Genomic DNA, 72089 nt, shown 5'->3' on the forward strand with positions numbered 1-72089 from the left:
ATGGGACACAGCCAATGAAATCAGCTGAGGTACCAAACCGTATGATTACTTCTGTGTGTGTGTGTGTGTGTGAAAAATAAATACACATATAGAGGTAGAAAACGTCTGGAAAGATATATGCAAACTCGTTGATAGTGGTTATCTCAGAGGGCGTGTTGTGGGTGCTTTTTAGTTTCATCTTTCTGTTCATTTGCGTTTTCTGTTTTCTACAATATACTATGATCATCTCTGCAATGAAAGCACATTCAAATTGTACATACGGTGTCATCGGGAAAGGAGTTTTGTACTGTTCGGCACAGTCTGATGATCTGCCGTAAAGGCAGATTACCCGATGGGCAGTTTTCTGTAGTCTGAGCAAAGTACTTCATCCTTTCCGGATGAACTGACATTATTTTCCCATCAGAGGACTTGGGCCACTCACTCCTCGGGTAGGGCCGGGGATGCAGCACCTGAATCACCACGGACAGTGCCCGCTGGCAGGTCAGTAACGACAGTCATAATCGCTCACATTTTGTCTGCCAGGCCCTGTCCCAATCATAACAACCCTGTTACACTGTGATACTGTTCTTGCCTTTGTGAGGTGGGTTAGAAAATGAAGGCATAGAGAGGTTAAAAAAACGTCCACAGGGCTTCCCTGGTGGCGCAGTGGTTGAGAGTCCGCCTGCCGATGTAGGGGACGCGGGTTCGTGCCCCGGTCCGGGAAGATCCCACGTGCCGCGGAGCGGCTGGGCCCATGAGCCGTGGCTGCTGCGCCTGCGCGTCCAAAGCCTGTGCTCCGCAGCGGGAGAGGCCACAGCAGTGAGAGGCCCGCGTACCGCAAAAAAAATAAAAAAATAAAAAACACGCTCACAGTCGCAAGGCTACTAAGCGTGATAAGCAGGAGCTACTACATTCAAAGGCGCTGCCTCCCAGCTAGAGGGTTCTGACAGTGAAGCACCTTGGCAGTTCCCCCGGGCAGCTTTGCTAGTCGATGGGTCTTGTGCAAGTTTCTTCATCCATAAAGTGGCGATATTAACGGTGCTCCTTGGGATGAACCCACGAGCGAGTGCATAGGAAGCAGTTATGACAGAGGCCAGATGAAGTCAGACTTGACGTCCTGTGTGTGTGGCTCCGTTTCCCACTAAGCTGGATGGCAGAATCCCCTGCAACAGGGCTCCGAGGGACCACCCACCGTGAGCTAGAGCTGATGCAGCAGATTCTCTTACCTGCCGTCTCCGGGCTAGCATTTCCTAGATGTTCTGACGATGTCATTTCGTACAATAAAAATGCCAGCTCTGGTCGAATACGGCTCTCTTTCGCCATTCCTGTGCTGAAGCAAACTCCTACCATAACCCTTATGCTCTCTTGCCTTTCTCCTTCCCCAGGGACGGCTCAGATGTTAATAAGCGTGGAGATCATGGTGATTTTCATTATTCTGATACTATCGATAAATCTGGTTTTTTTTGGATTAAGGTGCACTGAAAATTAACAAATGAATGTGTACGGTTTGTATTTGAGATGACTATTCATAATGTTATTTGTAGTTTTTATGTTGTCTCCTCTTTCTCAGCTGCGATCTTGTCCTACATTTCATCACTACACTTTATTTTTTCTTGTGATGAGATGCAGTAGTATTAAGTCCAGTCGCCATGCACAGTGAATTTGCAACATTTCAGTCTGCAAATTCAACCTTGAAGAGAAGTTTATTGATACTCTAAGGAAGCGGAATTGTGATGTGGTGAGCTGTCACCTGACGGTCCTTCTTTGGCTCCACAATTCAGACTGTAAGGCACGTGTGTTATCTGAGATTGACCTAGAGATTAAACAACCATGTAGGACCCAGTGAGTCATGCCTTCTGACTCTGGGCCAGATGGGTGTAGCCACATGTGTAAATATCAGCGTCACTCGTTTTCCTATTCTTCTAGCAAGCAGAATCTTAAGGTTCATAAAAAGGAAATGATATATCAAAGTCCAGTGAAAATAAGTTATTACACAAGCGAGAGGGTGCTATGCTCAGAAACGTCTAGAAACTCACAGCTGTGTGGATTTTTGTGCTTTTTGCCGGTGATTTTGCGTTTAGAACGGCTTCCAAGAATAGCGCTGAGATGCTGTCCAGTGATCCTAAGTGCAAGTAGGCTGTGATGGTCTCTTATGGAGGAAACACACATGTTAGGGAAGCGCTTTGTCGGACACCTGTTGTAGTGCTGACGGCCGTGCGTTCAGTGAACCAACGACGTATATTGAAGTGTCTTTACACAGAAACACACGTAAAACAAGGTTCTGTGTCGATTGGTCGATGAAAATGTTGTCATCGAAGGCTCCCAGGAGCCTAGCTCTATATTTCCCCCAGGAGCAAAGGTTCAGAATTCGCCAATTCAGTGTTCTCGGTGACTTTATAAAACAGAACTGCCGTGAATAACAAGAATCAGCTGTACTCATATTGATTATTTATTGATTATCTGTAACTCAAAATAACTAACCTTCAACTGCATTAATGTAGTTCATCGTAGTGAAGACCCTCCGGCAGGATGGGAAAGTGACTCCTCAGTTCTAACGAACTCGGGGCCCCCTCCCTTGCAAGGCTGTGGATCATTTCAGGTGAGTCAGGACGGATCCGTGAGATGATCTTCAGTGTAGGCACGAAACCCACAACCTGTTCCTACCCTCCCACTAATAAAAAGTTCAAACTTCATAAGAACTGAGTTATACTCATTTCAAGTGGAAATGAAATCACTAGAGGTGAAACACCCAAAAAGTATTCTGTACGAGGTAAGAAGGTGAATTTACCACCTGGGAAGAGCCCAAGTATGTCTTATTGTGCTTTTTAGTTATTTTGCAAAGGCTTCGCTCGTACTGTTTCCAGTTTGACAGCTGAGAGTTGGTTCAGTTCAACTGAAATCACTGTGCATCACTCAGAGATTTGGATTTGCTCCTTTGTATGGTAGTTGGCTGGAATCCAGCCTTGAGACAAAACATGGTTGATTTTCACAAAGAAGGAATGCTGTAGAATTTTATGTTTCTAGAACTGTAGGAAATCGTAGATAAGGATTCCTTTCCTCTCGTTATTTTGTGCAGATGAAGAAGTGAAGGCCCCCAGTGAGTGAATGAGAAGCCCCAGGAAGAGGAGAAGGATCGCATGCCTTCTATTCAAGGTTCTTAGGAGAGTTCATGGAGCAAATCCATGAAAGGAAAAATCCATGAAAAGGAAAGCTAGGGCGTCCCCTCTAGAGTGGACACTGGGACACTAGAGTGTGCTCTGTCCCTCTCGTTCACTCCTCTGCCCAGTGGTGGTCAGCCCTTAAGGCATCTGCCCTCAGCTAATGTCCTGGTCGTCATTAGGGACCTCCCTGGTGGTACAGTGGTTAAGAATCCACATGCCAATGCAGGGCACAAAGTTTTGAGTCCCGGTCTGGGAAGATCCCACATGCCGCAGAGCAACTAAACCCATGCACCACAACTACCGAGCCCGCGAGCCACAACTACTGAAGCCCGCGCACCAAGAGCCCGCGCTCCACAACAAGAGAAGCCACCGCAATGAGAAGCCTGCGCACCGCAACGAAGAGTAGCCCCCGCTCGCCGCAACTACAGAAAGCCTGTGTGCAGCAATGAAGACCCAACACTGCCAAAAAAAAAAAAGAAAGAAAGGAAACAAAGTGCATCGTTAATACGGCCAGCCCCCTTCTGAGTGTACATGATTAGCTCAAAATGAGACTAAAAATATGTGGATCAGTGCAATTCCCTCCAAGTTGGAAAAATCTTTCGGAGCACATCCTCCTAATCTTGGGCAGGCTCTTCCTCTGTGCCCTTGACCTAACTGGAATCGGTCCATTTACTGCCCACTAAGTGCCGGCTTCTGTTCTACAGGACCCCCCACTGTCCATCACTGGATGCTGGAGAATTTCTGTGACGGAGGCAGTGTGGTCGTGGCCACTGTAGAGTCGAGGAAAAGCAAAGCACAGAGCTGTGCTCATCTCACAGCTTATGGTCAAGGAGGCACTATTCCAACCTGGGCCGTCTTAGCGTGTGGTGGATCTGATGTCCAGGTAACGCAGGTGGACCTGGATTGACATTTCAGCCCTGCCTGTTGACCTTCATCCAGCTACCTAACCACTTGGATCATCATTTCCCCCAGTTCTCAAGCAGGGATACTGACAACTACATAGTGAGCGAGTTTTATTGTGTGTCTGTCATTAGAAGGATGCAACACCGTTTTAAGGTTATTTAGCTGTGAACCAAATGGCCACCTACCTATTTCTGTGTGTCATGAGGGAACTGAGTGTAGGTGTCGGGTGAGTGAAGATGGAAAGATGCCTCTCTATGGCTCTATCTAAGTGCGTTAACAAAAGAACCCACCCAGCTTTCTAGAGAGATCTAGAGCTTTTTAGAACAATAAATCCTCAACCGCCAAATCAGCTCTATTGAAAGCGGCACCTTTCCTTGAGGAGGTATTTGCTCTCCTCCTCCTTGGATAGACCACGGTCCACGAATTCCGGGAATAGTTTCGCTGTAAAAGCTGAGATCCAGGACATCTACAATCGAGTCCCGGGACTCTGTCTCTGCTCACCCCCACTGGCTGGAATTTTTTATGGGAGTTCGGACAAAGGCCATTTTGTGGTGACTCCCTTTGTCCCCTGCCCAGAACTGGCTTGGCTGGAATGCATTAATTGCCGTGAACAAAAGGATGCCTATGTCCTCTCTACCCCATGGCTGTGCATTGATTCTCTATGGCGTTGGTATCAAAACTGCCAGTGTTTCCTCTGGATGGTCTGCTCCCAGACACAGGACACAGCCGTGGGTCTCCCGTGCCCCCGGGGACGTGCCTGTGAGGCCGGGGAAGTGGGAAATGATGAGCTTCTCTCACCTAGCAGCCTGGGGGGAAGCACGTCCACTGGCCATAAGGTCCCCTTTGTCTGTTTGGGCCCATGTCCCGGGCACTAACTCTACGGGGCCAGCCCAGCATGGGGAACAGTCGGCACCTTGCAGAGATATTCAGTCAACCCACTGGGTGTTGGCCTAAGAAGAAACCAGGTCCCACCCAGAGAGGCGTCTCAAAAGGAGACAAAGGAGGGACGTGAGGGGGTGGGCTGAACACCTGTATGAAAGTTTCTTGAAAGAATAACAGCACGAAAAAATAAGATGGCACGTCATGAGCCAGTAAGGATGGAGGACAGTTTTGGAAGATGCAGGGGGTGGGCGAGCAGAATAGCAGAAAAGCCAAAGCATGGGACAATCCACTGAAAGGCTGCCATGAGATGTAGTGATGAGAGGAAGGCCAGAGTCTCCAGACAGAAACACAGGCTCAGGTAGGAGACCCCTAGTCTTACTTTAGGGGTGTAGTTGGAAGCTGCCTTTGGAAGGTGAGCTGGGCTAGGCAACCCCCTTTTCCAACTCCTACTTCAAGAAGCAATGACTGGGCTTCCCTGGTGGCGCAGCGGTTGAGAGCCCGCCTGCCGATGCAGGGGACGCGGGTTCGTGCCCCGGTCCGGGAGGATCCCACGTGCCGCGGGGCGGCTGGGCCTGTGAGCCGTGGCCGCTGAGCCTGCGCGTCCGGAGCCTGTGCTCCGCAACGGGAGAGGCCGCGACAGTGAGAGGCCCGCGTACCGCAAAAACAACAACGACAAAACAAACAAAAAAACAATCAACAAGAAATCAAACGCATAAGAAGTCGACTTTTATGAAAGTTCAGAACAATAGTGATTAACGACACAGAGTTACAAGAGGGAAACCAGGTCACATACAAAAAGGATTAGGAGTCAAAATGGTATCACACAGCCCTGACCGGTAGATGACAAAATTTGGAGGGGAAATTATTTTCAACCTAGAATTTACTACTGAGACCAACTGGGACTCAAGTGTGAGGGAAGAATAATGACATTTTCAGATGAAAAGGGAGTTACACATTTTACTGACCATGAACCTTTTCATAAGAAGCTGTAAAGATTTATTCCACTAAAGTGAGACAGAAAACCAGAAATGGAAAAAAGCAATGGAGCCAGGAAACGATATTTAATAGAGAAAAAAAAAGGTAAATGAAAGTCTCAGGATGTCAGCTGTGCAGAGTGGAGCTCACATGTGCTCCGTGAAAGCCGTAATGACTTGGGGGTGGGGAATGCTCCTCCCTGGCTGGGGTCAGAGCATCTGTGTTCTGGTCCAGAACCTTCCAACACTGTGAATGTTGCAACTCCCTGGGCTCCCCTTTGCTTTCCTTGTTTGTAAAGAGATGAGATTGAACGGTATACTTTTTGAGTTTCCTTAGATTTCCAATAGTCTCTGCTTTGCAGAACAAGAGGAAGAGGTCAGGGATGAACTTTTTCCAGAAAAAAAGTGCAAGCATATATACTTTTCACTTCCTGTGGAACAAAACATTGATACCGGAATAAGACAGAAATAAAAATAAAGCCACTTGACATGCTTTCTAGCTCTAAAAGTCTGTTCTTCCTTCCTTTGGCTGAGTAACCCAAAGGAATTTGGGGTGGTCTATATAAGTGTGATGATTGTGGAACAGAACTACCGAGTAAAAATGCACCAGTTGCCCTCTTTCTTGAGGTCTTGAAATGGCTCTCTTACACTGGCCTGAGCCCCTTCTTTCACTACTGGCTAATATTTAAACCCAAAACATGTTCTTAAATCTTGTGGTCCTTTTTAGTCAAACAAACTGTGAATCGAAACTACATAAATTTATTATTAAACCCCCAAGGCAAAACTTTATTGGAAATGCTCTTCTTGATGAGATGGATGGGATATTATTTACTTATTTAATCAATGCACATAACATTGCTAAACTGAACTTAGTTTCACTATCAGTTCTGTGAGTGCCTCATTTTTCGAGCTATTGGTGTTGAGAAACCTTGTTCACACAGATTAGATAGGACTGGAAGGAGTATTCCTTTTTTAAAAATTTATTTTATTGAAGTATATTTGATTTACAATGTGTTACTTTTTGGTGTACAGAAATTATATATTATATAATATATATTTATATATGATATATCATATATTATTATATATATTATATATATAAATATATAATTTTCCATTATGGTTTATCCCAGGATATTGAATATAGTTCCCTGTACTATACAGTAGGACCTTGTTGTCTATCCATTTTATATATAATAGTTTGCATCTGCTAATCCCAACCTCCCGATCCATCCCTCCCCCTCCCCCTCGGCAACCACAAGTCTGTTCTCTATGTCTGTGAGTCTGTTCCTGTTTCATAGATAAGTTAATTTATGTCCTATTTTAGATTCCCCATATAAGTGATATCATATATTTGTCTTTCTCTTTCTGACTGATGGAAGGAGTATTCTTATATCAATGCTACTCAGTTGGAAATAGAACACCTTCTGAGTTATTTGTCAAAAATGACAAGATCATCTATCACCAAAAATTATCTGATGAATGGACAAGCATTTAGCTCTTCCTTCCTTGTTGCAGGAAGACAACTGGAAACCACTGGATTGGCAACAAAATTCACTACCTAATTATCAGAGTGATACACTTTCTTAACCCATTACCAAGACTGAATTGTCCCTTGGTTGGACACCCTGGGATGTTTTTCACCCAAGGGCAACACACTCATGAAAGTCAGAAGAGTGTCTGTGAAAGGGGCGGGGAGCCAGGAGGAGGATTCCAGGACCCTGCTCCCCTCCCGTCAGATCAGTTGTAGAAATGAATATGTACAGAATGGAAATGGATGTACTGAAACCACCGGAGGGCCCGCCTGGCCCTTGGAAAGTGTTGCAGTACCTCTAGTGGGCTAGTCCAATAGTCCTCTGGTCTCTTCTGGGCTGGAGAGGGGAGCTGGGCTGCATCTCGGACAATGCCCCAGACCCAGCGCGGCACTTTTCTGCCCCTTCCTCTGCTTTGTGCCTCCTGAGAGCAGCCCTGCGAGCCATGGTAGCCTCACTGTGTCCCCATCCTTTGCCGCCTCTTCTGGGCTCCATTAGAGGCTCCAGGGAAAGACTGCACTACCAGATAAAGTAAACTTCCTGGACGTGTATGTCAGGAATCAGGTAATCTGTTTCCATGATTATTTCTAGGCTGTGTGCTTGGAACACTTAGGAACTCTAGGGAAAAATAAATTAGCCTCAAGATTCATAATAAACCCTGATCTAAATTAGTCCTTGGGCCCATCTGCCTTAAGCTGAGAGGAGAGAGAAGAAAACTCTTTTTTTTTTTTTTTTCCAGTTTAGTTATTTAAAAATAGTTGTCACCTTTCAAGAAGCCCTTGGTCATTTTCTGGAAGAGCTGATGCACTATCCCAGGTTGTGGCCACATATATAATTAAGTCCCATCCTGCTGTGGTTCTGCTGTAAGATGATGTGATGCTTCCCTTCCCGCCAGGAGAAAATAGCTACCTGGGGCTGTGTAGGTTCCCAAACCTGCCCTCAGGTACCCCTCTCTCGTGTCACAGGAACAACAGGATTCTGTGGAGGGGAGGGGAGGTACTATTTCACCTGTGTTCTCGTTGAACTTGCGTAAGAGGCTGGGAAGGTAGTATGATGATCCCAGCATTGCAGATGAGGAAACTGAGTCTCAATGAGGTTTAAATGGCTTGTTCATCGTCTCGGGCCAGCAGGGGCAGAAGCAAGGCTGCCGTCTGGGTCCGTCTCATCACTGACCCCGTTCTTTCCAACAGGTGGAGGGTCCACCTCAGGCAGAAAGACTTCTCCACGGCCCTCCCCTGGCTGGAACACGCAGCTCCTTTGCTGGGGCAGGTGCCCGGGCGGGGGCGCGGGAAGTGGCTGCGGGTGGTGCTGTGGTCTTCAGGGATGCCTGGCAGCTGTGAGTCCGGAGCAGTGCTGCCTCACCCTTTCCACATCGTGGCTCATAGAGAAAAGGAAAACGTGTACTTGGCGGCTTGGGTTACACAGCGGAAGCTGGCCAAGGCTGGAGGCCAGGGGCCTGACGTTGACCTAGCTGCTGAAGGAGGCACCCTGGTGGCCGTGCTGGCCTGGGTGCTGGGGCGCTGACTCACCATGCAGGTGCCAGGCAGACCTGGTCTTAAGGGAACAGCCTCTGTGGCAATGGAGCCTCTGCAGAGCTGTGTCCCTTCATGGGGTAAGCAATGGACGGTCCCTTTTCGAATTCACGGTGATGACGCAGTTAGTGTCCTTGGAGCAGCGGTGACTTCGGATGGTGGAGGAATGTGGAGGGACACTGCAGGCCGTTATGAGTGACAGCCCTTGTCCCCGGGAGCAGGAGGTGGCAGGAGATCGCCTACTGATCGTGGCGTTGCTCACGGCGTTCTCTCCTTCTCTCCTCATTGACGACAGTCCAAAATGAGATAAGAAGAACTAATACAGCGTGGGGTTTATGACTCTCACTTTGGACTCAAATAATTTCTGAGGAAGTAGAGAACATATAGAGGTGTCTATATGTATGTGTATACATATATATGTGTATGTATATATAGTGAGAGTATATATGTATGTGATATACATATATATATAGAGAGAGAATGTATAGGTGTATGTATATGTGTGTATCCATATATGTCTATATGGATATATATATAGAGAGAGTAGGTGTGTGTGTGTGTATATAGATATTATATATATATTTAGAGAGAGAGAGAGAGAGAGAGAGAATGTATACGTATATATATATTCTCAGATGATATGTGAAAGCAGGCTCCAGGGATTTAGGTAAATGAGAAGACATGAAAGTATCTTGAGGCAGGATGAAGTCTGCTTTTTTTTTTTTTTTTAATTAAAAAATGTTCACCTATGGGCTTCCCTGGTGGCGCAGTGGTTGAGGGTCCACCTGACGATGCAGGGGACGCGGGTTCGAGCCCCGGTCCGGGAGGATCCCACGTGCCGCGGGGCGGCTGGGCCCGTGAGCCGTGGCCGCTGCGCCTGCGCGTCCGGAGCCTGTGCTCCACGACGGGAGAGGCCACAGCAGTGAGAGGCCCGCGTACCGCAAAAAAAAAACCAACAAAAAATAACAACAACAACAAAAATGGGATACCGTCATTATGTAGTGTTTCCACCATAATGATGCAGAAGATGAAGATTAAACTCAAAAGGTTGAAAAACAGTAAAGTGTTATAAAAGAATTAGAGAGCGATGTTTTGAGTATTTATTACCATTGTTTTGCTATAATTTATTTAATTATACATTGATACAATTTAGCTCTTAATAACGCCTCTTTAACAATGGGCTTGCAAAATTCCTGCACATTTAACAGTGGGCTGTTGTGAGCCACTATAAATCAAACTCCTGCCAGTTACCTGTCTAATTCATTGCCTTGAATGCCCACAGCTAAAATACCTTCAGTGATTGCATGAGGGATTTCGGTCCAGTAAATTCGAGACATTGACTGTCTGACTCTCTGTTTGACATGTTCTATCTCCTTGACTAAAGTTTAACAACCTCCCAGTGGTAGCTGAGTTCCGAAGCTAATTTTTCTTAACTGATAAAGGCTCATCTGGATGAAATACGGTGTATCGCTGATAAAAACCAGCCTACTCAGACCTGTTAGTCTTGTAAGAATCACATTCAAAAAATAATTCAGTCTCTGCAGAATCTTCACGAGAATATTACAGAATGACCTCAGCTCCTAAAATGCCAGATCAAAATTTTAAGTAGCCTTGATACAGCCCTGTTTTTTCATACGTAGCATGAAGTATAATCCACAACCTAACATATACCATTGTATGACTCTTTTTTTTTTAACAAAATAGATTTATTTATGTATTTATTCATTTGAAGTGGATTTTTGGCTGTGCTGGGTCTTTGTTGCTGCACACAGGCTTTCTCTAGTAGCGGCGAGCGGGGCTACTCTTCGTTGTGGTGCGTGGGCTTCTCACCGCGGTGGCTTCTCTTGTTGAGGAGCACGGGCTCTAGGTGTGCGGGCTTCAGGAGTTGTGACGCGTGGGCTCAGTAGTTGTGGCTTGCGGGCTTAGTTGCTCCGCGGCACGTGGGATCTTCCCAGACCAGGGATTGAATCCGTGTCCCCTGCATTGGCAGGAGGATGCTTAACCACTGAGCCACCGGGGAAGTCCCACCACTGCATGACTCTTAACATCTTTAAAGTGTCCTGTTTGTGTCTTTGTTTCTCTCCTCCCTTAGATTGTCAGGATCTCCCTGCAGCACTTAAAATGAGTCATCTTTGCTGTGGATGATGATTAATTGATGACGTTGGACTGCCAATAAATACCAGGACCTTCTAAATGGTCTAATCTTAATGGAATTTTAAGATTAGATTTCAGAGGCGTCCCACATCAGATAAGACTTTAGGTCAAGGAGATCAGTTAATTGTCTAGCTATCTCAGCTGCTGGGGTGGCTTCTGATTAATAACTCCATAACACACCTCACCTGATAGCTCCCATCTGGGTCGCTTTTCCCTTGAGTTTTATTTATTTCAGGGAGAAAGAGAAGCAAAATCCAACTGTCCCTGTAGAAGTGGGTGCCGTTCCCCTTAGGTGGGCTAAGTACACTTAGCTTTCCCAGGACTACTCATAAGCGAGCATCTGAATTTCAATCTATTTTCTAGGAAGGATTTCAATAGAGCATCTGATTAATGCTCTTCCTTTCAGGCCAGTGAAGCATCATTAGCCCCATTTTATGGAGAGATGTAGCAGACCTGGCGTGATTTGGGGATTTGCCCCAAATCATCACTATTAAGCACCAGGGAGGGAAGCTGGTCCCTCTTTCTCCAAGTGCTCATTCACTCATTCATTCAGCAAACATGCACTAGGAGTACACCGTAGGTCAAGCTCGATGGCTGGTGCTGAGGATAGAAAGGAGAATATACGAGAAGGAACATAGCTGTTTGATGTAGGGGGAAGGCCATGGGCTTGAGGTCAGACAGACCTAGGTTAGACTCCAGCTCTATGTATGACCTCCTGGCTAATGTGACCTTGGTCAAGTTACTTAACCTGTAAGTCCCTGTAAAAGGGGAATCATATTTTCAACCTTACGGGCGTATGATGAGGGTCATAAATGATGTGTATGAAGCTGGCACAGAGCAAGTGCTTGAAAAATGGTTCCTGTGACTAAGGCTGGAAAATCGTTGTCCCTGACCTTGCAGGGACGTAGTCTAATGGGGGAGACAATACGTGAAAACATACGACGGTGACATTATGGCTGTGATGGAAACATAAGGAAAGAGAGGTTTGGGGAGTCCATTGTTTTCTACTTGATCCGAAGGACACACACAGAAATGCAACCCCGGGCATGTCATTTAGCCTCTAGGACACAGCTCCTCACTTGCTACATAAGTGAGCTAGAATATGATATCTGAACTTGATAGAGTCTGTGTACCTTGGCTCTCTGGGAATACTCTCAATGAGGTGTGCGCTGCAATTTCCTGTCGTGAAACAGTCATTCAATGAAAAAAGCCGACGGTGATTCACACCCCTGTAAATAACCTAGTAACGTAAGCAAAACATAACAGTGACAACTGACACTACCTTCCTGCGGTTGTGAATGATAAAACTCTCAGCGGGCACATCCCACACTCCATTAAGTCGCCAAGAAACACTCCACAAAGCGCTCTTCTGTAAATATCAGTGTTATATTCTGTGCCTGAAGGCCATTTGGATCCCATACCCGGTCACAGGTTATAGTTTCCAAAACTACTGATTCTCAACGCAGCACTCAAGGAAGAGAATACCATTGATATTGACTGTACAAATTGGAATAAAATGCCCCAAATCTGTTTCTGAGTAATTTCCAAGAACAATGATAAAGAATACATTGCAAGAACTTACAGTGTTCTAAAATTTAGACAAAAAATGTTTTTAATCACCTTTCCCAACTTTGACAATGTGAAATAATTCCAATTTCCCTGTATAAATAGCCATAAAAATGGAATTATGGGATTAAAAAAATTTAGAAGTCACAGACAGATTAGAGACAGTTGGCTGTAAAGGCGATATTTTCGATTTCCTTTTCCTAAACATACCTCCTCATCCCAACTCACTCATACCCCCATATATCGCTGTCACCTCTCTTACTTTTTTTTCCTCCTCTTCCTTTTTTTTTTTTTTTTTTTTTTTGTGCTACGCGGGCCTCTCACTGTTGTGGCCTCTCCCGTTGAGGAGCACAGGCTCGAGACGCGCAGGCTCAGCGGCCATGGCTCACGGGCCCAGCCACTCCGCGGCACGTGGGATCTTCCCGGACCGGGGCACGAACACGTGTCATCTGCATCGGCAGGTGGACTCCCAACCACTGCGCCACCAGGGAAGCCCTCTCCTCTTACTTTATTTTCCCACCAGCCGCCCTTTAACACACCCTCCCCACCCTCACCCCCCAATGCCTAGACAGGATACATACAAGGGCACCAGTCATCAAATCACACCCGAGTTAGAATCTTTTATTGAAGACACAGATAAATCAGTTATGTACACGTGGCTTTGGAGAAAAATGGCTTGTCCATCTCTAGTTAACTGCTGCCATTCTCCAAAGCCACGTGGACACAACTGATTTATCTGTGACTTCAATAAAAGAATGGCATCCACTATGTCTCGGGGAGAAGCACAAAAGGGTATGGCCAGGTCAGGGTGTGGGGAAAGGTCAGCTTGTCTTCCCAGCCAGGCTGAAACGCGGGGGCTTGTCAGCATCCCGAGCCTTAGAATGGGCCACCAAGGTCTGCGCAGCTGAGAAAGCTCCGATTTAGGCGCCGCAGGGGAGGCAGGGGACCCTTCACCCCTTCACCCCGTCCACCTCTCTGTCTCCCCCGGAGTTGTGGTTACTAGGCTCGAGAGCGTCCATGGCAACGGCCGCCTGCCCGCCGGGTTTCCCTCCTCTCTCCGGCTCCCGCCGCCCGCCTCTCCTTCCACCGGCCAATCGGCTGCCGGCGAGCCAGCAGCGGCGGTCGTTGAGTAGTCCGCGTGCGCTGACGTCACAGGAGGGCGAGGCGGGGCTGGGCGGGGCTGGGCGGGGCCAGTAGTCCGCGCTCCAGCCGGTTGTAGTTTGTGGGGCTGCGACCCCCTTCCCGCCCACGCCCGCTTCCCCGCCCCTCGCCCGGCACCGCCGACAGGTGAGTGGTCCCTCGGGCTCCTGCCTGCTGCTGGGACGACGCCGACAGAGTCCCCGCCCCGATTAGGACTCCAACGTCTGGCCTCAGAATTCGGGGTGAGGTCGAGGAAACCCTGGAATAACCCCCCCCAGCCCCGCCTCCATCTTCACTTCGCTACCCTCACCCCTGCACATGAAAACCGTAAAACCCACAGGTACACTTACCCAGTCCCCCAAGCCTTCTTAATGTACGTTTCTGATGCTTTTCGCGGATTGAGAAGTTACTTCTAAATGCAGAACCAGGAAAGGTGCGTCAGAACCCCAGACCCTAGGTCGTATAATGCCTTACACTTGTTGGCAGTGCTGTGTTTGTCCCTGTGCTTCCTGTGTGCCTCAGCCCTCTGCCTTGTTCCCCCGGCTCACTTAGCCCGGTCTTCCAAATGCAGCCAAGCGGAGGGCTGGACAGCCAGTCACCTGACGGTTCAAAGAGTTGCTGAAGTTCAGGTCGCAGCAGTTGTTCCCTTACTGTCCATGGCCTTTTCTGTTCAGCTCTGGCTGTAAAGCGCTCACTTGTATTTTGACAGTTTGCACCAAGTAACGGTATGTTTTCTCCCTGGATGCTTATGGTGGCGTAGCTAAATAAACATTTTAGAAATGGGTAGAATTACTCGTTTGATTACTGTGAAAAAAGCAAACAGATAGACTCATAGGCCAAGTGTATTGAGGTATATGATAAAATATTCTACTTTTTTCGTTTTAAAATAAAATATTTCACAAAACAAAGTGTTCAAGCATGCAGGTACCCACCGCTTGTTTAAAAAAAAAAAACAAAAAAACTGTTACAGACACGGAAGAGGCCTCCTATGTATCCCTTGGGAATCGCATGCCTTTTTTTCCTTCCCCACCTACCAGAATTTAGTGTTTACTTATACTCTGCATATTTTTATACTTTTACTACTTAGGTATTTATCTAGAAACCAGTATATAGTCTCATTTTAAACGTTTATATAATGCTATCATTCTATACATGCTCTAGGTCATTGCTTTTAACTGTTGTGTGATAATTCTTGCATGGATTTATCGCAAGTTACTCCTGTCGATTGACTTTTACGCTTTTCCCTTTTAAAAATCACTAGAAACATATTCTTGTACATTCCAATTGTATAATTTCTGAGTCATAGGGAATGTGCTTTTCAACTTTAGTAGATACTACCCCATAGCTCTCCAACGTGTACTAATTTATACTTTCACCATCAATGGAGAGGGTTCCTTATCAAACTGTTTTTTAAAAGAAAGAGATTATTCGACTTTTCCTGCATTCTTATTTAATATATGCATAGAAAGAAATTACTTAAACGCTGAAATCTGATATAATTTCTCCTAAGTGTGGTACTTATTAATGTGTCAGGGGCAGTGCTTTATTTCTGCTTCAATTTGAAACTGTGAGGAATTAAATACATATGATCAAAGGAACAGGGGTTTTGTGTGATTCTTTCAAGCCTGTGCTGGCCGCTGATCTGAGGCAAGGTGTGAAACAAGTCATGGAAACTTTCTGTCCTTGTCATGCCTTCTGCAGACTATGAGCTATAGGTTTTTATACCTTGAAATATTTATGATCTTAAAGCTTGCCTAAATGTGCTAATAAAATATATTTCTCCAGCTTGAGGCCACCTTTTGGGTTTGAAATGGAGCTTTCCAGTACTTACAATCTCTGTGTGATTAATTATATTTTTAGCATGTTAATATTTATAGAAGACTATTATAGCATTTTTCCAGTATGTAAATAACTATTGACCCCAACTTCAATGAATACAGTCAAATGCTGTATTTGACTTTGTAGCAGGTCTCATTTCTTAAAATGCTTTTTTTGTCATGACTAAGAGCATAATAAAAAAACAATTGCATGATTTAGGGGATGAATTTTTCCACAGCTATTTTCAGTCATCTTCCCAAAGAATTTGTTTAGTTTACTTGCAAATGTGAGATATTTATAGCATCAGTTAAGGATCATAGTATGTGCTGCTCATGGCCTCTTTAGGAAGAGGCTGAGTTAGAATTTAGAGAATAATTTAAACATTGTGAAAAGGCACATCACGCAAGTAAGTGACAGGCTTTTGAAAACTGATATTAGGGGCTTCCCTGGTGGCGCAGTGGTTGAGAATCCGCCTTCCGATGCAGGGAACATGGGTTCGAGCCCTGGTCCGGGAAGATCACACATGCCGCAGAGCGACTAGGCCCGTGAGCCACAACTACTGAGCCTGTTTGTCTAGAGCTTGTGCTCCGCAACAAGAGGCCGCAACAGTGAGAGGCCCGCGCATCGCGATGAAGAGTGGCTCTCGCTCGCCGCAACTAGTGAAAGCCCTCGCACAGAAACGGAGACCCAACACAGCCAAAAATAAATAAATAATTAATTAAAAATGAATATCTGCTAAAAAAAACCACAAACATATTATTTCTTCCTTAAAACTTTGGTAGAATTTATCAGTGAACCTATCTGGACCTGAAGTTTTCTTTGAAGAAAGATTTTAAACTATAGATTCAATTTCTTTAATTCCTATACAGCTGTTGAGGTTACCTATTGCTTCTTTAGTCAGTTTTGTTTGTTTGTATCTTTAAAGAATTTCGTCCATTTCCTCTCTGTTGTCAAATTCCTTGGCATAGGTTGTTAGCAATCACACGTTAGCAACTTTCTAACATTTGCAGGGACTTTAGTAGTATGTATGCCCTCTTTCATTTCTGAGAGTAGACATTTGTCTTCTCTTTTTTAAATCTTGATCAGTCTTGCAAGAGGTTTATCCATTTTATTGTTAAGATTTCATTGCTTTTCAAAAATTTGCTCATTTTCTACTTCATTGACTTTTTATTATTTCCCTCTTTCTACTTTGGGTTTACTTTGCTTTTTTTTTTTTTTTTTTTTTTTTTTTTGTTCCTAGCCATTAAGATGAAAGTATAGATCATTGATTTTAGCTCATTCTTATTTTCTTATATAAGTGTTTAAAGCTATAAACCTCACTCTAAACACGCTTAACTGAATTTCACAATTTTGATATGTTCTGTTTTTTATTCTCATTCAGTTCAAAATATTTCTAATTTCCTGTGTTATTTCTTCATTGACCCATAGGATGTTTAGAAGTGTGTTTAGTTTCCTAGTATTTGAGGATTTTCTGAATACCTTTCTATTATTGATTTCTAATTTAATTCTGATATGGTCAGAGAGCATACTCTGTAGAGCTTTAGTTTATGTAGAAACACCTATTGATATTTATTATATAAGAAATTAAAATAGAGAAATTAAAAATAACTTTTAAAAGTAACCATAACAACCTATTATATAGTAACATAAATAATACATCTCATTAAAAAACTATGTTTTCTGAAACAAATTTAGTTAGAAGAGTGGCATTGTTGCACATTTTTGGTAAAGTTTAAAAATTTTTGTTAGTAGGTGCGTTCTCATATCTACTTCTGCATTCAGTCTGTTGTGATATCGCATATCATGTCACCTCTGGAAACCTCTATTGTACATTTCTGAGAGAACGAGAGTGAAAAAGGCCAATCACATCTGGGTGTTTACTGTAAAAATAACCTTGACCTTGTCACTCCAGAGAAGGTCTTAGGAAAGCCCATGGTTTCCTGGGTCACATTTTGAGAACTGCTGCTCTAAGGTTTACAGTATGCATTTTTGACTTACTGTAGTATATGCTTAAATAACATTATTCCATTTTAGTCATAAGGCCTTTACAATAGTACTTGTCCATTTTCAGCTCTCCCGTCATTTGTGCTATTATTACCGTATAACTTACTTTTGTTTTTATTATAAACTTCCCAATAAATTTTTATTATTTTTACTTTAAGCAGCCATCTTTTAAAGAAGTTTAAAAGTTAGAAAAGGTTTTTTTTTTTTTTGCTATTAGCACACATACTTACCATTTCTGAGACTTCATTTCTTTGTGTAGCTCCAAGTTTCCATCTGGTATAATGTCCTTTTGCCTGAAGAATTTACTTTCACAGCCCTTTTAGTGCAGTTCTGCTGCTGCTGAATTCTCTTGGCTTTTGCTCTTATGTATATATATATATATATTTTTTAAAAACCCTTTTATTTCACCTTCATCTTTTTTTTTTTTTTTTTGCGGTACGCGGGGCTCTCACTGTTGTGGCCTCTCCTGTTGCGGAGCACAGGCTCCGGACACACAGGCTCAGCGGCCATGGCTCACCGGCCCAGCCACTCCGCGGCACGTGGGATCCTCCCGGACCGGGGCACGAACCCGCGTCCCCTGCATCGGCAGGCGGACTCTCAACCACTGCGCCACCAGGGAAGCCCTCACCTTCATCTTTGAAGGGTATTTTCACTGGAAATAGAATTCTAGGATTACACTTTCTTCCAGCCCTTTAAAGATGTTGTCTGATTATCTTCCGGCTTGCATAGTTTCTGACAAGAATTCTTCACTAATTCTTATCTTTGGTCCTTTCTAACTATTGTGTGTTATTTCTCTGATTTTAATTTTTCCCCTTTATTGTGAACTTTCAGCAATTTTATCATGATGAGCCTTGAGGTCGTGGTGTGCGTTGCGCACACACACGGATGTGTGTTTATCCTCTTGGGGGGGGTGGAGCTTCTTAGACATGGGGGTTTGTACTTTTCATCAAATTTGGCAAATTTGCATCCATTGTTTCTTCAGATATTCTGTCTCCCTCTCCTCTTAATGTGACACCCCAAGTGCGTGATGTTAGACCACTTGATATTATGCCATAAGTTACTGAGGCTCTTTTCATTTTTTTTTTTCCCAGTTAATTAAAAGGTCTGTGCTTTGGTTTGGTTAGATTCGAGCTCACTAATCTCTGCTTCTCTGGTATCTAATCTGCCGTTAATCCAATCTAGTGAAATTGTGCAAGACTATATTATATGTTTTAGCCCTAAAGTTTCATTTTGTTCTTTTGTAAGTCTTCCATATCTCTCTTCATTATGTTCTTGTTTTCCTTTAAATACTTCTACATAGCTTTCTAGTGCCATCACATCTCCACCATTTGTATGCCTGTTTCTATAGACTGATTTTTCTCCTAATTATAGGCCACATTTTTCTGCTTCTTGGCGTGTCTGGAAGTTTTTGATTGCATGCTGGACACCGTGGTGCTCTATATTTGAGCTCCTGATGTTGGCCGGCACTTTACTTGTGGATTAGTTTGAGCTCTTTGAGGCCTGTATTCAAGCTTTTCCAGAGTCTTTAGTACCTTCATTCTAAAGATAGATCAGCCCCATTCTGATGTGTGACCTCTCTGGGCTTTCCATCAAATGCTCCAGGTGACCACTAACAACTCTCCACTCTGATTGGCCCGGCTTCAAAATGTCTCTGTGCTCTCTGTGAGCTCTAGGAATTGTGCAGCTAACAACACTGCCATCATTCTTTGCCAAGGTCTGTGGAACATTCCTTGATGTATGTACAACCTGCTACTCAGCAAAGACCCAAGTGGACCGCTACATAGATTTATGGAGCGCTTTTTCTGCATGACCCATTTTACTCCAGAATCCTGCGTCCCAACTTCCAGGTGTCTCAGCCTCCCCAAATTCCCACCTCCTCCTCAACTCACAGATGCTGCCAGGCTCTGTTTGGTTTTCATCCGTTTTCCCCATAGTCTGGAACTTGCCTCCAGGGAATCAGAGGGCTCACCTTGTTTGTTTCTCTTCTCTCACAGATCAGAGAGTCCCGTGCAGCCTGAAAACAGTTGTTTCATATATTTTGTCTAGGTTTTTAGGTGTAAGAGGCTAAGTCTAGTTTTTATTACTCTATCCTGGTTGAAGGCAGAAATCTATTTTGAGTTAAGTATTTCTTAGGCCTTGAGATTCTCAATTTTCTTGACCAGTAATGACCAAAAGAGAAAAAAAAAAGAAAAAAAGACATTGCCAGGCTGTTGTCTTTTATTGGGTCTTCCTAAGTGACTTAGGTGGTGGCCTACTGGAGCTAGAACATGCAATATTGGAATATGGAATGGTAATGGAATATTGTGTCTCACGTGAAACTTACTGTCATGTGTGAGGAGCTCTGCATCTGGGAACTTTTTAAACAATGGACTTTATGCTTCAGATTCCAGATTCTAAATTATATCCCATCTCTACTTAAAAATTATCACTGGATGCTTTTACAAACCATATTGATTTTCTCAAGTCATATGTCTCCTCTGGCTTGTGGACCCCTGCATTTCACACACGTGTTAAACCTGAACGCTCATGGTTCGATATTTGACAAACATGGATTGAGCTGCCTCAAGATTTCAGCATCCTAAGTGTCGAGTAACTACATGTGGGAATTCTGCACGTGGAATTCCATGACTGAAGGACCAAGTGTGACCTTAGCTTTTAGATTCGTTGTTGTCAGGAATTAAGAAAGGCCAAGCAAGAGTGGTCCAATCCCACTCGAAGCTTCTTGCTCAAAGAAAACTGATGGAATTATTTCTAGATGTGACTTGGGGAAGGGGTTGAAACTAAAAGTAACCAGGAGGACCCTTGTGGCTCAAGTTACTTGGAATTTGCTTTTTCAAAAAGCAATGCTTAAGTTTCAGACTTAGGTGTGGAATAGCAAGTGGTTATTAGGGCTTTCGTTTTCACCATCGTCCTCTAAGCTTGGCCAGTATAAAGTGTTTGGGGGCTGAGGGAGGGAAGAATAAGGGGAAAAAATCAGGGAGCTAGGGTCACGTGGGATACCACAGTGGCGGTGGGTAGCTGTTTCATCACATGTAGTCCGAGTGGATTTTGATTTGGCCACAATTCTACAAATAGATTATTTTGTGCTTTGGGTACCAATGGCGTCAAAACAGCTATTTAAAGAATCATTGAATGTGTTTTTGTTTGTTTGTTTTTTCTGAGTAGGAGGCTACAGAATTGGATCTGATATTATTTTTCCTTTTCAGTAAATGCATCTATAGACATTAACCCCCAAACAGAATGTCGTTCAGATGCTGAAAAGTAGGTCAGAGCCTATGGCATCCTTGGCTTTCTGGACTAACAATGACCCCAAATTCTGGACAATAGAATATTTTCAGTTGGTAAAAAAGGATAAAGTGGCTCTCTATGTTTTAACAGGGGGAGAGGTCCAAAATACATATATTTTCAAAAATGCATGTTCTGGAATGATACATATAATGATTAAGATAATTCAATTTTTGTATGAAAAAACTCTGTGCATATGTATATAGATTTAAAAATAATATATGTGTTGGTATATGAAAAGGAAAAATCTGGAAAGATACAATTAGTAATGAATTATTCACAGTGTCTACTTCTGAGGAGTTTATTTTGAAGGGGAGAGAGTGGATATTTATCTTTTACTTTGTATATGCCTCTGAGCTAGTAACTTTTTTTTTTTTAATGGTACACGGGCTGTGTACAGCTCTCACTGCTGTGGCCTCTCCCGCTGCGGAGCACAGGCTCCGGATGCGCAGGCTCAGCGGCCATGGCTCACGGGCCCAGCCGCTCCGCAGCACGTGGGATCTTCCCGGACCGGGGCGCGAACCCGCGTCCCCTGCATCGGCAGGCGGACTCTCAACCACTGCGCCACCAGGGAAGCCCTGAGCTAGTAACTTTTAAAGCTAACATTTATTGAGGATTAACTATGTGCCCAGAACTGTGCTAAGTATTCCAAATACTTAGCATCACCTTACTTAATGCCCAGGGGCTGCCATAGCACGTCTGTCTATATCGGAGTTGCTTAGAGGTGGCAAGTTGCCAGGAAAAGGGGATCTAGGTACTTCCTTGAGTTATGTTTGCTCACTTGCCGCACCGGTGTTACTCTGATCGTGTGTTTATTTAGGAAGACTCGAGGGGGCCGGGGGTGGATGCTGTTCAGCAACCCCTCGCGGCTAGTACTGCTTATAACAACCCACGGTAGCAATTACTATTATTATTCCCAATTTAGAGATGAGGACAGAGAGCGTATAAGTCATTTGCACAAGGTCTCACAGCTAGTAAATAGCAGAGCCAAGATCTAAATCCCAATCTGTTAAAAAGCATAGTTCAGGCTCTTCACTTGAGTCTGTTACGAGACAGTGTTACTTCTCATAATTTAAAAAATATTTCAAAACTTCAAACGGCCAGTCTACAAAAATGTAATTTGAATACAATCTAGAGACAGAGATGAAAAAAATGCAGAATATGTTATCACAAGTAAAGGTGGTTATCACATTAAAACAAATTTCTAATGTGTTAGCACTGCTGCTTATAGTAAGTCAGATGTAGCCTTTTATCTGTGAGTTTTCACCAACGTTAATTTATGTGACTGTCTATTTTTGCTGCCCCCCTTTCCCCCACCTTTTAAGCAGGAGAGATTTACAAATAGTGCTTGAGCATCATGGAGCTTCTAGGTTCTACTTTAGCGGCAACTTATGCCCACCCTAGACCAACACCAGCCAACTTCCTACCAGCCATCAGTGCCATGGCCTCAAGCTATAGGGACTGCTTCCCCCACTGCAATCTGACCCATAGTCTGAGCCTGCCTTGGAGACCAAGCACGTACTACAAAGCAGCCTCCAACTCGCCAGCCTTGGCCCCGTACTGCACCAGATCTCAGAGGGTGTCCGAGAGCACCATACCTCCCTTTGTTTCCAACGGAACCACGCTCTTCACCAGATACACTCCCGATGATTGGCACAGGTCCAACTTAACCAACTTTCAAGAATCCAACACTTCCCGACACAATTCAGAGAGACTGAGGGTAGATACATCTCGCTTGATTCAAGACAAATATCAGCAAACGAGAAAAACCCAGGCAGACTCCACCCACAATCTGGGAGAACGAGTCAACGACATAGGATTTTGGAAATCTGAAATCATTCATGAGTTGGATGCAATGATTGGAGAGACAAATGAACTAAGCGATGTTAAGAAAAAACTGGAGAGGGCTTTGATGGAGACAGAAGCCCCTCTTCAGGTAACTATAAGACCTTATGAAAAGGACAGTGCATTTTCATGATTATAACCCAGTCGTTGAATTTTTGAGGTTATTTATCTATTGAATCATATTTCGCTTCACCTGTAGAAGCCAAGCCCTTGTCAATAAATCTGTACCGGGTTTCAGTGATGATAAAACCATTGCCATTTTTCTCACATTATACCGAGCAACCATTTAAGTAGAAAGAATTCTGGAATTCCCTGGCGGTCCAGCGGTTAGGACCCAGTGCTTTCACTGCTGAGGGCGCAGGTTCAATCCCTGGTTGGGGAACTAAGATCCCTCAAGCCCAGTGGTGCAGCCAAGAAAGAAAAAAAAAAGTAGAGAGAATTCTGCATGCAAAGCAAAGGAGGCTAATTAAAGCGACACTCTCAAGACACACGGTATTTTATGGTGAAAATGCCATCTTCCCATCTCTTAAATAGGCTGTCCCTGGAGTACCATAAACGTTGTTTGAGAGGAAAAAAAAACTGTTCTTTTAGTCTGTGTCATGAAATGCCTTCTGCATGTATGTTATGATTCCACTTCAGGCACGGTGAAATGATCAAATTAGAGCTTCTTGGGAATGGAATGAGTTTGGTTAAATAGAGAAATGGGATAGAAGTGAAGCCAGCTTTGGTCCTAGAGGCAGCCTTTCAGGTGGTTGCTGGCCTCTGACCAGGCTTCTGAATGGAGATCAAATTACCTTTAATCCTCTGAGTGTGCGATGGGCCCCCGACCCCATTCTATCCACCACCGTTGGAAAAAGACACTCTGTATGTGAAGGTGTCCACGTGATGCAGATTATTTTAGAAGCTGTGTATATGTGAACGGGCAAAGCGAACGCTATTTTTCTCCATGTTTGTGTGACTCATTTTCCTGGTGATAAGCATTTTCAATAGGTCTTTTAAATTTTTTTTTATGGCATCCATAGTAGAAGAGATTAGAGAATCGAAGAGCTAGAGGTCTAGTTGTTTGGGGGGGTTTGCTGGAGACCCCTGCACACCGTAGCTTCTTACTGTCCCCCTCCTCCCCACTAAACACAAGTGCACACAAATGCACATGACCACAGAAATCCCGAGGAAGGTCGACAGGACGCTCATGATATTCTTTTAAAAGAACTCACCATGAATTGTTTTTGGGGATCAGAAGCCCTTCCATACTTTCTCTGAGCTCGGGATCATTTTGAGGATTCCTGGTCTATTCTACAATACATCCCATCCCACCCCACCCACCACTTACTTTAATGAACACTTAAAATGACAGCCCCTTACCTTTCACTTAATTTCCAGAGGAGATTCCATTTCTTCCCTTGACACTCCTTTCAGTGATGACTGCTTTCAATGAGATGGGCAAAATTTAAATACCTTTCTGCACTTTTTGTCCAGATACCTTGTGTGTTGAAACGTTTGCAATCAACACCGCATCAGAAGATCCCAATTAAAGTGAGAATTAGTCCCATGAACAGATACAGCCCAAAAGAGGACATACTGACGATCAACTGTATATAAGACAAAAATATTAAAACGCAATAATAAAAATGCAAACTAAGTCAATGAAGTAACCATCTTTGGCCTATCAAATTTGCAAAGATGAAAACTGATAATGTGTAGGGTTGGCAAAAGTGCAGAAGACGGACACTTCGGATATTGCTAGTAGACTATGGATGAGTAGAAACTTCCTGGAAAGCAATTTCGTGATACCCATTAAAACAATCAGAGTTCCCTTCAACCCATTAATTCATCTTCTAGTCAGTGTACATTATACTATTAAAAAATTAGAGATTCACTCCAAGATTTTGTCCAATGACATCATATCCAGATTACAGTGTACATACTATTATATTTTATGCTTTAAAAAATTTAACATTATAGTCATCCCATGTCATGAAATACTCTTTGGAAAAAGTATTTTAACATTTACATAATGTTATTTCATGCATAATTTAGTTGTTGGCTATCTAAGCTGTTTTCCATTGGAGTCATTACTGTACTTTGTCTCAAAGACTATTTCAAGTCTACTACTTAACATCAATCCTAAAAAGCATAAAATTACGAGGGCATTGTAACTTCTGTTAAAAACAAACAAAACTGATAGGAGTATGGGTAACTCATTTTTGACTTCTCCCTACTTTTTCTCTTTAATGGATAAAGCATATTATTTTTATAATTAGGAAAACAATAAATGGTACTTTAACAATAATCACCTGGAGTTTTGGCCACACAAATATTTTGAGGTCTTTAAATAATCATTGGTTTCTTCCTCACTCTTCTCAGTAGAAAATATTTGGAAATAAGATCTTGAAGACTGTGATTTGGGTTATTGAACTATTTCTCTAGAGGGAATTGATGCCAAATCGTTTTCTCAGATGCTGATTTGTGGGGATTAAGTAGATGCCACCTGCTTCAGTTTGTCAACTTTCCAAATTAGGAATTGTTTTCAAACTCTTTACCTTTTCACTAGCAGCAGGGATTCACTGAGTTGTCACAATGAGTTTCTTGTTTGATTTCCAGCAAAATGGCTTGAAAAGTTGGTATTGAGAGCGTCTATTGCCTTGTTTGAGAAACAAGTTATTAGAAGTGCTAGTCACTGACTTTAGTCAGTTTGTATTCGTGTTTTTCATGATTTGTGTATCTGTAGGTAGCTCGGGAATGTCTGTTTCATCGAGAGAAGAGAATGGGAATCGATCTAGTTCATGATGAAGTGGAAACAGAGTTGCTGATGGTAAATATGGGGCAAACCCTTCAATAACAAGAAACCTCATTGCAAACGTGCGTTTAATGTATAGAAACAAAAAATGATGTCATGTAAAGACACAGTAAGGAGTTATAGTATCAGATATTTATGGCATTCAGAAAAGATACATTTTATTTTATTTTTTATTGAAGTATAGTTGATTTACAATGTTGTGTTAGTTTCTGGTGTGCAGCAAAGTGATTCAGTGATACATATATAAATATGTATATTCTTTTTCATATTCTTTTCCATTATGGTTGATTACAAGATACTGAATATAGTTTCCTGTGCTATACAGGAGGACTTTGTTGTTTATTTTATTTTTTAGAAAAGATACATTTTGGGGGGTTTATGAAAGTAATAGATATTTATTGAGAGAATTTGAAAAGTGCAGTAAAGGATAAAGATAAAAAATCACCTAAGTTCAATTAGACAGAAATGACTATTAATGTTAGAGTATTTCAGTCTTTTTAATGATCATACTTAGGTAGATACCACCCAACTTAAAGACACACAGACATATCTTCCAGATTAGAATTATACTGTATCTATGCATTTGAATAGTGCTTTTTTTGTTGGATAAATGCCCAGTGATGTTTATTCTTAAATATAGATGTGGAAAGGCAGTGCTGTGTTTTTGTAGAAGACAATGTTTTAGAGCATTTTTAGGTTCACAGCCAAATTGAGGCGAAGGTCCAGAGGTTCCCATGTGGCCCCTGCCTCCACACATGCATTGTATTGATAACTGTATGTATTTCTGATTATGTCCTTAGGATACGTTTCCAAAACTGTAATCTGCGCATCAAAGGGTATACGCATTTGGACAGCTTTTGATAAGCCATCCGGGAGCTTATAGTTACATCTGGTCTAGGGTGCTGGGCCTCCCACTAGGCTCTCTCCCACCTTCCACCAATTAAAGATGGTTTTGTTCTGAGTTCTCTGACCTTTACCTCCTAGGCTCTCTCCCACAAGATCTCTGCCATTCCTTAAGGTTTCAGCCCTTAGGTACCTGGGAGCCTTCCCAGTGTCTCCTTTTTTTTTAGCCCGGATACTCTATTAAGCGTTCATTCTGCATCCCCAAGTGCCAAACGTATGTACGTTGGTGACTCATTTTTTGGTTCACATTCATGAAGCTTAGAAGTGAACTTTTCTTTGACCCTGATGCCTTCTGCCTTCCCCTTCCTATTGGTGGCACTGTTACTGGTTCTGTGACTCCATTCTAAGAGGGTTCTCTCTGAGACAGTATCGAATAGAACCCTGATACATGCAAAGAACGTCTGGGTGGATTCTCACCACCGGTAGCAAGAAACGCCTTCCCCGTCTGGGATTTACGCCTCTAAATGGCTTGTAGGACCCCAGGCCCCTCACAACCAGCCGGGTGATGGGTCAACTTCAAATGACTCAGGAGCAAATAGTGAGAATGCACATCTTTAAGGAAACACCGCTGCTTCCCAAACTCAGGGATGCATGAGAATTTGAGAATGTCGTCATCAAAACACACTGTCTATAGAAATGGAGTGCTTGCTCCTATAGGTGACATTTGCCATTATCCAGATTCCATTTGAACTCATAGTTTGATTTTTGAAGTGTGATTTCAGTAGCCTATTCTACCTGTAAAGAGTGTGATAGTTTACCCACTTACCCCAAACTTTAAAAGGCTCCGTTAAGCCTTTAAGTTTGCATGTATCTGTGGATACATAGAACCACAGGAAGCAGGGTCTGGGTTTAACAATGAGGTCCCAGAAATGATTGTATATCCACAGTTCAGGGTATAGCCGAGAGTTCGCACACATCCATGTGTGTGGTCAGAACTCAGGGTTCTTGTGACCTGGCCAGTATTCGTCAGCCAAGAAGAGGGTGGAGCCCACGTCGCACGTGAGGATTAAGTTCTAAATCATACTTTAGGACTCACGTCGCATTATAAGTCCCTTTAGTGAGAGCTTACCATCTGCGAGGCACATAATTACCTACCCCACAGCCTAGAAAGGCAGGTGTTATTACCGTTTGTTTATAACTTGTCTTTGCTCCCAGCATTTGCAAAGGTAGCATTGGAGCTGGGCTATCTGATGCCAGAGCACGTCTTTAACCGCTATTCCACCCAAGACCCAGGGGCGGTGAGGCAACAGGGGGCGGTTTGCTTGAGGTGAGGGCACGCCAAAGGCTGTGAAGTCTCTATTCTACCTCCGCGCTCCGCCACCCCATCCCAAGACCACAGCTCCCAAGAGGAGAACCGTTAAGAGATGCTTTGCAGAGGTTTCGCCTGCTCAGATAGTAGGATCAATTCAAGTTTCTTCAAATGCTTGGATGTGATTCCTTGTTCTCTTTCCATCTTAAGCCTCAATGTATTCATTTTGGCCACTGAGACTCTGAGAAACTCAGAGAAGTCACTATACCACCCTTTTATCCTTGGGGTCTATTTTTCCTCCCCAAGTTCAGGATCCAGAAGGGGTGGCACCACTTGCCAGGCTCCTAGTGTGTGGTTCTTGGGTTTTCTGCCGTGACCTTGACTTCCCTGGGTGTCAGGTGGCAGCTATTGGTCTGATTACACCTGGGCTCTTCTCACACTTCTGCCCTCTGTCTGTACCCACCACCTTCCGGCAAACTTTCTTCTCACGGGCGATTGAGGGAATAAGGCCCTTGCCCTGCAGTCACTTCCTGCAGGCGTTTCCAGACCAGCCCCGTGTGTGAGTGCGGATCAGTAGGTAGCTTAGCTTTGGGGACAGTTACAAAAGTCTTTGGTTTCAGGCATTCCCTATTCCCAGGAAACCTTCTGCTTCCAACTATGATGTTCACCATATGACATTATTTAAATTCAAATATAAAAATTAGTGTTGAAGGGTTTTTTTTTACAGCAAGAGTCTCATTAAACGTAATTTTTTCCACTGAAAGTTCCAGGAATTCCCTCTGTGTGAATTGTGTACACAGAGCATAAGAGCTCACTGGGATTTTGTGTTTCAAGTAGTATTTTCTAAGCAGTATTCCATGTATCCTTGGCCAACACCTCCATGGAATGGTCACACACACACCAAGCCATAGAGAAAGATGAAGACCGAACAACAACAAAAAATCAAAGACATGCACAACCTACAGTGAGAATGTGTGAGTAATCCTTGCTGCCTGTAAGGGCAGCGGGGGACTTGATAACATGTCATGGGAATTTAGTTTTTCATTTACTCCAAGCATTCAGAGTATCAAAGAATCAGGCAGGAGGGTTATCACTGAAATAAACTCTAGGCATAATATTTTTATGTTAACCAATTGAACAATAAAAGAGTAAGAAGACTATATAGTTGAGTAATAATTAACACTGGAATGAAGAGGACTCTAAAATCAAATGAACAAGGGCAGAGACCCAAAGGGAACATTTGATAGTTTGATGTCATAGAAACCATAAATGTCTGTATATCAAAAACACCACACACAAAATATAAAGGCAAGGGCCAAACTGGTAAAAAAATATAAATATATATATGTGTCATATGATGGGAAAGGGTTGAATTTTAAATACAAGAATATTTATAAATAAGAAAAACATAACAGAAAAGGTAGACAAGCACATGAACAGGTGGTTCACAAGAGAAGAAAGTCAAATCATGAACAAATGCCCAGTCACAATATTAACCTGCAAATCTGAACAAGTGTGCTTTTATTGGGGCGTGGTCTTTCACGTTGGCAAAGATTGAGAGGAATCATAGTGTCTACTGGGTGTGTCAGGTGAGGAAACTCACACTCATTTATTGTTGTAGATGGGTACAAGTTTTCTGGAGGGCAACTTGGTTGTACTTCTCAAAACCTTGAAAAAAGGCATCCCCTTAGGTGGTGTCTAAATATTTTTGAGTTTGTTCATCACAGTATAGTTTTATGTCATGGGAAAGTGTTGAAGTTTCATGTTCGGTGTTCAGTATGATGGTATGATCATTTTTCACTTGAAAAAGTGGCAGCGATAGTTATGTGCACTTTTTAAATGTCTTCTAGGTGCTATTTTGGGTTCCTAAATTTTGTAATGTGAATCTGAATTTCAGAGTATTTAAAAAATCTCTGCTACCACACAAAATCTACAAAATCTCTGTAACAATATATACATCCTAGCAGCACCAAAATGCCATGGGCGCGGTCAAGCAGAGTGGCATGGATAGTGCAGATTTTATCTGAGTCTAGCAGCTGGGCTGCAGGGCAGAGGCAGGACAGGGGCAGAGCTGGCCTCCTAGGGTGGAGGTTGGCCTCCGTTTGGAACAAAAAGCTGGGTCTTTTGGAGGTCACGTGCACTGCCTGAGAGAGCTGCCTTTTAGGCTGTCCTTTTCCCTTCCAGATTCACTCTTCTTGGAAGAATACTTAGTATAGAAGCCATGCATTAAATTCAACCTTGCGTATCACCAGAATTTGATCGATTGATTGACTGACTGATTCAATTAAAGACCAGAGATAAAAAATAAAGAAAACTCCTAAAATGTTACCCCTGTCCCAACTTGTTCCATAATGTATTTCCCTAAAGCCCTGTCAAGGGTGAATCTCGGTCTTCTATTAAGACAGCAATATCATGGGGGTGTATAGGTAAATCAGTGGGTATACAATTCTTGTTTTACTTCACGATTTTCCCAGAAACAAAGTTTTCCTTCATCAATGTTTTGTTACATTGTTGACTCTGAATGTTATGTTCGATATCAGAACATTAATGTGGCTTTTTTTTTTTCACTTGATTAGGAGGTTGATATTATTCTCTGTTGTCAAGAAAGGATGAAGCTGCATTTGGACAAGGCCATTGCCCAACTGGCGTAAGAGCTTTTACCTCTCTATACGGTTGAAACTCTATCATGAAACTGTACTTCCACTCTTCCCAATCAGATTTCTGTTAGCTTCTTATGTAAGGATTTCTCTTACATGGACACACATCTGCATACACATACACATTTTTATTTAGAAGGTAAGTGAGTATTTGGGGGTACTTACTTCAAATTTTTATTTAAAGAAATAATTTTTGCAATACTTCAGAAAGGAGTGGGTTTTTTTTGGCAGTACGCGGGCCTCTCACCGCTGTGGCCTCTCCCGTTGCGGAGCGCAGGCTCCGGACGCGCAGGCTCAGCGGCCACGGCTCACGGGCCCAGCCGCTCCGCGGCACGTGGGATCCCCCCAGACCGGGGCCCGAACCCGCGTCCCCTGCATCAACAGGCGGACTCTCAACCACTGCGCCACCAGGGAAGCCCCAGAAAGGATTTTTATCCTACCTTGAACTGTGGCTAAGGTTACTTTTAACTCAAAAGATTTTTATTCTTTGGTAAGGGATAGACTTGCACACATGCAGCCCGACAGCTGGAAAAGCGATGAACTGTGGCACTTTCATATTTACTTTCCACTTCTCCTTAAAAACTCAGCCTTCTCTGGTTTCTCGGCAACCCTGGTACATGGTCCTCGGTCTCCACTGCATTCACTGCATCCATCGCACTGTAATTATTCACCCATCCCACTCTCTAGCAGAATACAGATTCTTTTTCTCTTGGCAATAGTAGACAGTAGGTACTTAATATTTATAGTGAGGTTAGAGGCAAAGAATAGTACTCAAAGGAGGGTTTGAAGCAATGATAACAGCTGTCAGCATAGAAAGAATATTGGCCGAGCCTGTCGCCTTATAGGGCTAGAAAGGTCAAGGTTCATCTGGGGACGGCCATGGAAAGAAGTAGTGTGAGTGTGTCACACAGAGGAAACGATGGTTCTGCCTATACCGATGTTGTCAGGGGCAGCGTGTGATGTAGCAGCCAAAGGAATAGTCGTGTTAAAGGTGGTGGTTCCTCTCACTCAGTCAGCTGACCATCAGGATTGAGGCTGTGAAGGTCGGTGAGGTCCAGATGTCTGAGATCTCTCTCAAGCTGTGAGTGGAAGGGCTCCTTAATTCAGAAATCGGCGAGGATAGCTGAGGATTGGCTAAGGATGACCCACTGCCGCTTCCGATATTAATTTCTGGTTTCTGCTCCCTGGAAATTGCAGAAACAGTTCAGGGTGGTTCCAATGATTGTTCTGTTTTCTTCTGGTCCAGTTCCTTATGCTCATTTTTTTTTTTGGTAAAATCTAAAATCTGCTGTCTATCTTCCATGTCCTTTGCTTTTTAATCCACGGTGGGCCAAATGTCCACCGCCTTTCCTGGGCTGGTCTGTCCAGGGTCTGTGGGAGCCAGGATCTCTAACATGGTTACTGGGCTCAGTCCAGCAAAGGTGACGGGAAGACAGTTTTCAGCTGCGCTTGTCCTGAAGGAACAATTAAGGAAGGAACATGAGATGGGCTTGGATCTCAGCTGAGAGTGGAATCTCATTAGAAACCAACGTGGAGGCCTAGATCTCTCCCATCTTGGGCTCTGAGAGGGTGGATGGATAGAAGGCCTTTGTAAGGGAGGCTCTGAGGTCAGGTCAGAGGGGGTCAAGGGTGTCAGCCCACGAGAGGAAGCCTGGAGAGCATCTTGGTCCCAGACCACAGCCGAGAAAGACCTAAGAGTCCCAGAGTTTCAAGCCAGCAACCTGAACTCTGAAGCAGCAGGGATGCAGCTTCCTCTCCTTTCGTCCTCTGCACACACACGCTGATTTAGAATTCACAAAATGCAGATGACCTGTGTGCTGCTACCCTCACTTGCACTTTACAAACAACAAAACAAAAAGCTTTGGCAGGTCAAGTGACTTACCTGAAGGCACAGGCCAAGTTAAAGAGAATTTGCCCCTTCAGTTCCACACAGGCCTTCCTGGGTGGCTCCTCTATGCCAAGACCTCTTTTGGGCGCCGGAAATAGAGAACTAGCTAGGATCATCCGGTTCTCTGGCTTTTTCAGATGCTCTCTGCATGCGATTGCCCGATTTTTATTTCTAGCCCAGACCGTTCTCCCCAATTGCAACAACCCACTTGGTACCTCCGCTTGGATGTTTAATGGACACTCAAATGTAAAGCAAGGCCTGCTGCCTTCTCCCCCAGCCCTCTAACCCACCCACAGATTTGCCCACCTCTGCTGATGGAATCCTGCTATTCCAATGACTCAACTTTGGCTCTTATTTTTTTTGGCTCCAGAGCCTGTGCTCTTTATTTATTTATTTATTTTTTAACATCTTTATTGGAGTATAATTGCTTTACAATGGTGTGTTAGTTGCTGCTGTATAACAAAGTGAATCAGCTGTACGTATACATATATCCCCATCTCCCCTCCCTCTTGCATCTCCCTCCCTGTCCCACCCCTCTAGGTGGTCACAGAGCACCGAGCTGATCTCCCCGTGCTATGCGGCCGCCTCCCACTAGCTATCTGTTTTACACTGGGTCGTGTATATAAGTCCTGGTTCCACCTTTAAAGCATCTCCAGAATCTGAGCACGTCTCACCTCCTTCACTGCTGCCCCGTTGGTCCAAGCTGCCACCATCTCTCACACCTGGTTCGCCTCACCTGGTCTGCTCATGGGCTCTCTCTGTCCCCTGCAGTCCGTTCCTAACCCCACACCAGAGTGACCCTTTAAGACTGTAAGTCGGCGGTCTCTCATTCCACTCAGACGAAAGCCTGACGCATCCCAATGGGCAGCGAGGCCTGGTTCTCCCTCTTCAAGTCTTGGTATCACCTCCTTGAGGAGAGTCCTGCCCTGACCATCCGGTTTAGAATCATCGCTCACATTCCTGGCCCCCTTTTTCCTGCTTTGTTTTCTGCAGCGTTCTGCTGACAGACCACAGGATTTACTTATTCCTTATGGGGACTGGCTGTCGCCTCCCCTGTAGCACGTGAGCTCCTCTGGGGAAGAGACGGTTGCTTTGTCCGCGGTGCATCCTGGCACAGAGTAGACACTCTGTAATGATATGTGGGATGGACTATGCCACAAGTCAAGACGTGGCTCCCCTGTCACCCACGCCCGCCCCAGCGGCCTGTCTCTTTGGGACCGAGCTGCCTGCCGGGTCCTCTCTCTGCATGGCAGGGCAGGGGCGCCAGGCATCTCAGAGCTCACCAAGTCCTCCTCCTTCCCAGGAGGGTTCTGGAGGGAGCAGGAGCCTGGGGGCTGCCAATTCCTGGCCTCCTTCCACACGCCCACCCCTGCTGGGGGTCCATCTGGACCCTCGGTTTCGACCTCCGGGCCTGGCACACAACTGCAAAGTGAGGTCATTTACGGCTGGAGGGAGGCTGGCTGTGAATTCCTCCTAACTTCTCAGGGAATTGCACCCTAGGAATGGAGGAGAGAGGGGTTAGGATGTAGCTGAGGAAAAGGAAGAAGGAAAGGGAGGCACAGATGGGGACAGATTGCTCCAAACCAGTGTCCGGTCTGGAGCGGTTTGGGAGCTAGGAAGGTGGGCCCCAGCCTGGGGGAGCTCCAGATACCAATTTCTGTGTGTCTGCACGTCTCATGCCCATGGAAGGGACAGTGTGGGCAGGGCTCTCGTCGCCCACGTGTAGGGACAGCTCCAGGGGAAGCTGCTTTTAATGGACAAGTTGGACATCGTGGGAAGGAAGGAGGAGAGACCCAGAGAGCAGCCACGGGTGCGCGTGGGGGATGGAGGTGGGTCCCCACGCCGAAGGGCCGTCATGCTTCCTCCTGTGACATTGTTCCCTTAGCCTGAAGCTCCGTCTCCCCTCTGTGTTTTAGAGCCAACAGAGCTTCCCAGCACGAGCTGGAGAAGGACCTGAGCGACAAGCAGGCAGCTTACCGCATCGACGATAAATGCCACCACCTGCGGAACACGTCGGACGGCGTCAGCTGCTTCCGCGGAGTGGAGCGGGTGTCTGCCATGTGAGTAGCCGCGCGCCGCCTCTGTGATTTCCCTGTCACCTGATGCGTTCTCTCTCCCTTCAGAAGGATGCAGTGCACAGGTAAATCGGAGATCCTGGGAGGATGCGGAAAGGTAAGAGGCACCTGCTATGGGCAGGGCGTCAGTAAGCACGGTGTTCTGCGGACACTTGCATCCTGTAACCTTTTGTAGAAGAATATCCATTGTTTATACTTCTAACTGTGAAAATAGCACCTGCTCGAGGCAGAAAAACCTAGAAAACACAGTTCAGCACAAAGAAGATAAAATGTTACCAGTGTATCGGATGTCCCGGAAGTGCTTGGGCCGGGGGTGGGAAGTACAAGCTGAAAAACAGCTGAATGTTGAATAATTTACTTCCAGAGCTGCCGGGTCCATGGTTTCTTTGCCAGGCCCCTGGATACGATCTTGGGTTGATGCTCTTTTCTCTATGAGAGGGCCTGTCTTTCTGCGTCTTGATAACCGTGTTATCTTTCTTTTACCATCTTATAAAAATGGTCCTGTCGCTTTCACATCTCTTTGGAAAGTAGTGGCATAGAACGTTAACAAAAATCAACTTGATTGAGGTGAAATTCACCTATGCTAAAATGCATGTGGCGTTAGTGTACATTTTGATGAGTTTTAACAAATTTCTATGCCTATGTAACCGTGACCACACTCATGGCCCCCCCCACCCCGCTTTTAAAGGGACTCCCTTTAAAGCTCCCTTCGGGGCTGGTCACCCCAAAGCAGCCACCCTCTTAGCTCTCCTGCAATAGGAGCGGCCATGGGTACCAACTTTGTCGTTCAGACTCTTCAGGTGTGAATCAGATTCAGACCCTAGGTGCTAAGTGGTCCCCATGAAGTGCCTCTTACTTCATTTGAGGAGGGCAGGAAGCATCTTCCTTTTCTCCTTCTGGGGTTGACGTGGTGGGTGGGCTGGGCTGGGATCGAACCACACACACTCTGACCACTTGGTCCTCCGTAAAGGGCCTCACCTATTTCCAGCATGAACTCTTAGCCGTCTCTTACAGGCTGTCAGCGTATGGAGCAGACAGGATGTTATCTTTGGTCATCATGGCCTGAGCTAACACCTTAATCGACAGTAAGAGTCTCATCTGATGTCCTGTTACAGCATCGAGCAAAGAAACCACACCGAGAGGCCTAATGTTAACAATTTACTGTCAGGTCTTCCAGAATTCTTCCACTCATGTAGATCTCGGTTTATATTTTTAAAGACTGGTATTACACATATACTGTTTGTATAGCCTTGTCTGATTTGTCACTTCTGGATATGTCAAAAACATGGTTTGTGAAAATATTCTTCTACGGCATGAGTTTGCATGCTGTATGGATTACTTTGTTCAAAGGTACCATAACTTACTCAAATTTTTCTCTACTCTGGGACATTTTAGGGTGTTTCCAGTGTTTCAGGGATTGGCATGAACTTTGCTAAAAAAGAATCTCCTTACGTATACATCTTTGGGTTATTTCCGTAGGATCCGTTTCTGAAGTGGATTGAGGCAGAGATTAGCGTGGCCCCTGCACAGTGACGATGTGCCAATTCAGGAGGCACGGGCTGTATTTTTGGTCCTGGGGAATATAAAATACAGCACGGTGACTGGTTAACGATACTCTATTGCGTATTTGAAAGTTGCTAAGACAGTAGATCTTGAAAATTCTCATTCAAGAAAAAACGTTTGTAACTGTGTGTGATGGTGGATGTTGTTAGCTAGACTTACTGTGGTGACCATTTTGCAATGTATCCATAAATCAAATCATTCTGTTGCACGCCTGAAACTAATATAATGTTCTATGTCAATCCGATTTCAATAAAAACACTTCCTACAGTGGAATTTCTGAGTGATACACATTTGCTCTCCAGCATGGCCGTACCAATTGAACTCTCCTACCTGCAGGATGAGAGAACCTTTTTCTAAACATGTTCACCAGAAAATTATCATTCTCTTCATTCTTTGTTATTCTGACAAAGGGTTGTTAGTATGCTGTTGTTTTCATTAGCACCACCTCGATTAGTCCTGAGGTCGAATATCTTTTCGTAACGCTTATGGGGCCGGTGAGACACGTTTCTAATGAACGGACATAATCATACCCTTCACCAGTCCCTTCCCCCGCCCCTGCACATTGGCAGAGGACTTAACTTATGCTGCGGATTTACACAGGGCAAGCAGTCAAACAAGGAGAAATTAAGAGAAGTTTAAAAGAAGCTCTGCTCTGATGTCTACACCTCATGCGGTAAAACCAGGACCAAGTGATTTGGGGTTTTTTTCTTTCTCAGGATGAACGGTTGCCTACAGAAAATCTAGGCTGATTCCTCATTGTTGCCGTTGACTGGGTCCATTTCTTTTTCCTTCAGGGTCTCAGTGCCCGAGTCCTGGGCCAAATTTACCGACGACAATATTCTTCGCTCCCAGAGCGAGCGAGCTGCCTCTGCGAAACGAAGAGACGACATCCAGAACCTCCTGGCGGTGACAGCCAGCGAGTTGTGGAATCAGTTCAACAAAGTGAACCTGGCTTTCACCAGCCGCATTGCTGGGACTGCAGATGCTAAAAATAAGATTCAGATTCACCTCGCAAAGGTAAGCCAAGCACTGGGAGGCCCCCCGCAGCTGACCCGGATAGATAGAGCGGGGGGGCCCTGAGACCACAAATCTCCACCGTAAGGCACACGACTTCTTGGCCATACAGACTAAGAAAAATGCAAACCGGTACACGGCGCCACATCTAGTTTATAGCCAGGTAGCCAGGTGCCAACACGAAGTTGGAATCCAACATGAATTGGAAATGGGAACACAAAGAATGCACTGTGTCGTGAAAGGTCCCTAGTATTTAATAGAAACAAAAATATTATCATTAACGTTTAATGAATCACAGTATGTAACTAGGAAGTGAATTTATTATTAGAACATATGGTAGGGATGTTTTCTGTTAAATTATTTCAGGCCTTTTTTTCCTGGAATACAAGACCAAATACAGGAAACTATTAAGGGGTTCAAAATGTTTCTGATATTGAACTTTTTAAAGTGCTTTAAGTAGAAGTGTTTTATAAGGGCAATAAGATGAAAGATTTAGGCCCAATTCCTCAGTTTCAAGATAAACGAGGTGCTCTTGCTTTTTTTAGTGTCGGTCTTGGAGTTCTTATTATTTCTGTGGATTATGCTGGCTATAGTTTTTTGGTTTTGTTTCTTAATTTAATTTTTATTTTGTATTGGGGTATAGTTGATTTATCATGTTGTGTTAGTTTCAGCTGTAGTGGTTCAGTTATCCATATACACATATTCATTCTTCTTCAGATTCTTTCCCGATATGGGTTATTGCAGAACATTGAGTAGTTTCATTTCTCTTTTTAAGAACTTTACCATGTTGGCTCTGCTGCTCTCAGGAGATATTATCCTGTTGAGGGCGCTGTGTTTTCCCAGGCGGCGGTAATTTACCTTTCCTTCTCATGGTCTCTTCTTTGGGCGATACACATCGGTTGGGTCAGACAGCTTCTACATCCAGTGAAGGGGAGAGAGAAGCATAAAACGTAGTTTTTGTCCCAGGAAGCTTGTATCTGTGGAGAAGGTGCGCGTAATGTGAAAAGCTCATGCGCGATGAAAAACAGTCGAAAATGGCAAATCATGGTTGCCAGATAGCCAATACGGGAGTCGTTCTGGGAGTTTGGAGGCAGGAGCAAACATTCAGGGGGAGCGACGTCGTCGTGAGCAAAGAGCCTCGGGAGGTATAGCCAATCAGAGGCTGAGTCAGGTCTGTCGAGAGACCCGTCTGGCTGGCACAGACGGTGTGTGTCCCTAGAGAGAGAAGCTTGGAAAGGAAGGTGGAGCCAGACCGTGGAAGTCACTGAAGGGAAGGCGTCCCCTGGGCAGTGAGGGGCCATCTAAAGGCCTTTTATCGATAGAAGGCTGACACGATGGAGTCCCTTTGTTCAACAAAGTTTGGTTTACTACTGTATTAGTTTGCTCTGGCTGCCATAACAAAGCCCTACAGACTGGGGGGCTTAAACAACAGAAATTTATTTTCTCACAGTCCTGGAGGCTGAAGTCTGAGATCAAGCTATCAGTGGCGTTGCTTTCTCCCGAGGCCTCTCCCCTAGGCTTGTAGAAGGGCGCCTTCTCCCACATCATCACGTGGTCTTTCCTCCATGCCTGTCTGTCTCCTAGTCCCTCTTTATAAGGACACCAGTCAGATTGGATTAGGACCAACACTAATGACCTCATTAAAGAACTTCATTAGCTCTTTAAAGGCTCTACCTTCAAATACAATCACATTCCGAGGTCTGGGGGTTAGGACTTCAACATATGGATTTTGGGGGGTTGAGGAGGATAGAACTCACCTCCTAACAGCTAGATTCAAGGTGCTGTGCCAGGGGCTTTTGGGTGTACACACGTGACGACTCACTGACCCCGCCATCTGGTGTCTTGTGTGAGACAAGACACGTACGTAGAAAATGACAAGTTCTGTCAGAAAAGTGCAGAAAGAACCCTTTGGAGCTGCAGAGAAAAGGTTCCGTTTGTTTGACACAAGGAGCAGTTCCTTCCAGTGGTGAGAGATGGGGGTGGCTTCGTGGGGCGGGGAGCCCTTGAGGGTGGCCTTGGTGATAGAACAGTGTAATGATTTTCAGCAGGCGGTTGAAAGCTTGGAAGAGAGGGCAAAGCTTAACTGACAGAGTTAAGTGAAAGAGTTCCTGGCTTTCACAAGTGCTGAAGCTGTGTGGTTACGGGAGGTCTCTGCAGGGAGAGAGGAGGTAGCAGAGAAGGGGTCAAGGGCAGCACCTTGCACTGGAGTGAGGAGAAGGAGTTAGAGATAAAGTCAGGGATTAGGATAGCAGTTGGCCAGAGAAGTAAGCAAGGTGAGGGTTTCAAGGGGAGGGACACTCCGGAGAGGCCTCATCGTTGACTTTGAACGCGTGGCCTCACCAGAGCAACCAGGGCCAGAGACAGGATACGGGGGCCTCTGGGAGGTTAGGTGGGTGGCCTGTGGAGGGAGTAGGCAAGGCCATTGCTGAGTCCACGTGGCTGTGAACTTGAGGAGAGGCTGGGAAGGTACCAGCCAGCGAGGACCCAGTGGGATTGGATGAGAGCGTGGCGGGGAAGGCACGAGGGTTCAAAGGAATTTGGGTGCCGGTTGGGGCGCACCTCCAGGCCACAGGAAAGCGGCTGAAGAAGAGGGGACTAATGGGGGGGTGTGGAGACATGGGGGCGCAGAGGTCAAGGTCGTAGGCGAAGGAGAAGGCAGGGTTTTCAGAGCACAAGAAGGGGGCTTGCTTGTCAGAAGAGGAAGACGAACCAGGGAGGCATTCAGGTTTCGGTAACGGGGGGACCTTCTGTAAGGAGAGAAGAATGTAAAATTGGGATTACCAGATGATCAGTGCTCCTGCCTTGCAAGTGAGACACCCCAAAGCTTGTTCTTGGTTTGCTTCAAGGCAAATCCTCCCCTAGCAGGAAAACCTCTCTGAGATTAGTCAGGAGAGGCAGCAGGAAGACAGAGAAGCAAGGATGCACCGATGTGGGAGGGAAGCGGGGACCCGTGAAGCTCCTTGCTCGGAGTCACATGCAAATGTGTATCAGTAAATATCCAACAGCCGGTGAGCTGAGGGAGAAGGAGCAAGCGAGCTCGGACTTGGCGGCATTCACCCATTTCTGTGGCCCAAGTGCTCGCACGCGGAGTCGGGAGGAGATGCTCTCCAAAGGGTGAGAGCAGGTGCCGTACCTCCCACTGCGGGTCCCGGGCTGGGGCTGGTAGGAGGAGGCCCTCAGACAATCCTCCTCCCCATCAGAGGGGGAGGCCCGGCCACAGCTGCACGGGTCGGGGGGCAGGTCGTTGAGGGCACGGCACCAAAGCCTCGGGCGCTTGCTTCTCCCGGTACAGACCCTGCAGGAGATTTTCCAGATGGAGATGACCATCGAAGCCCTCAAGAAGGCCATCAGGGACAAGTCTGCCTTCCTGAAGGTGGCGCAGACCAGGCTGGATGAGCGTACGCGGAGGCCCAACACAGAGCTCTGCAGAGACGTGGCTCAGCTGCGGTGAGTGGGGGAGGACTGGGTGGGGGTCGCGGTGACGGGGAGGGGGGCGCCCTCAGGGCCAGCTCGGGCTCCTCTGGGGAAACCCCCGGGCCGCCGGCCGCTCGGGGCTCCTGAGGCTCGTGCGCCAGCACACGGGGATGCGGGGCGGCCTGGCGGTGGCCATGGTGCTAGAGCCTTCTTTAAAGCGTCAGTAATGGGGTTAGTGTTTCACAGCCCGGAGTTTCGGTTTGGGATGATACAAAGTTCTCGAGGCGGAAGGCGGTGATGGCTGCCGAGTTTGTGAAGGTGCTTAATGCCAGGAACTTGAGAGCTGAGATGGTAAATTCCGTGTTACGTCTATTTTACCACGACTAAAACAAAAAGGAAATGACATCAGCACTACACACAAGGAGAGTGTTAACATCTAGCCGCATTCAGGGGGTGGAGGTGGCGTCGGGCGCCTTTGCACTTCCCTGGAGTGTCCGGAGTGTCCAGATCCCCTGTCTTGGAAACAGTACAGAGGTTGTGGCCGCCGTGTGTGTCCGAGTGCCCCTGACTCACGGGAAAAGGGCCTGCGGGTACCAACTCCCGCCACCCCATCTGTGTGCTCTCACCGTTGCTCTCATGCGCTTCTTTGGGCGCTTTATTCCTGCTCGCATCGTTAAGAGCATCCTCGGGACCCCCTAAACCCCGATGGCTCATTTCAGCTCATCTCAGTTTGTTCTGTTCCTGGTAGAAATTGAAAGCAGCTGGTCATTATCAAGCATCTCCCACGTGTACACGGTGCGAGGGATCTGACACTACACTTCATCTTCTGGACACTAGGTGTATTTTATTCTTCTTATTTGAACTTGCAAGATTCCTTTCAGGATGGGCTTGAATGGAACTGGCCACCCTCCCACCCCCATTCTGGCTTCGTTTCTAATTTCTCAGTACCTGCCTATCTGCCTCTTTCTGGATTTCATCATTGCTGTGCTTAGGTCTTGAAACACTTCGTGCAGAAGCAAATCAAATCTATAGCAACCGGAGGAACGGAGCAGCAGCGCTTGAGCTGGAGCGGTGGGAGGGGCCCCCAGCCTTGAAGTCGGCCTGGTCCACGACTGAATTCCCTTATATCCTAGGGACAAAGCGACTCTGAGCTCTTACCCAAGGAACAAGCGGCGGGGTGAGGCTGTGGACTCCCTGCAGGGAAGGAAAGGGTGGTCTTTGTGAGGCCAGGAATGAGGAAGATGATGCTAAAGGTGCTGATGGCGACAGTCGCAGCAGCTGTTGCCTTGTATTGATCTTATTCCGTGTCGGGCACTGTCCTGCAAACTTTCCCTTATGCATCATCTGCAATTTCCAAATACGTAAATGGAGGCAGGAGCGGGCTGAGTGATGGAGACCCAGCTGGCAAGTGCTGGGAGGAAGGAGAGACATAGTTAGAATCCCTGCCCACCTCCCTGCTGAGCTCCGTTCAAGCAAAGCAGCAATTTGCTTCTGCTTCCCCATGTTTCATCGTATGGGGCCTTTGCCACCCGCCCCCCCGTCCTGTACCTAAGCTCATCTGGCCTTCTCAATGCCCACACGGGATGGGTCAGCAAAGCAGGTGCTGTAACCTCATCTCACTCTCACAGAGGATAAAACGGAGGGTCACCGAGGAGACGTTACCGCAAAACACCCTCCGTGGACAGCACGCGTATTGTCTGTGTTGGATGCTAAGGACAGAGTCAAATGGCCTTCATCTCCCACAGTAGCTGCGTTTCTCCTAGTGGAGCTTTCGCCTGGGCCATCACCATGGAGGAGGTCACCCAGGCCACGTGTTTCTCCAAGTGGGTTCCACAGAACCCCTACTCACACACAGCCCATCATTGAGGTGAAGCGGCCCGCCACTCTGGAGGCAACCAGTCTGAAGTATCTATTTATTACAGGAAACTGTAGTGGGATCACACCCATTTGGCCAGTTAGCTTCGATCATGAATTGTGGTTTTTTGCAAATATTATTGGGAGAAGCTGAGCTGAAGTTTCATGCTCTGACAATGTCTGCGGAGTCATCAAAAGTAGAGATGGGGGACTTCCCTGGTGGGCGCAGTGGTTAAGAATCCTCCTGCCACTGCAGGGGACACGGGTTCAAGCCCTGGTCCAGGAAGATGCCACATGCCGCGGAGCAGCTAAGCCCGCGAGCCACAACTACTGAGCCTGCGCTCTAGAGCCCACGTGCCACATCTACTGAAGCCCGCGTGCCACATCTACTGAAGCCCGCGTGCCACATCTACTGATGCCCGCGCGCCTAGAGCCCGTGCTCCGCAACAAGAGAAGCCGCCACAATGAGAAGCCCGCGCACCGCAACGAAGAGTAGCCCCCGCTCACCGCAACTAGAGAAAGCCCGCGCGCAGCAACGAAGACTCAACACAGACAAAAATAAGTAAATAAATAAATGTATTAAAGGAAAAAAAAAGTAGAGACAGAACGAGAGAAATTGTTCGGGCTGCCATCAGACCAACGCAGGGCTGCTTTTCAGAAGGGTTTTGAGTCGTGGTCGAATTTGACTTTGCAGTTATCAGACAATGAGGCATTCACAGCTGCTTCGGAGAAGCTGAATGACTTTTCCTCTTTTCTCCCCCTTCACGGCTAAACAGAATTTGCTTTTCCTTTACTTCCTGGCGACCCTGCAGTGTGTCTATTTCCTCTGCTCCTTTACTGACTTCAGGACAAAACCTACTTTTGTTTCCGTAAAGATTTCTTGTTAAAATATCCTTGCCAAAAATATGGTCCTAGCGGAACAGCAGTGGAATTTAGGATTGTTAATTGAGGGAGGAGGGGATTATTTTTCTTATTCAACGGATCATTCTGAAAGCAACCCCTTGGCTGTCTAGATGAAGGAAACATAAGGACCATAGACTCAGGGGAGTGAGGACAGAGAAAAAGTGCTGTTTGCATTTCAAGACTTTGATTTGCATTTGAACTTTTTCTAAATTGGGTGCTTTCAAGAGCAATTCTAGACGTTCTTGGCATCCTTGAGGGGAGGCCAGACCAGGCTCTGCTTTACTTAATCTTGATATATTTTTTTCAGACGACGGTAGTTTTATTTGTATTTGAATGCAAACTGTTTTTCAGTTCTGTAATTTCCCCCAAAATGAGTGGTTTCAGCAGAACGGCTGTCTGCCATCTGCCAAGAATAAGGAAACAGAGAGTGGAACGTGGCCTTGAAAGAGGAGGAGAAACGTATTTCTAACGGCGAAAGTTGAGGGAGGTGTAGTATCTCTGAGCTGCCTTCACGCAGCGATGGGGAAACCAGGATGTTAGCTGCCTGCATTCTAAGTATCTGGAATTCCTTTTTTTAAAAATTGGTATTTTAATGTGTCTTTTTTCAGAAGAGCCCTCACAGATAAATTTTCCACTAGACTAACGTTTGGCTGTCACACGTCACCCTGCTCCGTCCCTACCTTTGGGTTCAGGGTTCCTTTTGAAGCAGTGAAAACAGCTCAGGGAAGGCTGGGAGACGAGAAGCAGGCCGGTGTGATTATAAACAACTCACCCTCATAAATCCCATCAGCAGCCGTGTCCGACAGCCTCCGTGAAGGTCTGTTTCTTTGCTAGTGGTATTGTATACCCTGGGATCTTCAAAAGAGAAACTTACTTTTAAAATCCAGCCTGACCTAAACAACAACAAAATACGCTTTTAGCTCAGTTCTCAGATGCTGTGTTTACAGATCTCAGGCCAGAGGAAACTTCCACACTTCAGTTTAATTCCTTCCCTCCCCCATTGGAAGTAAGAAGACAGTTCAGGCTCTAAGATGAAAGGAGATGCACGGCGTGGGTGTGTTTTCACGGCTTGTCATTGCATCCATGAGCCTTTTGGGGGTGCTCTGCGGTGCTCCCCACCTCGGGCTGGCTGCAGGTGGCTCCCTCCGCCCTGCGTTTCCTCTTCATCACCTTCCTACCTCCCATGATGGGCTGCAGCTCCGAGCACACAGAAGTTGGCCCCCATCCCTCAAGCATTTTCTGTGCCCCTGTCAACTTCAGGAGGGGCTGTGGATGTCACTTGCCCAGACCCGATGGCCGGCAGGGAGACGTAGCGCACGGGCCACGACAAGCACCCCGAGGGCCACACAAGGGCTGCTGCTCTCGGAACACACGGCGTCGGGCCGCGAACTAGTCCCGGGGCTGAGGGAGGGACTTCCCTAAGAAGGGTCCGTCCAGCCGGGCTTTGAGGATGGCGTAAATTAGCGGCATGTAGAGTGGGCTAAGAGCATCGTGGGCTGGGTGGAGACCCTGAGGTCAGACACAGAGCAGGGACGTTCAAGGGCTTGCCTGCAGAGCGGAGAGGAAGGGCGCAGGGGCACGCGGAGACAGGCGCGACGGAGCTTTACACTGAGGGACAGACGGACGCAGGGGTGTGAGGAAGAGGGAGGGGTCAGGAACGACCAGAAGACCTTTGGTTTCAGCATCCGCAAGGATGACGTCCCCATGGCCTGAGATGGGACAGGCAGGTGGCCTGGGGTGCTGGCGATTCATCTGCTCTGCACCCCACCTCGGCGTGGGTGAGCCCCTGGCGGGCATACCCACCAGGGAGGGTGTGTCCAGAACGTGGGCCTGCAGGGCGGTCCTGGGGAGTCTCCAGACCCCCTTCATTTGTCCGCCGTGGCCTCGGATGGAGATGTGATGTTTGCCCGGCCGCGGTGTCGGTCCAGCCGAGGCACTTCAGGTGACCTCTCTGAGTTCAAGGCCAAAGAGAGTTCAAGTCCCTCAATATTGTGTTTCCTTTTTGGAAACTATTTATTGTTTGCTTTCTGGCTTTAAGAGCTGTATCTGTTCGTGATAGAAAATCAGAAAATGAAATAAAAAATAAAAATCATAGTCCATTCTCCTTGCCGTTGACGGATAACCACGGTTGCCACCAGGCACGTTAACAAAATTGTGATCACGCTGCATGTAAAGTTCTATATCCTGACTTTTTCAACGAACATTGTATTCTGAGTTTCCTTCCCCAAGGCAAAAACAAATTCTTTTTTAAAAAGTATTGCCTGTTTTTGGATTGGGTTTGTTTTTTGTTTTTGTTTTTTTTGTTACAGGAGCTGCTTGCAAATTTTGGAGATTAATCCTTTGTCAGTTGCTTCACTTGCAACTATTTTCTCCCACTCTGAGGGTTGTCTTTTGGTCTTGTTTATGGTTTCCTTTGCTGTGCAAAAGCTTTTAAGTTTCATTAGGTCCCATTTGTTTATTTTTGTTTTTATTTCCATTTCTCTAGGAGGTGGGTCAGAAAGGATCTTGCTGTGATTTATGTCATAGAGTGTTCTGCCCACGGACATATAGACACTACCAAACGTAAAATAGCTAGCTAGTGGGAAGCGGCCGCACAGCACGGGGAGATCAGCTCCGTCGTTTGTGACCACCTGGAGGGGTGGGACAGGGAGGGTGGGAGGGAGGGTGACGCAAGAGGGAGGAGATATGGGAACATATGTATGTGTATAACTGATCCACTTTGTTATAAAGCAGAAACTAACGCACCATCGTAAAGCAATTATAGTCCAATAAAGATGTTTAAAAAAAAGTATTGCCTGCATCATCTGGCTACGGTGTCGGTTATCATAAGTATGTTGTTTCCTCTTGGTCTCTCATAATAATACTCAGTACAAGATAACACAATGAAGACATTGTTCCTTTATCGTTTTATGTCAAACTTTTCACTTTGTTTAAATTCGCAAGTAAGAGAGAGACACGCTCTGATTTTAAAAGAAATTCAAACAGTACAGATCCATATGAAGTAAAAAACAAGAGCCTCTTTTCTGCCCCCTCCTCTCCTCCCCCCCGCCCACCCCCAACCTCAACCAGCAGCTGCTGGTTTGGTGCATCTCCTTAAATACATTTACAGTTTGTCCTTTACGACAAGCAGGGGGCCGAGGGTTTTGAGTAGAGAGGTTGTGGCTTTGGTGCCATCTTAAATGAATATTCTGTGAGAGCTAATTTTGGGCCTGGCACTATTTTGGTACTTGTGGTAGGTTTGCCAGATTTTGCAAATTAGCGGCCAGGTAAATACGAATCTCAGATAAACGACAAATAATTTTTTAGTATTAGTATATCCCCAATACCGCAAGGCATCTTTACACGGAAAACACTTATGGTAAGTAAAAATACTTGTAGTGAATATTATTCAGCCTTAAAAAGAAAGGAAATTCTGACACATGCTACCACGTGGATGAACCTTGAGGACATTATGCTGAGTGAAACAAACGAGTCACAGAAGGACAAATACTGGACGATTCCACTTGTATGAGGTACTAGTGTGGTCAGGTTCATAGAGACAGAAAGAAGAACGGTGGTTTCCGGGCGATGGGGGTCGGGGGGCGGAATAGGGGTTAGTGTCGAAAGGGGACAGAGCTGCCGTTTTGCAGGACGAAAAGAGTTCTGTGGGTGGTGGTGGCCGTGTGAAGGCACCCGATGTCACCAAAGTGCACACTTAAAAATGGCTCAGATGGTAAATTTTATGTTGTTTATATTTTACCGCAGTGAAAAAAATACTTGCACTAAAAACATACCTGTTTATCTGAAATTCAAATTTAACTGGGCCTCTTGTGTATTATCTGGGAGGCCTGCGCTGTGGGGGTGACAAATAGAAATGAGACGGTCTCACCCAAAGGGTCCAGTGCCGAGGCCAACTTCCCAGGTCTCCGCTTCTGGGAGCTGAGTGGGTGGGGCAGGAAATGGGACCCAGTTCCTTATTATGGCCGCTGAGACTCCCGATTTCCTTCTTAGCTTCCCGGATAACTGTGAGCGGTGTATAAACACATGCAGGCCGTCTGCCTGTGGGGAGGGCAGTTCATCAATCCCTGGGGCTCAGTTTCCTTGTCTGTAGAACAAGGAAGCTGGGCTTGATGACCTCTGCCATTTATCTTCCAGTGGTAAAGTCTGTGAAGCTATAAAATGGCCTTGGTATAATGATTTCCACATGGTCTGGATATTTTGCCATGATCGTGAAATCCTTTTCCGTCTCCAGCGACGTCCACACCCCTATTCGTTCACTGTCACTATTCTCTTTATGTTAGGGTACATTTTAGTTAATTTCATGCACACACCCACCCTTCCCCCGCAGTCCGCTGATAAATGAACATCCCCAACAAAGAAAACTTGAGCTCTGAATCACTGGGCAAAATTTGATGAATTTGGAGTTGGTGGTTTCAACGTGACTATATATATAAAATTATATATATGTGTATATATATATGTATGTATACATATGAAGTAAGGTAGTCAATAGATAAGTTATTATCGTTGTCTTTTATAACCTGTTTAGTATTCTTTCTCTTGATTGACCACGTGGTCCCATCCCTTGGATATTATTGGCCAAATCAGAGGGTAAAGGAGACCTTGCTTAATTGCTCTTTGGGAGGAGAAAGAGTTTCTAAATATAAACACAACAGAAGAAATCACAAAGAAAAAGAAAGATTTAGCTAACTAAAAATTGAAATCTTATGTATAATGAAATATAAGCTAAATTAAAAGGTAAAAAACAAATTAGGGAAAACATTTGCCACAAGCCTAACAGAACAACAACAACAAAAAATGTAATATGCCTGGGCTTCCCTGGTGGCGCAGTGGTTGAGAGCCCGCCTGCCGATGCAGGGGACACGGGTTCGTGCCCCGGTCCGGGAAGATCCCACGTGCCGCGGAGCAACTGAGCCCGTGAGCCGTGGCCGCTGGGCCTGCGCGTCCGGAGCCTGTGCTCCGCAACGGGAGAGGCCACAACAGTGAGAGGCCCGCGTACCGCAAAAAAAAAAAAAAAAAAAAAAAATGTAATATGCCTAAAACTTAAAGAGCTTTTTGCCAAAGTTTAAGATTATCTTATTAGTAATACCCCAGTCGAAAAATGAGCAAAAGACAGGAAGAGGCAATTCGCGGAAAAATTGCAAAATGCCCACAGACATTTAGGAAAGTTTCACTAATAATCAAAGAAATGAAAATGAAAACGATATCAGTTAAAATAATTTGAGAAGGAGATGCTAGATTTTTTTACATGAAATGATGCCTTTTTTTCCTTTCTGTCTTGAAAAATGTGTCATGTTTTTCATCAGCGGCACAATCAGAACTGCAACTTGTTTCATGGTTTACGTAGCTGATTTCATGAATTATCATTTTCATGTTCCATTAGGTTTTTGACATTTTGATATTTACTCTGGAACCTAGGGGCATTGCTGGGGGGAGGGGCATTATAATTGGAGGAGTGCCCCATTAACTAACCCCTCCCTCACCGTAGTTAACAGGTTGGGCTGAATTCTAGCCACTGAATAAAGTTGGGTGTTCCCCTCTTCCTCACTATATAAACAACTTTCAATGATACAGTAAATGCATGACAATTGAGCTGTTTCCATTTTTCCCATATTTACTATTAAAAAAAAAAAATCAGGGCTTCGCTGGTGGCGCAGTGGTTGAGGGTCCGCCTGCCGATGCAGGGGACGCGGGTTCGTGCCCCGGTCCGGGAAGATCCCACGTGCCGCGGAGCGGCTGGGCCCGTGAGCCGTGGCCGCTGCGCCTGCGCGTCCAGAGCCTGTGCTCCACGACGGGAGAGGCCACGACAGTGAGAGGCCCACGTACCGCAAAAAAAAAAAAAAAAAAAAAAATCAAATGTTTAAAAGTTTACCTTTTAAAAAAAATATTATAATGTTTAATATTCACGCGTATGCGCAATGCATGTATGAAAACTTGCTGGTGTCCCCCAAGTATCCTTGGTGTGCCTTTTGGGTCGTCCTGTTTGCTTTGCGGCTTTGCAACGTGAAGTAGTTCTGAGGTTGATGTGACCGGTGGGAATTCAGAAACCACACTCGGCGCGGGTGGAGCTGATAACCAGCGTGACTTCTGCTAACCTACCGGTGCCTCTTCCCCACGCAGCCTGGTTAACGAGGTGTACGAGGTGGACGACACCATCCAGACCCTGCAGCAGCGCCTGAGGGACGCGGAGGACACGCTGCAGTCGCTGGTCCACACCAAAGCCACCCTGGAGCACGACCTGGCGGTCAAAGCCAACTCCCTGTACATCGACCAGGAGAAGTGCTTGACCATGCGCAGGAGCTTCCCCAGCACCCGGCGGCTGGTGGGCGTCTGCTAGGGCCCCTGCCCTCGGCCAGGCGTGATGCACCCCAGGGAAGGCGGAACCAGGGCGCCGCGCACGCGCACATACACGAGGGCGGATCTATATTCGCTTACTTATTAAAGGATCGTATTTACTGACCTGTGCTGCCGTCCTGTCTTGGAAGACCGTTTGTTTGCCTGCAAACCTTAATTCCCGACGATTTCCTAGGCTTCTGGGCCAGAGAAAGACAATCGATGTAATAGACAAGGTAAGAACACTTACGTGTATTACTCTTGTTATTCTCTGTGTAACTTGAATGGGCTGGAAAAGAGAAATGTATTCTTTTCTGAGGCCGTGGACGCAGGTATCCCAGCAGGTGGGTTCTGAGTGAAGGGGAGAAGCCTCTGGAAGGTAGTAGTCGGGGAGAGTGTGAGCAAAATCGAAGGTGGAAAAATAGAGAGTGCATTTGGACCATAGTAAGTAGACCAGTTTGGCTGTGATTCATAACGTAGGGTGTGTATGAAGAAACAGGATGGGTGAGATCCCTGGAAAGTTGGCGGGGGGGTGGTTCAAGGGTAGGGGGAGTGGTGGACAGCTCTGTGCAGGGACATGGCCTTGTGAAAGCACTGACCGGGTAAGGAAAGTTTGAACTGGAGAGAGGGCCGTGGAAAGCAGGAAGGGAGAAGCACAAAGCATGTTACAACAAATCAGCAGAACTCGCCACCCTCACATGCGAGTGAGCTCTGAGGGCCCAGCGTGACCAGAAGTTGCAGACTTCGGGTGGGCCGAAAAATGGGACATCGCTTACATTCTAGGAGCTCCTGTCTTATCTCAGGGGTTGCTTATTTTTTTTAAATAACTTTTTCTTTATTACAAATGAAAAACATTTGCTGATATCTGTTTTGGAAAACAGGGAAAAGACACACACAGAACTCCTTGTAAAGTACTTACGATCACAGCCCCCAGAAATAATCACTGAAGTTGGTCAGCATTTTACGGTACATGCTTTCAACCCTTTTTCTGTGACAGTACATTTGTCTATAAAATTTCTTTACATATACAGGTAATATGCAGTGTTTATTTACAAGTATGTAATGCTTATATTTAAATACATAATTAATAACGTTTGGGACCACACTTCTGATTTGTAATCTCCTTTTCCTTATTTCATATATTATACTAGAAATGGGTTTCCATGTCTTTAGCTTTTTTTTTTTTTGCGGTACGCAGGCCTCTCACTGTTGTGGCCTCACCCGTTGCGGAGCACAGGCTCCGGACGCGCAGGCTCAGCGGCCACGGCTCACGGGCCCAGCCGCTCCGCGGCACGTGGCATCTTCCCGGACCGGGGCACGAACCCGCGTCCCCCGCATCGGCAGGCGGACTCTCAACCACTGCGCCGCCAGGGAAGCCCCATGTCTTTAGCTGTTAGTGCACAACATCATTTTTTAAAACCTTGCCTTGGTGTCTCTAGAAACAATAAATAACCACTCTTGGAGATTTCAGAAAATACAGGCGAGGGATAACAGTATTTGTCTTTCTCTGTCGGACTTATTTCGCTATGTTATCACATATACGTGGAATCTAAAAAATAAACGAATGAATATAGCAAAACAGAAACAGACTCACAGATACAGAGAACAAACTAGTGGTTACAAGAGGGGAAAGGGAAGTGGGAGGGGCAAGAGAGGGGTAGGGGGTTAAGAGGTACAAACTACTAGGTATAAAATAAACAAGCACAGGGAAATACAGCCATTATGTTGTAATAATTTTTTTTTAAATTTTTTTAAAAAATAAATTATTTATTTTTGCCTGTATTGGGTCTTTGTTGCTGTGCACAGGCTTTTTCCAGTTCCAGAGAGCGGGGGCCACTCTTCATCGCGGTGCGCGGGCCTCTCACTATCGTGGCCTCTGTTGCTCCGCGGCATGTGGGAATCTTCCCAGACCAGGGCTCGAACCCGTGTCCCCTGCATTGGCAGGCAGATTCCCAACCACTGCACCACCAGGCAAGCCCGTAATAACTTAAAGTTTAAATGGAGTTATTATTTTATTCTATAAAAATATTGAATCACTACGTTGTATGCCTGAAACTAATATAATATTGTAAGTCAACTACACTTCGATTAAAAAAAAGAGAAAATAAGGCTTCCCTGGTGGCGCAGTGGTTGAGAGTCCGCCTGCCGATGCAGGGGACACGGGTTCGTGCCCCGATCCGGGAAGATCCCACAGGCCACGGAGCCGCTGGGCCCGTGAGCCATGGCCGCTGGGCCTGTGCGTCCAGAGCCTGTGCTCCGCAACAAGAGAGGCCACAGCAGTGAGAGGCCCGTGTACCACATAAAAAAAAAAAGAGAGAGAGAGAAAATACAGATGAGCAAAAGAAGAAAATAAAAATCTTCCATACTTCTAAACTAACTAGATGCTTTGATATACCTATATTCTATTTCTGTATTTTTATGCACATTTTCCTTTCAAAAATGGAATCCCGAATAAAGTAGCCCTTACAAAGCACGCGCTTTGGGCTGAAACCGTTCCCAGTGCCTTGCTCCCCTCAACTCTTTTACGCTTTTTGCAGTTGAAAATGTATACTCTTTCCATGTCATTTAATCCCTTTCCATAACTTCATTTTAATGGCTTTTTAATATTCCATTGTCCTGAGGTTCTAGAATGTTCTATGACCAATTCCCCATTATTGAATATTTTTGTTGTGCCTGACTCTTCTTTATCACAATGTAGCCATGATTTAGTCTTGTTAGTGAAATGTGTGCAGACATCTTTAATATTTTCCTTAACGTAAGTTCCCAGATCTGGAGTCATTACATCAGAAGTCAGGCACACATTGAAAAAGGCTTTTACAGTGTATTATCAAATTAACTTCCTGAAACTTTATGTTACTGCGCACTCCACCACCAGCCTGTAAGAGGGCCTGTCTTTCTGCATCTTGATAATCCTGTGTTATCTTTCTTCACCAGCTCATCTTTAGTAAATAGTGATGTAGAACATTGTCCACTGGACCCTTGAATTTCTTCTGTCAATTGCTAGTCCTTGTTACTTGCCTGTTTCCCCCGAGTATTTATCTTTTTTTCATTTGTTTTTTAGAGTTCTCTGTATATCAATCTTGTGACACTTTCATCCTGTGTACTGAGCATATATTCTTTGTATGCCACTTGCCTTTACATTTTGCTTATGGTTTTTAATGTTCAGAGGCTGAAAAGTGTAAATACTTCCGTGATGATTTATTTCTTTGGAGTTACACCAGAAAAGCTCTGCCTCATTCCAAGATTATTTACCTATAATTTCCTCTGATTACATTCATGACTTCTGAAATTACCCTTACCCATCTGGAATTCAATTTGATATGATGTAGAGTGCGTGCTAGCTTTGAATCCTTTGAGCTGGAAGTACTGAAATATGGGAAGATGAGTTGCCAGAGGGAAGGGTTTCTCTCTTTTCTCTCCGATTTCTCACATCTTGCCTCTTGTATGCCTACCTCTTTCTCTCATAAGCATCTTTTTTTTCTGCCTGTGTTCTCTTTGCTCTGTCCTAACAACTGTCTATCAATGCCAAATCCATCTCTCTCTCTTTCTGTTTCTTAAAAGTTATTTTTCAGCACACCTTGGTCAGTCAACTTCACAAAACATCTCAAAGTGCTAGTAGGGTTGACATAAACATGATAAGCTTGTACTAGGGTTATTTTTGTGGTCTCAATATATCATTTTAGACATCAAATTGTAGGTTTCGTCATTCTCCGTTCGCTTCTAATGGAAGCAAAGATATTTAAGTGCCACTAAGACACTTAGCAATTAGAGCAATCAAGTGTTGGTGGTGGCCATCATTTTTAGACAATAGTTGGAATAAACATAAATTCCACATGTTTCTTACTTGTTACATGTTTCAGGGAAAATCTTGCTGACTTTTTCCACGAATTATATTTTTTTTGAGGAATATGTGAGTGTGGAGTCCTTTTCCTTAAAAGTATGTTCCCAGCATTACAAGAATGTGATGGGAAGAAGACGTAGTTCAGACATAGGAAAAGGCTACTTTTCTTGTTATTTTGGTAAACTGTGGGCAAAGCGAAATTCCACAAATAAACATTCGGTTTCTGGTCTAAAATGTCACAGCTACTTCCGAGGGTGGATATTCAAACGCTGGGATCCATGAACGGCCAAGACTCAAGAGTGTGATCTTGCGTCAGAATCACAGGTCCGCAAATATCAACACGTGATCTGGCTTTATATATTCGGGCTCAAACTATCTTTAATATGATGTGGCTTTAAGAAGGGCTGCTGGAATGTCCAAGGCTTCCACCCACCCAAGCATCATTCAGATTTAGAAATGTGTGTAACTGCCCCTAAATAACCACGTCACCTATAATTTTAGCAATTTCCATTTACATCCCTGCAGAGTGTTGTCATAAACACCTCACAGGGCACTCTTGAGTCCTGAGTTCATGCTGTAAATAGCTGAGGTGGGGTCCAGTTCTTGGTTATAATTTTTGCACTGAAAACGGGGATGGAGTCCTTCCTTCTGTGTGCAGGGCTGACCCAGTTCACGGGGAGGGGGAATTGGTCCTCATTGATGTGCCCCCAGTTTTCCCTGTCAGTCTCCACTCTTCTAGCCCTGGCCCTTCAACTGTTCCCGGCAGTGCTGGACCCACCATTGGTGAGATTGCCAAGACCAGCCTTCTAGGCAGGGTGCCACGATGATATTTTCTGAACCCTGTTATAGTCAGGCATTCACGGAGAACAGAGACAATGCTTAATGTCTTCTCCAAGGATGGAAAATCTATTTTACCTTGAGGACCAGCTCTAGACCTGCAGGGGTCCAGGATGAAGAAGCAGCACAAATATTGTGATCTCTGCTCTAAACAGGTCTATATGCTCCCTCAGCCCAGATCTTTCCCTTCCAACATCAGAAGCGTTCTGTTTTGTGATTAATGGCTCATCCCCTGGGGACCCTGCTGTTTGCTTATTTTGCTGGGAGCTAATGGGAGACCCTTTCTGGTGCCAACTTTTTCCTTTTATCAAGGAGCTTCTAAAGAGCTCACCATGACCAAAGAGCAACTCTGGTGGCATCATGGTAGAGATCTAACTGTACAGAATAAATTAGACATTATCATGGGATGTCCCTGGCAGTCCAACGGTTAAGACTCTGCACTCCCAATGCAGGAGGCGCGGGTTCGATCACTGGTCAGGGAACTAAGATCCCACATGCCCTGCGGCGTGGCAAATAATAATAATAATAATAAATTAGACACTATCAAAGTTTGTGGTTTTTAAAAGAAAATTATTTTAAAACAAAAATGTTATTTTTCCCAAGAGACGTCCATGAGGGTAGAATGTTTCGAACAATCAATCTCATCAACACAGTGAATTAATTTTACCAAAGTATTGCCAAGTCCTAGATCTCAACGTCTTTGATTCTATTTTTAAAAAGCATTTTAGGATAATATCTGCGTGTATACTCTGTTTCGTCAGATAGAAGAAAAAAATCTCCGATTTGACAGAATGTACGCAATTCTAGAAATCAGCCTCTTCTGGCATCCTATTGGCAATAACCGTTGGTACTGATGGACTGTAGGACTGCTCTCCACGTGCCTGGGTCTTTGGAACCATATTTCTCCTAAAGAGCATTGAGTCCCAAATGGGAAGCGATTGCGTTTTTGTGTCACTTAGGGGCATTTTGGTGCGAGTTAACGAAAATAGGTTGTTTCCCGTTTGTGTGCATTCTGGGTTGCCTCTGAGCTGGAGTTATAGCTACAGAAATAGCTAACTTCCTCTAGAGAGAAAAAGGAATTTAGAACTAGGTGCCTCCTATTCTTACCTTGGTTTGGATTCTGTTCATCTTATCTTGTGGATTTTAAGACCCTTAGCTCAGGTGACATTTCTTTGCTCGCATGGAGCTCAGGATACACAGGAATGTATTAATAAAATGAGTACTAGACATTGTGGAGTAACAGTGTTAGGGAATGTTGAAAGGAGTCTAATTATGAAATTTAGAGATGAGGAGTCAATGGAAACCCCAAATCTACAGACGTAGAGCTATCTAGGGAGAATTTCAAGAGTCATCTGGGTTCTGGTTGGTTGGATAATTACCTTCATAGAGAAGTTCTGAGATGTGTTTATCGTTCAGGCTTCAAGAAGAGGATGATGATGTTTATCTCTTAGGGAAGGAGGAGCTCAAATGTTTGGGGATAGTGCAGAAAGACCTTTTATCCCCAGTGGTGAAATAATGGCCATCACTGTTGGTCAGTTTCCCGATAGATCAAATCCAGTGGCAAAGCAAGAGGATACACTGTGGCCCGATAGGAATGGCAGAATGGTTCAGTAGTAAGTACTCCAAACCTCAGCTTCACGCTGTCTGCCTGTTCGCTGCTTGGTTGAATCCCTGGAGGAGAGCAGAGCAAGGTGTACGGAGTGAAACCGTGCTAGGAACCGGGGTCTGGACTGGGACCTGTGATACCTTGTCCTCCGGCGTCAGCCTCCACCTGTCGCCACCAGCCAATTCTTTGAAGATACAGTATGTGGAAAATTGCAATTCATTCTTTATTCGTTGACTCTATCAGTAGATTTTTACTGAGTCCCTTCCACGTGTTTGTGCTGTATTGGGCTCTGGAGATAATACAATGGACAAGATCGACACGATCTCTGCCCTCATGGAGCTTGCAGTCCAGTGGATTCTACCGACAAATAATCATACAAAGAACTAAGCTAATTATGAGAATTTATGAGAGGGATTGCATCTTGGAAGGCTTTCCTGAAGTTGTGACACTTAAACAACTGTCTGAATGGTAAGAAAATCAATGTGCAACGTGCTGGGGCTGGGAGAGCCTGCGAAGGTGTTCTAGGTGGAGAGAATCACATTTTCAGAGACCCTGAACATGTGCGGAGCTACATACAGGAGTTACATACAGGCAGGACGGGCTTCGCGGACAGGAGACCTGTGCAGTCGCTCAGAGCCTTGGGCTCAGGGGAGCTCATGCTTGGTTCAATGCTCTGCTGTTACCCTCTTGAAATACTTAATCATTTTTGAACAAGGAGCCCTGCAGTTTCATTTTGCACTGAGTCCCTCAGAGTATGTAGGTGGTCCTGGCTGTGGAAGTTTGATCTTGATCCTACTTGCGATAGGTAGCCATTGGAGGGCTTGATGCAAGGAGAGACATCCTCTCAATTCCTAAAAGATGCTCTGGTTGTGATGTGAAGCGTGGAAGGAGGGATATGGCTACCGCCCTTTAGGAACTTATAGTACAGCAGGTACAGCAAAACCTGGCCAAGGGGTGTTCTTAAAAGTTACACATTATAGGAATATATTGAAGAAGATCCTGAGAGTTGGGCAGAGGGTTAATCAGGTGAAATTTCCGGGTTGGGAAAGGTACCATCTCTTACATGGGTCCTCCCAGTCTTCTTTTCTCTGAGCTGAATACCATCGTTTTGCTTCTTTAACTCAAGCTCAATTTCTTTAATCGATTAAGAAGCTTAAAGATCTGGAAACCACTGTTTCCCATTTGAAGCTTCGCAATATTTTTGGGAATCGCCTCGTAGCTTTGGCTTAATGCTGGAGACTCACATAAAGCAGGGCTGCTTTCCCCTGTTCCTTCCTATGATGCAGCGAGCTCAGATAACACCCAGATGATCACGATGAAGTTTTTCAGTTGCCTGTCTGAATCTCTGCTAATCTAATTCCTTCGATGCCCTGGAGTACATCCCACACACACTTGCTGTCTCTTCCACTTAAGGCGGCTGTGTTTCCGCTGTCAGTGCAGCTTCCGTTCTAGGCATTTCCCATAAAGACTATTTGATGACATTATTGCCAGCCACGCCACCATCTTCCTGTGCTGTGTTAGCTATCGGCGCTGCCCAGTAGAACCTTCTGCGATGATGGACGTGTTCTCCATCCTCTCTGTCCAAAATGGTAGCAACCTGCCCCATGTGGCTATTAAACACTGAAAATGAGCAGGGTTCCACATGAAAGCTTAGGGCACTAAGGCTCAGGAAAGCTATTTGGTCGTCCAGTGTCACAGAATCAGAATAGGGCAAGTCCAGACAGAAGCTCAGATCTTCTGACTCTCGGGGATCTTTTTTCTCTGCTATGACTCGGCGGTCTCAAACAACCATTTATTTGCAAAGCTGTGTAGAGCATCTATTAAATGTCATGAGTATTGCAGGGGATGCCAAGACATAAAATAGTCCCATTGGGTCAAAAAGGGGTGAGCAATGAGAACAGAGAAGCGCTTGGTTGACCCCTAAGGACAAAGAAGAGAAAGGGAGGGCCCCAGTGTTTGCCTCCAGAAGTCCAGAGGCGTTGCCATCTGTCGTACAAATGGGCCGTGTCCTGCGTCTGTGCTCAAGGCAAAGGGTCCTGAACGCTGCAGGTTCTTTAGTGCCTGACACACACAGGCTGCGTGTGGTAAGTAAACCCCACTGCCTGTGCTACTCCCTGGTCTTGGGGTTTGCGGAGACTGAGGCCACGTAACTTGCCCAAAAGCCCACACGGCCGCTAAGAGTCCGAGTCCAGGTTGAAATCCAGACCCTTTCGGCCCGCGTGTTAATTAGGGTAGCAGTGGGGATGGGTGCTGCAGCCTAAGTCTGTGCCCTGACACTGGTGGTCCTGAGGTGCCAGGCTGAGAGACTTAGATGTGACCTATTGGCAGCAAGAAGCCAGAGAAGCTTTCAATGAACTTCTCAGTGGAAGCTACTGAGGAAGCAGGAAGGATAGACTCGTGGTGGCCAGAGCAGAAAGATGGAAGGGCTTCAAGGAAAACCACGTGTCGAGGATTTTCCCCTTAGGGGCTCATTTCTCCCACAGCCAGAAGACGTCCAGAGGGGCCGGGGACAATGGTGGCATTGGAACGTCGAGGAGAGGGACGGTTCTGGGAGTCAAGGAGGCGGGGGTTAGGGGGTGCAGGCAGAGAAGTTGCCTCCAGAAAAGTCAGAGGAGGTCCAGCATAGGGCAGCGGAGAGAGAACAGAGATGGGTCCGGGAAGTGTGGGGGCCGGTGTAGCATCGTGTAAAGGGTCACAGGAGGTCGAAGATCAGCAAGAGATTTGAAGGGCATGAAGGGGATCGCTGATAACTTTGAATAGTTCCCTTTGGGGAGAGCAGTGTACAACCAGATAACACAGGAAGTTAAGGGAAACAGGGCTCTGTTCCACGGGGAACAGGAGTTGACCTGCGGTGAGAGGAAGGACAGAAATGCAACACCCAGAAAAACGCAAGGCAGTCAAGACAAGTTCCTTCGAGACAGCAAAAACTTGTTCACGTTTGCGAGTATAGGGAAAGAAGCCAGTGAGAAGAGTGAGAGATTAAACATATTGGAAGAATGAGACTGCGTGTATTATCTTCTAAAGACATGAATTACTTGATAGCAATTTGAAAGTTACTGTAAGGTAAAACTTCTCCCAATATCCTTAAAAATCTTTCAGCCTTTCTTACTTATTGTTCCAGAAGCAGTATTTTAAAATTCTCTGTAATCTCTACAGGTTACACATTTTTAAAAATCACGAAAGTACATGCTCTCTGTGTCTAGTCAAACATCCAGAAGAACAGTAGAAGTGTATGAAAGTTAAAAGCTGGGAAGGAGCAGTGAACATTTCCTCGCACACTTTTTGATTGCATTGAGCTTCTGAATTTTTCAAATTCTGGGGCACCATTTGGCTAGTTTTAAAACACTGTCTACCCCATTATGTCATCTATCTCTTCTTCTGATAATGGAAAAAAAAAATCACAAAGTGTTGGGAAAGAGTCAAATTCTTTGCTATTAAGTCATTTGTACCAAGTGTCCGTCTCTTGAAGAATCTTCATAAATTGCCAAATATATAGTTAAGGTATTCCACACGCACAAAGCACTGGACATCACTGAAATGGCTTTAAGTGATATTATCAGTGCCACCAAGTAATGCTTTAAAAAAAAAACCCAAACTCATTCATTCTTAAATTCAAATGCTCATTTGAGTGCCTTTTACCCAATACAGTCTGTGTAGAGAATAAAATCTCATGCTTCCTGCAGATGCTTTCACACCATGTATTGAAAAACAATATGCCAAATGGACACCACTCGGTTGTAATTTACAACTTGAGCATCTTACCTGCTTTATTGCATCACAATTAACACGCACAGTGGTGATCCTGAGAAGACCGATGTTTATTTTCACGGCAACTCCTCCCCCAGTGCCTACTTAGCTAGTGTTCCCTACGTACATTTTCCAGTCCTCGCCATGACTCACACAGTAATTACTCACTAAAATAAATACCTCTTCTTCCGTACTGTAAGTTTCCAACAGAAAAAAGTGGCCAGCCTCTTCTTCTTTGAATATATGTCGCTCCTATTCCAAGTGAGTTCAAAAGTTGGTACATCAGTGGTTTCACCCAACCGCAAACCAAAAACAAACACAAGCCTTACCACCGCGCCTCATGACGTTGTTCTTCCACATTGTACGCTGTTAATACTCTGCGTCATAAATTCCATCACTATGTATCAGTCAGGTTGGGCTAAGTTATGCTGCAGTAACAAATGGCCCCCAGATCTAGCCCAGCAAAGTTCATGTCCAGCACAGGACAGTTGAAGGCTCTGCTGCACATCATCCTCACTCTGGGATCCAGACTTGTGGAAAAGCCACTGTTGGAACATGGACAAGCTGTCATGGCAGTGGGGGAGAGAGAGCTCTGAAAGTTGTTTGTCCACCCTCATTTCTCAGACTGACGCAGGTCACATGGCCCTGCCTGATTTCAAAGGCAGCCGAGAGATGCAGTGCCGTCAGGCACACGGAAGGCAGAGAACTGGAAATAGGTAGTGAATGGTCCTAATGATTCCCACATGCTCCTTCGACTTCTTCTCTGAGCATAAATGTGTCAAAAGCTATGAAATTGGTTTTGCAAACTTTGAGAAAATATTTTGACTCAAACCTGTTTATGCTCTGGAGAAGTCTTTGAATGTTGGCTTTGAAGTTTTAGACTCCTTAGAGAAAAATATTCCATTGAAGACTGGAAAGCAATATTTTGAGGTTGTTTTAGAAAAAAAATACTCAGTGGGTTTATGTAGAAAACGTCACTGTTGGAAAAGGATGCAAACTCTTCATACTCCTATTTAATGAAGTTTCTGAACAGGACGAATCAATGTGGAGTAGAAAGAAAGAAATTCCTAAGTACCGTGATATCCAATTTAAAAATTCATTTGTCAGACTTTTCAGTCAACTCTCCAATTGGAGTTGTTTGCGGGAAATCTACTTGCCTATCGCTGTTCTAGCACATGCAGATTCACAGTCTATATTTGAACTAGACTGAATTCCTCTTTTCTATTTATATTTATGATGTTATTCTGAGCTCTAGTATTTATATGACTATTTTCATTACACTCTTATTCTTAACAAACCACTTTTGAGCCATTGATTCTTTTCTGTGAACTGGGGATTTAAAACAACAGAGAGTGACAACACCAAAAAATGACAAATTTTTTAAAAAAGGATAATTTAAAAAGAAAACAAAACTAAGTGCTTAAAGGAATTAGATAGATGTCCTTGTACAGGATGGATATATATTCAGTAAAAGTTGGCTTGTGAAAACAGTATAAGCAAAACTCAATATCCCTAGGGACAGGTAATGTAGAAAACCTTCCGTCTTTGGTTTTCAGGAAATGGGAATAATCTGAAAAGTTCAAAGTGTGTGATTCCCCAGAGAATGTGATTCCCCCCCCCCATTCTATCAGACAATGTTCCTCTGAATACCCTCAACCAATTATGGGGTTTATTTTTTTCCCTTTATTGCAAGAGATGCCCCAATTATGTAATTGATCCCGCTTTAACGTTCTGACTAATTGCCACGGTGTGAATAGAGGTTTAGAAGGACATTCTCTCCTCCTGCTGTTTGATTATAAACACAGGTCTCACTAAGCAACAGAGAGGCATTTTCATTCGCATGCTTCCTTTTTAATGGGATATTGGGTCTACCAATTCAGAGCCCAATATCCCAGTGCAAAGTGTGGGAAATTAGAAGGGGGTTTCCAAGTTTGGGACAAGACGGGGGTCTCTTATTTCCTGGCTCTTACCCCAGAATTGAAATCTGGGGACCACATTCTCAGATGGCAATGGAGAGAGAGAGATCGGGCCCCAAGAGAATGCCTGACTCAGCTACTGAGTGTCCCACAAGAGTGAGGATAAGTAGCTGGCTTTACGTCGCTAGTAATGCCAGAAGGAGTGTCGCGCCCTTGAGCAGAGGCTTGAACCTAGTGGCCTCAGTGCCGTGATGATTTTCATCCCCCTAAAACTCCCGTGTTCAAGTTCTAAACCTCAGCACCTCAGAATGTGACGTATTTTTAGACAGGGTCCTTAAAGAGGTAAGTTAAAATGAGGTCGTGTGGGTGGGCCTTAATCCAATAGGACTGGGGTCCTTACAAGAGGAGGTACTTAGACACCGACCCACACAGGGGGAAAGCCAGGTGAAGACACAGGGAGAAGTTGGCCGTCTTCTCTGGGCAATTTGTTGGGGCCACCCTGGCTAACTGATACAGTGGGAGTGGAAAGTGACTTCCTTTGATGTCTCAGAGCCCCGCTGAGAGGAGGCATTTACAGCAGAGGCTTCCGTAAAGTTTGGGAGGCGGCAAAAAGGAACCAGACTCCCAAACTAAGGCCAAACTAGGTCACCAAGCTTGTAAGAAATGGCCTGCTTTTAAAGATGCTAACGGGTCATACCCCATTCACAAAAGGATCTGTCCAGGGATTGATGAGGCCTTCGGGTCCTCCTGCCGCATCTCCTGTCTCCAGAGGGGGGATCCCCGGCAGCACAGCTCTGTCATTTTGTCCTGGAGCTGTGCGGTCACACGTGCTGAGAGCAGGGTTAGGACTCAGACCACAAGTGGCCTGAGGCTGGAGCTCGTGGCCAAGAAAAGAGCAACCCCCCGGGCTTGTCTGCAAGCCGGCGTGGACGGTCCCGCATATCTGTCTGGCCGTGGTGTCCTCACGCATGCGCCGGGAGGGCTGTGTAATGAACAGAGTGTTTATAAGCATCTGTTGAGAACTGTTCCCACACCCCTGGGAGGGCCGCGGAGCAGGCAGCTGCCTCCCTGCCGTGCACAGCAGGGGCGATGCTCTCCTCTCACTCGAGAGAAACGATATAGGAACATTCTCTGGCAAAGACAAACCCCTCCAGCTTGCTCCAGGAAAATAGTTCTGAACATAAGATCTGCCAGGTCTAGATAAACACAGCTCAGTCCCTCAGATGTTTTGACCATGACTGAATGTTCATACCTCACAGCCTTTCATCAGAGGCCTCCAAATAGTTCACATAAAATCCTGAGCCTGCTCCAGGCAGCGGCTCCTCGTCAAGAGTGATCAGATCCACTGTTAGAGCCACCCAACGCCGTGAAGCATTTATCCTTGGAGATGATGTGAACCTGGAGAAAGTTGAAGTTTGAGATCAAGCTGGTGGCAGAAGAGTCCAACTCCAATGGACTTAGCAGTTTCTGTATACTTGGAACCTCATTTTCCTCATGTTTAAAAGGGGAATAATAATAATAGTGTGTCTTCACGTACATGCTCTAAGTTTGTTTTCTATAACGTGTTTTTTAGAAAAAAATTTATTTATTTTTGGCTGCATTGGGTCTTCGTTGCCGTGCAAGGGCTTTTCTCTACTTGTGGCGAGCGGGGGCTGCCCTTGGCTGTGGTGTGCAGGCGTCTCACCGCGGTGGCTTCTCTTATTGCGGAGCACGGGCTCTAAGGGCGTGCGGGCTCAGTAGTTGTGGCGCACGGGCTCAGCTGCTCCGCGGCACGTGGGATCTTCCCGGACCAGGGCTCGAACCCGTGTCCCCTGCATCGGCAGGCGGATTCTTAACCAATGCGCCACCAGGGAAGCTCACACGCTCTAAGTTTTTAATCAGATTAAAAAGCAAAGAGGGTTCCTACTTTATTGTAGGAAAGCTCTCAAAGTTCCTGTACACATTAGCATTCAGGAAGCGTCATAGAGAATGACGGTGAGATGATGAAGACCTTCAAAGACGCATTGGTCACTGCCCTAGGCATTCTTGTGACATCCTATGATTCTACTGTACCCAATTCTATTTTCCTTAAACCCGTCTTGAAGTCCAAGTGACAGAATGGATAGTCGATGAATCGTTAGGTTGGAAACTTAAAATGCTTGAAGTCACGTAAATAAATGAGTTGTGAAACAACTCAAAGCAATACTTAACAAAGTGTGGTGCATATATAAACATGGGGTTCCCATGCTCATGTGCAGGCTTTCTAGTAATGCATGGACGTTTGGAGATGTGTATGTTTCTCCAACAACCCTTTCATGCATGCATTCAACAAATATTAATAAAGAGCCTGTGTTATGCCAGGGACTGTGAGTCAGCCATAGGAATCGGGAAATGGTAAGACAGGTCCCAGCCTTCCAAGCCTTATGGCCTAGAAGGAAGACTCCACGAAGGAAATAAACAAATGAATGCAATAAAGTGTAATTAGATTCTCAGCAAATGGACTTGGTATTCATGGTGTCGTCTCTGAGTACTTACAGAGGTCTCTGCCATACGTTGATTTTTTTAAAGACTGTTTTTAAAGAGAAGTTTTAGGTTTATAGCAAAATTGAGAGAAAGGTACAGGGATTTCCCGTATAGCCTCTGCCCCACACATACACAGCCTCCCCCGTTATCAACGTACCTCTCCAGAGTGGTACGGTTTTTACAGTTGATGAACCTGCACTGACACGGCGTCGTCATCCAAAGCCCACGGTTTACCTTAGGGTTCACTTGCTGTTGCACGTGCTATGGGTTTGGACAAGTGTGTAATGACATCTACCCATCATTGTATCATACAGAGTATTTTCACTGCCCTAAAAATCCTCCGTGCTTTGCTTATTCATTCCTAACTGCATCCCGAATTCCTGGCAACCACTGATCTTTTTCCTGACTCCATAGTTTTGCATTTTCCAGAATGTCGTAGCGTTGAAGTCAGACAGTATGCAGGCTTTTCCGATCGGCTTCTTTCACTAAGTCCTCTGCATTTAAATTTCCTCCACATCACCTCATGGCTGGGTAGCTCATCGCGTGCGTTCAATAACATTCCACTGTTGGGATGTACCATAGTTTATTCACACATGCGGTGATTTTAATTTTGCTGGGCGCAGTATGGCCTGGTGGGCTGAGGGCACGGTGTGAAGTGTACGGGCAAGAACGAGTCGCCAAATTAACGAGGGCACCAGCTGACTTCGCACCGACAGATGCTGCCTTCTGGGGGGGGGGTGATGGGGGGACTGTCACAGTTACCTTCACCGTGTCATAAAAAACTGTCTCAGGACAGTGCGAAACAAACTTGAGAAAAAGCCAGTTGCTAGTGACAATGATGGCAAAGAGGAGACCTGAGAGACCTGCAAGGACGCCACTGTTCTTGTCCAGAAAACAGAGCATTGAGAGAGAATAAGGGTGCTTTACTGGTGGGCCCCCATGCAGGAATCATGAAGTGCTCAGAATGTATTCCTCACGACTCGCAAGGCTCTCTTCTCTACAGAGTGTGCGGTGGTAGAGGGAAAGTGTCAGGGTAAGCTTCCTGAAGGGACTGATCTCGGGGCAGATTCTTGGAAGATAAGTCATGTACCGACCATGTGACTAAGATCAAAAGATGAGAAGGACCCTCGCCTGTCTGGAAAACACTGGTCAAAAACCAAACAGAGGGACTTCTGTTGCTGGCCAAGGAGGCGATGGGGATGTAACCGCTGACCAGAAGCAAACCAAAGTGATCACGGCAAGAAAAGTTCCCAAGCTGCTTGTCTGCCCTCGAAATATCGTTTCCAATAGCATCCACTTTAAGCGGTAGTTTCATTCCTGGCTAACCCACAAAAGCTTGTTTCCTCCACATGAGGGAATTTCAGCTACATGCTCTGTTAAGTAGGTTTTGTGGCCTGGCTGGAAGACAGAGTCCCCACTTTATACACTGTTTTGCTGGAGGAGATTTTGGGAGACAAGGGCAAGGAAACCACGTTTATTCAAAAAGCCCTTTTACCTGCTGACAGGTGCCTGCTGAAACGGCGATGGAGAGGTGTGGGTGACAGGTCTGGCCTCCGGGAACAGTTAGGCGTCCTTCGGTCAGTGGATGAAGGTCTTGTCTAAGCACTTGAGGGCTCGCTCCTCCGCGGGGAGGGCTGTCCGAGGCTCTGGGCTGCCCTGAAAGGGTAACTGGGGAATTCTTATGGACCCAGAGGCTTTCCAGCTTGATACGGTTCCTTTGAACCCAGGTGATGGAATGAGTGAAAGAAGTGGTGTGAGATGATAAATGGCAAATAAATGTCAATGTCCAGCAGGTAATAGGGTCTGTGGATATTTAGCAAAAGAGAGGACACATATTCCTGCATGGCAGAGAAAATACTCGCCAGGTATTCTGTCGACTCTGACATCGCCCCGTCTCCCTTGTAGCTGAGTTGGGTCCACCTGATAAGTTTTGGTCAACGGATTCTGAGGCGGAATGTCAAGCTGTGTGGTCAACAGCCAAGGTGCATTCTCCACCTCTCCTTCCTCCCCCCAGTAATCTTGGATGCTACTAATTTATATGATGGGTCACAGAAAGGAGGAAGCCTGGATCCCTGAGTTGCTGCTATAGGAGCAGAGCCCTCACCCGCCCTCACTGGGCTTTGGGTGAATGAACACTGCTCTTTCATTGGGTTAAGCTGCTAAGATTTGGGGTTTTATCTGTTATGTCATCAGAGCCCATTCTGTCTTGACTAAGCTCCTATTTAAGTCTGAGCCAAATGGCTGCTGCTACACACAATGCAGGACTGGTGTTGCCTAATATCTCAGTTTTCCAAAACAAGCCAGAAATGGACACTTTCGTGCGACTCCAGTTTGAAATGCTGGCGACATAGTCAACTGGAAAACACCATGGTTCTACGCTGTGTAGACCAAACATGTCGGTGGGCTGAGTTCCGCCTATCGGGGGCCAGTTTCCAATCTCTGAGGTCCCTCCAGCCTAGTTAAGTATTGTACAAACTTAATGTCCTGTTACCATTCTAATTTCAGACTTAAAGGCAACAATTACGGGGGTCAGTGGTGGGGAAATAGATGTCTCAGAAACTTCAAGCGAAAACCTCCGAGGTCATAGCCAAGGAAGGTAACCCAAAGTGAAAGTCCTTCTCCTTCTCTCTCCCCTCCTCTTCTTCCCTGCCCTTCCCACCACCTTCCCGAAAGGATGTGAGGCGTGCCTTAGGTCGGGTTCTCCAGAAGCAGACGCTGAGACGGGGCTTCAAGAGCAAGTGATTTACTAAGCATATGCTCCCAGGGCAGGTGGGTTAGGGATGGAGAAAGCAGGGAGCGAAAGGGGAGGAACCAAGCAAAGGTGCCACCATCTCAGGCAAAATCCCGCAGGAGGTAACGTGTCCGGATGCTACGGGGAAGCTTGGAGGGCTAGTTACACCTCCGAGTTGCCCCGACCCAAAGCAAGGGGTCTGTGCTTTCATTCTCCTCAACCGGACAGTCTGGCTAGTGACCGAGGTGAACATGCAAGGCGGGTATGTGAGCGCCGGGCACCACCAGCTCTCCGGGCCTGCAGGTAGAGTGGTCCAGGAGCCCAAGGGCAGCCCTTCAGAAAGGAGCCGCAGGTACTGGCCGTTGGAAACACAGTGATGGGGGCAGCTGGGGGCGCAGGTGCAGAGAAATGGTAAAATGGGATGTGAGGGTATTTGGGCAGGGCATCGATATGACCCCACTTCAGGCGTACAAAAGATTTAAGGAGAAGAATTCTCTAAAATTGCATCATTAGTGAATGGAAAAGAGTGACTTTGTTGGGGGCTCAGGTAGTAGCGATTGTAGTTCTTTGTAAGCACATGGTAACTGTGTGACTTTGGGTATCTCGTTTAATGTCTCTGAGCCTCGGCTGGCCTGGGATGATAGGGTTGCTCTGAAGAACACAGAAATGGTGTGTTAGGCACCTAGGCCTGGTGCATTTTGGGTGCTCACCAGAAGTCCTTAGCACCTTCCTTCCACGCGCTCCTGGGACCCCGGGTCCCAGCACCTGCTGCCCGATGCTCTCTCCTCTTGCCTGGACGCCCTGCAGTAGCCTGCAGCACCCCGCTTCCCCGGGCAACGCCTCCTCTCCCAGCACTGGTCCTTCTCTGTCCACGGGCTCCTCTCCAGGGAGTAGATTCCACCTCCATCACTTGGAAGCACCTGATAAAACGGATGCGTGTTGCAACATCCCTGCCCTGAAAGAAGGACACTCTCCAGCAATGAAATCAAGAAGTGTTAAAAATCTCGATGTGCAGGTACTTATTTTGGTTGTCGGAAATAGAGACAGAGGAAGAGAACAGAGCTGCCTGTACGAACATGTGAGAACCTGGACTGAAATCAAAGCTGACCAGCGTCCCGGGCAGCCTCAGGGACTCGACGGCCCCTCTGTCTCACTCACTTCCCATCCTCCAGGGCCAGATGTGACAGAGGTCAGCAGCCAGCCTGGGTGACCACCTTACAGCCCACGACGACCTCTGTGCACAGTTCCCGGGGTGCTGGTGGCAGGACTGTGACATTTGTGGTTTTGTGGGACAGGAGCCCCTAGCAACAGCACTTTGTCACGGATTCATTTCTGTGATCTACTAGGGACCCACCAACAAGGCCAGCCCCGCTCCAAGCTGCAAGGTTAAAATTTACAGCCATCCACGGGGCACCTGCTGTGACTCAGAAATGGTGCTTTGGCCCAACTCGGAGACGGTGCAGAAGATGGACAAATAAAAAGAGATCTCCAAGGCAATGGATGGGAGTGCTGTTTGGGCAGGATGCGGGGGGTGGGGGACCGTAGCAACACAGGGGGTGGATTCCTAACCGGTCCTTTCAGGGCGTTTGGGAACTTTCCAAGAAATGATAAGCTGAGAGCTGGAAGACAAGCACAAGTCAGAGAGGAGAAGGAGGCCGAGAGAATTCCAGGCGGGAGAGGAGAAGGAGGCCGAGAGAATTCCAGGCGGGAGAGGAGAAGGAGGCCGAGAGAATTCCAGGCGGGAGAGGAGGAGGCCGAGAGAATTCCAGGCGGTGAGAAGGGGTAGGGCAGGGCTTGGAAGGCAGGACAGAACACACATGTTCGTTAGAGGCACTGCAAAGTGCAGCCCACCTGTCACCTGGCACGGCATATGTCGGGGGTATTTCAAAGCACCATCACAGCACGTCTTGTTACAGGAGAAAAGGATGTTAAGTCAGCTAATAAATAGGCTATAACCAGGTTTTCGGTTTGTTCTGTTTTGAACTTTTTTTATTGCAGGACTTCTCAGGACCTTTAGAATTCTTCTAGATGCTCATGTCCATCAGGAAGTCCTCCAATGGACTTTTTTCCCAAGAGATATTTAGCATGTTCCAGGGAGCCCTCAGCGGGCAGCGCTACCTCGGTAGAGGCACCTGGCTGAAGCTCCGTGGACAAAACGGGGCTGAGAAAGTGGTCTCTGGAGGTAGAAAGACCCAGGTTTTTTCACTGATTCTATGAACAAATTGTTCACTTTTTCTAGCTTTGTTTCCCTCATTGGTTAAAAAAAAACAACAACAACAATACAAATAATAGTCCCCAAAATAATACTTGTCAACAGTGGTTGCCCCTGGGGGCTGGGGATTCACTGGCAAGAGGCTTGACGGAATGTTCTGGGTTGACAGTAACGTGTTGTATTACTCAGGTGGATGCAATCATCAAATTCCATCCGTGGCGCCCTTGAGATATGCACATTGTACTGTGTAAATCTTACCTCAGAAAAGTTAAACATGTATTTTGCACTTTAATGATTTTCATGCCGTGTTATTTAAGAGTGAAATACCCTGACATCTGCAACTTACTTTTAAATGAATAAAAGTTAAATGGGTTGGTAGATGGATAGTTCTGTGATAAGGCAAATGCTGCTGAAAGGTAGCAAATAGAGACTCTAAGCGGTAGGAATTTGGGTGTACACTGGGCCACTCTTTCAAATTTTTGGCTAATTTTTTTCATAATAAAATGTCGGTGAAAAGTAATCGTAACTATTTCTCAGGTCAAAATTTCAGTACTTAGCACGATGTCCAGAACATAATAAGTTGGTGATGATTGTTATTCTTAATGGTAATTAGATAGTGACAAAATGGAGGTGGAGAGAGCATTTGGCTTTGGCAGCAGTTCAGAGAAATTAAACCAGGGCCTAAAATAGAGTAGTTGCCGTGAGAGTGAAGGTGGTGGAAACATTTCCAAGGTGCAGCTGCTAACACTTGGCGGCCAGTGGGTAACTGGTGTTGAGAGAAGGGGAAAAGGCTGCGGTGCTGCTGCAGCTTCTGGTCTTGGCAATGGATGGATGCTGGTACCTTTCAGAGATAACCGTCCTCTCCAGATGAAGGAAAACTGGCTCAAGAATGTCCTGGGACTCCACGCAGTTTCACTGCCAAGGAGCCACAGCAGCCCTGACTCTCTGACAAGTCTTATCTTCCCCCCTTGCAAAGAACAATTCAACATATGTCAAACTTTGTTTCCACCCGTGAAGGGAAAATCTTAAGGCTTCAAGACCCTCCCTCAGCAAGATGCTTCAAGGGACACTCTTTGAAGTACTTCGCAGATTTCTCTGGAAATGACACCCTTCATGGTCCTGGTGTCTGCAGGTTGTTAAGGAAGCGGTGGCTCCGTGGCGGGGAGTGGCCGCTCAGAGAGCAGGCTGCGTTCTTCCGCGGGTTGGAGTGCAGTTCCTGCAGCCCTGAGAGCTGATCCTCGCTGGGCAGTGCTTGTACCAGCGCCCAGGGCAGGCCCGGCACTCAGATCAGCGTTGCCATCAAAACTGCGGCTCGGGCTTCCCTGGTGGCGCAGCGGTTGAGAGTCCGCCTGCCGATGCAGGGGACGCGGGTTCGTGCCCCGATCCGGGAGGATCCCACGTGCCGCGGAGCGGCTGGGCCCGTGAGCCATGGCCGCTGCGCCTGCGCGTCCGGAGCCTGTGCTCCGCAACGGGAGAGGCCACGACAGTGAGAGGCCCGCGTACCGCAAAAAAAAAACCACACACACACAAAAAAAAAACAGGAAGAAAAGAATAGAGAAACTTGAGCTTGCAAGAAAAAGTTTTCTTGCCTTTTCTAATAAAACCTCACGTTTCCAGAAAAAAAAAAAAATAAGAAAAATGGCCCCAGCAGTCACGTGAGCGGCCGCACACCCGCTGGCGCGCTGCGAGTGGAGCTCTGGTTCCGCCAGGCTTGCCGACAGCCTCATGGCCAGGCTCCTCCTTTACGCAGCTCCGTAGCTAAGTGGTCCAGGCATCCAGCCCCATAACAGCTCTTTGCGCTCGGCTGGCTCGAGTGAAGCGTCTTTGTCAGAAGGTTTTCCAGTTGAGGCCCCGTCACTGGCAACGCATGCCAACCACCATCACCCTGGATTTTCTGGAAGAGGCTCTCAGCTGGGCCATTTGAGGAAGCCGGGATGGTCTCCATATGATGATACAACCAGGATGCCTCTGTCTCTCTGGAGGATTTCCTGCCCTCCCCTGCAGCCTGCGTCCTACGGTCATCGCTGGGTCCCAGTGCACCAGCTCCAATATTCCTCTGCGCGTCACCTCTCTCTATATGTTGGGGTGCGTCAGAGGGGCCTGGGGCTGATCTAGGAGAAGAGATAGGACCACAAGAAGCTGTAACACACAGCAAGCTTCATTCGGCTCTTGGACAGGGTTGCATGAGAGACAAGGCCTGTGGCAGCGTGAGACCCTGCATAGGGACCGCCATCCAGAAACGGAAGAGGGAAAGGAACTCCTCAAGAGGGGGGGGGTCCCGTTGAGGCTGCCCAGCTGCCCGGTGGGGCGTCTCTGGGCCAGAGGACTGAAGGACCGAAGCGGTTTGGGGGGTCTTACAACTGCAAGGCTCTCATCAACAGCCTGCAGTCGTGAGGTGAGGTTTCACGGGGTATGCAAAGCAGGCAGGTTCTAAATAACTAAAACTTTACTCATTCTGGCTATTTTTAAACTGATTGGCTGTGTAAAACTTGGCGTTAGATGCCAGGCAAGCTTTCGGGTAATGGGTCTCAGCCTATGCTCAAGATATAAACCACTGAGGGGCCAATACCCAGAGGCCACCTTCGGATCACTCCTATAACCCCATAACTGGGTTCTGGGGTGCTCTTCTGAAGACCATGTTGAGGCCACCCCGAGTTAAGATGCTGTGGTCCCCCTAAAAGGAGAATAAACGTATGACAGGGGAGAGCCAGAGCGGCGATTGGGAACCACGTTGCTCCGATGACCTCAGACCACATCCAGCCCGATTCTTTACTCAGGATCACAGCCCCTGTGGAAGCTGTCTCTTCCCTGCTGGGGGGAAGTTAGCTGGCCTGCAGGCCTTAGCCGATGCCTGCTACGTACATATCGCCTCTCCGTTTCCTGAAACGCCTGGAGCCAGTTTGAGGAAATGCCATGTCTTCTACTTGTCTCCACTGATTGAGGCTAGAATGTCCGGGCTGGGGAGGGTCACGTAGCCTAGTGATTCCAGTGGTGAGCTCCAGAGAATCTAAGTCTTGGGACGAAATCTGGGAACAAATGTTCCATGGTGCCATACATTTAGAAAATGCTTCATCACCTAGTTCCCTCCTTAGGGATTCCCAAGACACGGTTATAAGTTCAAGGATCCAAGATTATAGAGGAGTGAGTATGTCATGTAGGGCATCCTTTGGGGAGACTCTTGAAGATATATCACTTGGGAGGAAAATTCAGAACGGTCCTGAGGTCTTCCAAGGATTTAGGAACTCACAAGGTACTGAAATTCAGATATTAAG

The 72089-nt window shown here is 46.0% G+C and overlaps 1 protein-coding gene across 1 annotated transcript; it reads left to right on the forward strand.

Moving 5' to 3' along the window:
* The first annotated feature begins 22287 nt into the window (after positions 1-22287).
* On the forward strand, positions 22288-49655 carry TEKT3 (tektin 3). Its single transcript, XM_059048491.2, has 7 exons — positions 22288-22866; positions 25504-25587; positions 30301-30371; positions 34186-34329; positions 36702-36924; positions 40214-40368; positions 49213-49655. The coding sequence occupies exons 1-7, from the start codon at positions 22288-22290 to the stop codon at positions 49427-49429; spliced, it is 1473 nt and encodes a 490-aa protein (XP_058904474.1). The 3' UTR covers positions 49430-49655.
* Positions 49656-72089: the final 22434 nt, after the last annotated feature.

The sequence above is a fragment of the Kogia breviceps genome, chromosome 19 (assembly GCF_026419965.1).
Source record: "Kogia breviceps isolate mKogBre1 chromosome 19, mKogBre1 haplotype 1, whole genome shotgun sequence".
Lineage (NCBI taxonomy): Eukaryota > Metazoa > Chordata > Mammalia > Artiodactyla > Physeteridae > Kogia > Kogia breviceps.

Coding starts and splice junctions, on each gene's coding strand:
- TEKT3 (XM_059048491.2), top strand. CDS start 22,288: ATGGAGCTTCTAGGTTCTACTTTAGCGGCAACTTATGCCCACCCTAGA. Junction 30,372..34,185: donor AAGGCCATTGCCCAACTGGC/GTAAGAGCTTTT, acceptor TCTGTGTTTTAG/AGCCAACAGAGCTTCCCAGC. Junction 34,330..36,701: donor GTGGAGCGGGTGTCTGCCAT/GTGAGTAGCCGC, acceptor TTTTTCCTTCAG/GGTCTCAGTGCCCGAGTCCT.